This window comes from Populus nigra, chromosome 10 (genome assembly GCF_951802175.1).
Source record: "Populus nigra chromosome 10, ddPopNigr1.1, whole genome shotgun sequence".
NCBI classification, from domain to species: Eukaryota; Viridiplantae; Streptophyta; class Magnoliopsida; order Malpighiales; family Salicaceae; genus Populus; species Populus nigra.
In genome coordinates, this window is record NC_084861.1 from 7,040,088 (window position 1) to 7,112,176 (window position 72,089).

The 72,089-nt window shown below is 33.3% G+C and overlaps 5 protein-coding genes and 1 pseudogene across 7 annotated transcripts in view; 4 read left to right on the forward strand and 2 right to left on the reverse strand.

Moving 5' to 3' along the window:
* The window catches only part of LOC133704950 (protein XRI1-like), a 2,116-nt gene extending 1,905 nt beyond the window's left edge, over positions 1–211 (forward strand). Inside the window, exon 5 of the mRNA XM_062130023.1 lies at positions 1–211. This exon is cut by the window's left edge and continues 278 nt beyond it. Coding sequence (XP_061986007.1) covers positions 1–6 — 6 coding nt within the window. The 3' untranslated portion in view covers positions 7–211.
* An 11,066-nt stretch (positions 212–11,277) lies between these two features.
* LOC133705966 (probable potassium transporter 17) lies at positions 11,278–16,915 on the forward strand. 2 transcript variants are annotated; one of them, XM_062131432.1, is made up of 8 exons: positions 11,278–11,674; positions 12,065–12,287; positions 13,148–13,390; positions 13,489–13,539; positions 14,191–14,451; positions 14,811–14,863; positions 15,011–15,308; positions 15,846–16,915. In XM_062131432.1, the coding sequence occupies exons 1-8, from the start codon at positions 11,462–11,464 to the stop codon at positions 16,697–16,699; spliced, it is 2,196 nt and encodes a 731-aa protein (XP_061987416.1). In that variant the 5' UTR covers positions 11,278–11,461; the 3' UTR covers positions 16,700–16,915. The 2 variants fall into 2 exon arrangements, with proteins under 2 accessions (XP_061987416.1, XP_061987415.1); XM_062131431.1 differs by having other exon boundaries at positions 11,283–11,674; positions 14,939–15,308.
* Positions 16,916–20,649: 3,734 nt separating this feature from the next.
* Positions 20,650–41,009, reverse strand: LOC133704962 (sodium/hydrogen exchanger 8-like). 2 transcript variants are annotated; one of them, XM_062130035.1, is made up of 23 exons: positions 40,625–41,009; positions 40,473–40,523; positions 40,295–40,386; positions 39,653–39,730; positions 39,385–39,542; positions 39,113–39,214; positions 38,920–39,037; positions 37,923–37,975; positions 37,785–37,850; positions 36,816–36,860; positions 35,920–35,975; positions 34,091–34,275; positions 33,690–33,737; positions 33,420–33,527; positions 28,673–28,904; positions 27,291–27,593; positions 24,846–24,943; positions 24,540–24,671; positions 24,223–24,441; positions 23,900–24,106; positions 23,394–23,658; positions 21,575–21,873; positions 20,650–21,261 (listed from the first exon to the last, which is right to left on the reverse strand). In XM_062130035.1, exons 1-23 carry the CDS (start codon positions 40,842–40,844, stop codon positions 20,959–20,961), a joined length of 3,438 nt encoding a protein of 1,145 aa, XP_061986019.1. In that variant the 5' UTR covers positions 40,845–41,009; the 3' UTR covers positions 20,650–20,958. The 2 variants fall into 2 exon arrangements, with proteins under 2 accessions (XP_061986019.1, XP_061986020.1); XM_062130036.1 differs by lacking the exons at positions 39,653–39,730; positions 40,295–40,386; positions 40,473–40,523; positions 40,625–41,009 and having other exon boundaries at positions 39,113–39,209; positions 39,385–39,526.
* Positions 41,010–46,549: 5,540 nt separating this feature from the next.
* LOC133705923 (transmembrane 9 superfamily member 2-like) lies at positions 46,550–50,835 on the forward strand (annotated as a pseudogene).
* Positions 50,836–55,557: 4,722 nt separating this feature from the next.
* On the forward strand, positions 55,558–59,237 carry LOC133705754 (serine/threonine-protein kinase BRI1-like 2). Its single transcript, XM_062131140.1, is given in 1 exon segment — positions 55,558–59,237. A coding segment is annotated over 1 exon segment (3,405 nt). The 5' UTR covers positions 55,558–55,712; the 3' UTR covers positions 59,118–59,237.
* A 7,408-nt stretch (positions 59,238–66,645) lies between these two features.
* On the reverse strand, positions 66,646–69,383 carry LOC133704275 (zinc finger protein SHOOT GRAVITROPISM 5). The gene is made up of 3 exons (XM_062129059.1): positions 68,846–69,383; positions 68,287–68,686; positions 66,646–67,657 (listed from the first exon to the last, which is right to left on the reverse strand). The coding sequence occupies exons 1-3, from the start codon at positions 68,958–68,960 to the stop codon at positions 66,898–66,900; spliced, it is 1,275 nt and encodes a 424-aa protein (XP_061985043.1). The 5' UTR covers positions 68,961–69,383; the 3' UTR covers positions 66,646–66,897.
* Positions 69,384–72,089: the final 2,706 nt, after the last annotated feature.

Consider the following 72,089-nt stretch of genomic DNA (forward strand, 5'->3'; position numbering starts at 1 on the left):
GGTTAAAGAGGAGAAGTACTAGTCCTGCTGCTTATTTCCTGTGCTTAGGTCATGCGTTGTCTGTTTGAATTGTATAGAAAATGATATGCTTGTAAAATGGTTTTTCTTTTACAGAGTTATAGTCAGTATTTTCAATGTATTGGCAGGATGGCTATGCTAGTGCTTAAAGGTTGCTGAACGCAACAACGATACAACATTTTTATTGTCTGAACTCTGAACTCAAATGGAAGAGTGTAAGGGAAAAAAGGAAAAAAGTGAAAGGAAGAATGGAAAAGAAATAAGAGAGAGAAAAAGTAAAAGCCATGTCCATTATCCAAAACCAAGAGTGGCAATCTTAATCTGACAAAGACACTCGAGCAATGCGTTCTGCTATTCTATTTGGCATGGTCTGCTACTACTGCACTGGTCCTAGCCACGAAACAAGGCAGCTCGGTGCTATCATGCATCACCTCTAATATTACTTAAATCTACGATTCTTAACAAATATCTTCGGGTTAATTAGCTTTCTTAACCAATCCACATTTCCTTGCAAATCATCAGTACAATCTCTAAACTTATGATGTAGCTTTTATTTTGGCTTCTGTTAGGTTCTGAATTCTACACAACCTACCTTCTATAACGCGCACACACACACACACACACACACACATATATATATATATATATATATATATATATATATATATATATATGCGCATGCATGCTTTGAAGTGCATAATACAAACGATCAATATATAGGACCATTAGATTCAAATAATAAAAAAATAATTAAATTTAGAGGCTGATTGGCAGATTATTATACTGATACTCAAAACATCAACATTGGAGAAATCACGATGGGTGGAAAAGGGGGCCGGTTTGATTGAGAATTAAGTAACGGTTCCTTACCTAATGTGTATATTACATTTTCTTCAGCAATCGGAATAACATCTGATCTTTTGACTTTATGATAGGAAAGAAATAATTGGACTGGTTAAATATAATTCCCAAATCTGAGTGCCTCTTATATATATATATATATATATATTAGTCTATTATTCAAGTTTAATATCAACTCTTTCTTTATAAAACATGGTCAAAGACATATCAGATCATCGATAGCCTCTCTTCTGTAAACATATATTAAAGAACAATGTAATCAATATCTCATGTTGTCAAGTTATCCACACCCATATTCTTTATATTTTAGCTAGATTTTAGCTAAAAATCTTTTTGTAGTGGATACAGATTTCTAAGCCAGACTTGGGAAGATAGGTCAGTAGCTTATAAAATTCATAGAGGGCTTCAATCATTCGTCAAGTATGATTGTGGTCGTTAGCTAAATTCTTCATGTGCTATTATATCTTATTTCTACCTAGGTCAACACCTACCACATTAAAAAAAGTAACGAATGCCAATACAACAGGCAACATCTGGAACCCCTTCCAATGACCTAACTGTCCCAATTATCTCTCGTCACAATTTGTAACCTAGATCACCACCCTTAAATCCCTTTGACCTCCGAATATCAGAATTTGTAGCAGCATTAGAGCGGTGATGACTTGAGGCAGACGAACACAACTAGCTGGGGACACTTCACAGCTAGCTGGAAAGCAAAATTCCCACCTCAGTGGTTGGAATTTAGTGGGGTGTGACAAAGAGTGATGTCGATTAATAGGGTTTTGTCTCTTTATCGCAACAATGATCTCTATTGGTTGGGTGAAGAAGCTTGACTTTTATAGGCATGTTTGTTTTCATTGCAAAAAGACCTGATTAAGGTAGACCCCTGTTAGATTTATGCCCATCATGCTTGCTAATTAACTGTCTGCTTAGTTTAAATTTCAAACTTTTCTTTGTTCTGTCTGAATGTTATGCCTGTCCAATGAAATTACAATCTTTCTAGTAATCTAAAGGTGTCAAATATTCAAGTAAGAAGAGATATTTTGGCTTTTGAATTGTAGATATCTTGCGTGACACATGGAAAGGGAGCAAGTACCATATTTTCTTGTGACTTGTGATAAAGTAAAATGTGAATTTCATCAGGAAAAATGGTTTATAGTGTCAATAAATCTGTTATAATTAAATTGAAATTTTATTCGTTTTTAATCCACTACTGCAGTCATGAGAGGAAATCTTCTTGTAATCTTCTTAATCTTTAAGATCAAGCTATTTTGGATCATACTAAAATTGTATCCTTAATTTTCCAACATGTCTTCCAGACAATTAGTTCATAATTGAATCTATATATACATTAATTTATGAGTTTTACTTAAGATCGATTTTGTATTAAGTTCAAATCATGGATGATAATTTAAAAAGTATACTCGTTCACCACTCCGAACTAGGCATTTGAGAATAATTTTCTTCTAGACTGATTAAAAAAAAGTTGTTCAAAGCATGTAGCATTGTTCTTCTTCTTTTTTCTCTCTTTATAATTTAACTTGTCAAAAGGAGAGGTGGAAAAAAAAGAAGAAGAAAAACCTAGGTATACGTGAGAATATTTTCCGCTTTCTCCTTTTCCAAATCCCAAACGAAGAGGATTTGATTCTTTTATGATTTTGTTATTGCAATTGGGATTCACCCATGAAAAATCTCTCAGGAAACAATAATAATATATGTTAATCAATCACCTCATTTTACTTTGTCGATCGATGATGTCAAAAAGGCCTGCCATGATGACAGATCAGTCTTGGATTAAATGTAAGAAGGCCGATACGTGCTAACTTGGGTCCTAAGTATATAACAGCTTCTCCCGAGCACAGGGGGCCACTCGATGGTTTTCTACTTAAGCCCAAACACTTAAGGGTAAGAAGCCCAATACTAGGGATATGTTTCGAGACCATAGAACCTCGTTCCATCGTTTGTCCAAGGCTGAAAGAAATAGAAGGTTTTCCGGTCTCTGCATTACAACAGTCCCCGAAACTCTTCTCTGCGTCTCACGTTGTTATCCTTAACCCGAGGACGGGTATCTCTCGAAAGCTCTTGCTGCTTCTTATTATGTTTTCTATCTTGTTTTTTTTTTTTTTAATTAGCTGAACTGGATTATGTTTGCCCGCTGAGAAAATTGGATTTGAGAGTTAATTTAGAAGCCCAAAGCTTGAAAAAGTTGTTTCGCTACAGTAGCTCAGGTTTCTCACCATTACAATCTTGGGTGACATCGTAGAGATGTCTCCTTTATATATTTATCTGCGGGTGTTTGGCAGTGGTAATAGTGCTCCGAGCTTGGTAACAATGGCAAATTATTGGTCAAGTCGGAAAGAGATTGAATCTATGTCAAACAAGATACTGAACTTAAATTAGTCATTACTCATTCATGTAATATGATTCGAGCGGAATTAAATGTTACGCGTAATTGATCCAGATTCAACCCGTCATCCCTAAACTTCGAATTTCCAATTCAGCGCGCGTGCACACACACTCGTGATTTGGGACTTGATTTCTTCTCTTTATTTCACCCCTGAGAGTCAAGTTGGGGCATGTGATGGATAAAGGTGAATCTGATTAATTACCTCCCATTTGGATTCCACCAGAATCAAAGATGACGTCAAATAACTTTCTAGATAATTTTCACTTTTCCGCTTTAGTTTTTTCCCCCAATCGTTGCTTCCCACGTGGCAATAAAATGTCTGCATGGGTTTTCAATGCTCCCGCCGGAAACAGGGTCTGCTTCTAAGCTGTAATCAATGCAACAAGTCGGGAAAGAGAAATTCAAATTGCAAATTATTCAGAGAAAAATAATTAACGTTACAGGGGATAAAATATTTGAACAGGGTTCACTGTCCAGAGCATTCCTCGTTGAAAAACAGGACACCAAGTTCATAAGAACCTCGCTGGTCCTCGAGCAAACAAGTTCAGCAAAAACTTATCTAACATCTATCTGTGACCCCCAAAACCTCCCCAATTGTTCTTCATTTCCAAGCACTTTCATTCCCGGGATCGGAGAAACGAGTGATATTGCTTTCCTTCTATAACTCCCACGATAGACCCATTATTAACTAATCAATTCACTTTGAAGACTCATTGATCACTATACCTAGCTAGCTAGAAATCGAAAAACAAAATGCAAAAAAGGCCTCAGCAACCAAGTTAAAGAAACGGCTCTCGCAAAAATCGAAGAAGTAACGAGAGCAAGATGACATCAAGAAGAAACAGCCCTTGTTGCTGATGAATGGAAGAGGCTCTACTTTCCAAAACAGAGTCCCAAGAAAGAGGACATTTTCTTTAATGAATCCTTCAGAACTTGGCCTCGTTTAGGGATCCAACGAGGCTCCAGAGGCAACGGTGGAGTTGGAGCAGGCATGTCGAGTGGCATTGTCAAATGGCGACCTCGTTTTTGTTTTTTTTTTTGTTTTTTGTTTTTTGTTTTTTGTTTTTTTTTTTTGTGTTGGCTGCTGCTGCTGCTGATGGCAATGGATGGTTCGGCGCAGCAGATGGAGAATTGCTGGGGAGCTAAGAGAGGGCCGACATAAGCTATATATATAAATTAAACCGCGTGCTTAACGAGTAAGAAGCCGTGTGCAGCATTCGAGATTAATATAAGAGACTCGTTCTAAAATAGTAAGAAGGAGAAGCCCACCCACTTTTAAAACTCTCTCTCTCTCTCTCTCTCTCTCTCTCTTAGCATGGATGTCGCTCAAGGGCAGACTCCCCCCCGGTCTCCTGTTACTCTTTTCTTCCAAGTGGTTTTGAACGCGTCCCTGTTTCTGCACACGCTTTGGCATAGAAGGTGAGTCCGCCAGGCGCCTTTAATTTTAATACAAGTCTCCACTCCTTGACCTGTGACTTTTCTGCATCCTTTTAGCCGGGGTATACCCCTTCTTATGACAAATTATTAACAGTTTGTTGAAGCCTTCTGCGTCAGCAATTTGCTTTGCATCAACAACGTGCTTTGTGTGCCTAATATCATTATCAGTTATTGGTTGGTGTAACATGGTTAGTGTTTTTTTAAAAAATATTTTTAATATTAAAATAATAATTTTTTTATATTTTAAAAATTATCTTTTGGTATTAGTGAATCAAAATGACTTGAGAAAAATAAAAAAATATTAATTTAAAATAAAAAATAAAAATATTTAATATTTAATATTTTTTTAAAAAAATCTTTTCAAATACAAGAATAAACAGCTCGTTAACTTTGATTGGACTAATTACGTGACTTGTGTTTTTTGATTTTGTTGACCTGCGTTTTTTTCTTTCGTTCCTTTTCCTTTTGTTTTTTAAATGCTTAAACGTCGTTTTCCTAATTAAAAACAAGGCACTGGGAGTAAGAAATAATTACGACTGGATCCTTGAAACGTTCTCCAAAATTAGTATAATCCTTCGAACCTCGGAGGCGTCGTACAGAATAAAAAACCATTTTTAAACTCGAATTAAATGCAAGAAAATTGGGTTTCAATTTTTATATCTGTAGTCGCAGGTTTTAAAATATATAAATATAGTGATTGATGGTCTTGAAATGTATACGAGTAAACTTGCAAAGTGGTTGAAATTAATGCTGTCAATTCCATTATGGTTGAAGTTTTATTTTTATTTTTATTTTTAATTAGAGCAATACATTTTGGCATGTTGTTTTTGGGTTTAGAAAAAACAGAAGGGACACAAAATAAAACTAGTGGAGGATTGGATCCAATTAAATATGGACAGATCATGTATAAAAAAGGTGTTGTGGGGTCAACCAAACTAGTCATTAGTCTACATCGTAGCCAGTAAACTCTTTTGTCGTCTCACGAGGCCACTTGAGTTGGAAATGCGAGCCCAGTAATGGCCTGTCCTAGAAACTAGGCCATGCGCCTATCTAACTTCGTACGAAATGAGGACCGAGGAGCTCCGGCACTGCGGGCATGGAAAAGCGTGATAACGGGCCATGTTATCACCCATTAAATTTTATTTTTTAATGGACACAAATGCGTGTGAAAATTGAAACCACTCATTTAAATCCATCCCCCCCTTTCCTTGGTGAGTATTGACCGCCTTGTCAGTTTCTGGCGGCGCCACATGTTCATTGCAAAATTTAGCGGAACAACAAGGTAGTTTGATTATTTTAACGTTGTTTTTAAAATGTTTTTTATTTAAAAATATATTAAAATTATTTTTGATATAATATATTAAAATAATTTAAAAATATTAATTTAAAGTAAATAAAAAAATATTTTTTTTCCAAAGTACTTATTGAAACACAAAAACAAACAGGCTCTTAAGGGTTGTTTGTAATGTGTTGTCTAAATTTTTATTTTTATTTTTATTTTTTAAATTATTTTAATGTGTTGATATAAGTTATAATCAAGTACTATCATGTCTAATAGATGGTGCCAACCTAGTGCGTGGGCCTGGCAATACACGAGGCTCGATCACCATCTAAGTTCGGCAAGGGTTGTCACGCCTAGTGGCTTGTGCACTGCCAGGCCAACAGGATAGGCCTAATACGTGTTTCTTGAAAGTGTTGAACCCAAAGTTTTTTATTATTATTGCCCGGACATGATCGGATTCGCTACACCCATGGATTAAAATATAATACATAAATCTAACACCGTCAATTTTATAGATTCTTACATAAAATCTTGAAAAAAATATTTCTTAATAAATAGACTTAATTAAACAAGTTTACACTTCACCATCAACATTATGTGTGTTAAAGTCTTCCATGACCTGACATGTCTCCATCTTTTAGCTGGATTAAATGAGTGGAATACAACTCAAAATATTTCAGAGATAAAATTGCAGTCTTTCATCCTCACAAAAGAACAAAACTTATGAGTTATAAATATACCATACGACCTTCATATAAAGATTCATAATTTTCATTATTTACTGTATATATATTTTAAAAGCATCTCTATTTAGAATATTATTATATATTTTTTAAAAATATATATTTTTTAGGCATCAAAGAGTCTTCATCTTTATAGAAAAAGATGTTTTACATATATTTACTACAAACTACATTAACCTATCAAGCATCAAGTATAAACTATCAATAAAAAAAATAGATAACTAATTATTCAATACAAGAATCGGGTTTTTAGACTACTTGAATTTTTGAAACTCTATCTATAGAAAAACTGATTTTCTATCAATAAAATTATGGTGGCAACTTTTGTTGAAGATGAATTTGCAGACGGGAAGTTGTTAATCTTAGATAATGCCGTAAAATTCATTGTTTATTTACCTTTCTTGTGAAGTTAGGTGTGCCCTTTCTTCTTGTTTCGGCTGGCACCAATAGCCTCGTCTGTGATTCCAAACACATGCCCATGGCTATTGAGCATAATTTCGTGTGGAACTTGAGCAGCATACAGGCCGGGTTTGATTGAAAGATGGTAACATTTCCAAACACCATCTATATTTACTTTGGATTCCCAAGTTAAATGACCCGCCTATAGATGTATCAAATTCTCCTCGTTAATTTATGCCGAGCTGCCAGCCACTCGGTTTTTCCACAGACGACCAAGCAAGTCTTAATTGGGATTGGGGGTGTGAGCTGTCAAACCGAGTAGTGAATTGATTGGGAAAATATATAGATATAGATCGTGGGCTGGGTTGGGTTTATAATAAGTCATCAATGCAGTTAAATATAAACCCAACTGGTTCAAAATTAAATAATTGATTTTCTTAGTTTTTTATTATAAGAAATTCTAAAATGCGCGGGGAACTGTAGCTTTCCCAATTTTTTATTTTTTTATTTTTTACATGTTTTTTCTCTCCAAAATTAACTTTTTTTTAGTTTTTTTTTTCAATTATCTTTGCCAATTTGTTTTTTCAGAATTCAGCTATGTAGTTTTTTTCTTTAAAACATTGTGGATTGTTACAATATTTTCCTACATGATTTTTTTCTTCTTTTTTTTTTCTTCCATAATAGTCTTTGTCAATTTTTTTTCTTATTAAACTAGTTGAAACTTTAGTTTCATAGTTTTTCTAAAAAAAAATATTGTTGATTGCTATAGTATTTTCCCCTCATAGTTTTTGTTTTGCTGCAGTGTTTCCCCACATGTTTTTTTTCAAAAATATCTTTATTAGATTTATCTTTTAAATATTGAGCTGGTTGAAAATATAGCTTTAGTTTTCCCCATGTGTTTTTTTTTCTTTTTTCTTTTTTGTTCAAAATTGTCTTTTTGTTCAGAATTGTTTCTTTTTGTTGATTTTTTAAATATTGAACTGGTTAAAAATTTAGTTTTATAGTTTTTTTTAAAAAACATTGTGGATTGTTACAGTGTTCCCTACATGATTTTTTTTGTTATGATTTTTTTCAAAATTATTTTTATTGATTTTATTATTTTTAATACTGAGCTAACTAAAAATTACAACTGTATATTTCCTCATGAAACACTCTGGATTATTACAGTGTTTCCCTGCATGATTTTTTTTCCTTTTATTTTTTTTGTTTTGATTTTTTCTAAAATTATCTTTGTCATTTTTTTTTAATATTAAACTGGTTGAAAATTTAGCTTTATATTTTTTTCCTTAAAAATATAGTAGATTGCAACAATTTTTCTTCATTTAATTTCTTTTAATTTTTTCTATAAACCTACAATCATGCACAAGTATGCCACAAACCCGCGACATCGCACGAGCATGACATCTAGTATGACATCTTAGCTCAGTGACGTGATGCGACTACTAATCCGAGTGCTTGGAAACAAATATCATGTCTTGTATAAAGGGTGTGATGGCTTCGACCTTTAAATTCAAATTTTAAAGATGTTCATAAAGAGGAGGTGATGTAGCCACATGGTTTTGAAACTTGTTTTGGGATCTGGTTGACCCGAGACTATACCTAGCTGACTCGGGGTTATAATCGGATTGAGTTTAAAAAAATAAAAAAAGTCAATAACCTGACCAACTCAACAAGTTGACTCAATGACCTAATTGATCTGGTAATATCGGTTATAACCTGTTGATTATTTATTTATTTAACCAAAACGATATTATTGTGATTTATAAACAAAATTGGGGTTTACCCGAGTGGCTTGATGACCCAGGCAAAATTCATGACTCAAGTCAATTATCATGTCGAATTTAAAAACTATTTGTAAAAATTAAAGATCTTGAGTAGTTATAGAAGAATTTGTTCTAAATTAATTATGTAGATTACATGATATATAAAAATATATATCATTAAGACATTTTTAGTTCCAAGAGAATTTCTAATAATTCTATACCAAGATAACGGCTTAAAATAATAATAACAATAATAGAAAATGTAATAATGAGGTAAGACTCAATTTTTTACAAGATAGTCTACAAGCTATTTTCCAATAGGTAACAACTTTATTATTCATTGGACTGTGATTTTGTATTGAATTTTTTTTTTTATGTATTTGGATTTGTTTTGCAGTAAAGGTTGATTTTTCTAGCCTATAAAACACATTGTAAATATTTTAAGAGTACAAAGTTGATTATTTTAATATTAAAAAAATAAAATAAGGTTTTAAAAAATTTCAATTAATCTTCTATCTTTCTAGGGTCACTGCTGCCTTGATGTACTTCCACTTGCATTAAGTACATAAAAATATAGCAATCTAAAGTGCATATACTAGCTAGATCCAGGCATTATCGAAGAAAAAGACCTAAAGAAAAGAGAAAATACAAGTGAAATATGTATAGAAAGAATAGTTCTAGGTATAATTTCATTTCATTTTGTTTTTTTTTTTGTTTTGTAAAATCTCTTTTCTGTTTTTATTTATAGTGGTTCATATAATGACAATATCTGACTTATTTTTTTCTTTTAAAAAATAGATGGAATTTGAGATCTAGAAGGCTTTCTCCCACTTTTTTTTTTTAATGTATGAAAATATCTATCTTTTTATATATGATATATAAATGCATGAACGCTGGCATGTCTACACATATTTTTTTTTTGGATTTAAGAAAACCTCACACTATAAAAAATATATTTTGTAAGTCCAGATGAGTAAATAAAACCCCGACTATCCCAAACTTTTACAAGATATATATATCCTAACTCGAACTCGAGATCTACACAGTAGATCTCAAGTTCTTTATCATCATGCCATGTCTCTTGAGGACGTCTACACATACATAAATATATATTATTGAGAAAAACCTTTGTGGAAGAAACACACCTTATGCCAATAAAAAATATGAAATTATTGAGAGAATATTATTTTGACCGTGTGTCTCCTTAACATGAAGATGCATTGTTTTTAAATTTTAAAGTGTTATCTGCTCTGCTACAAATAGTTGCTATTGGATTTAAAAGTAAATACGCTTTCAAGGCTAATATAAAGATATTACGAGTCCTGCATAACAAAACAAAAATCTCTTTTAAATACACTCAAAGAACTTGTTTAAATTTATGTGTAAAGAAAAAGAAATATATTTAAACAAGGTTCTACAGACCTATTTAAAAGTGTAGTTACAATTTTTTTAAAAAATATTTTTTGTGTTGAAACATATTAAAATAATTTTTTTTATTTTTTAAAATTATTTTTGAAATTAGCACATTTAACGATCCAAAACATATAATATTTTTTTAATTTTTTACAAAAAAAAACATAATTTTTTATGGAATATAGTTTATACCATGTTCTCATATGGTATCTATAATGTCAAATGATTGATAATTAACATTTTTATTGTATCTACTAAAAAAAATACAATATACTCTTAAAAGATCACAACTTTTCGATGAAAAAACATGAAAGGAAATCAACTTCGGGATTATATGTTCTGAATGTTCGTTCAAAAGTTTTTTCTTGAAACATCATGAATGTTCTGAAACAGATTATTTACACTTCAATCCTCGAATGTTTTTTTTTTTCATTTTGATTCTTAACTCTCTTTTAATATTACAATCTAATCCTTTTACTCAACAGCCCTACCTCTTAAATTAACATGGCGCGGAAATCTAATAATTTGCCTTTGTTTCACGTGTGATATTTTATAATACAGGGGAAATAATCTCTGAGTATAGAGGACAATTATTTTATTTATTGATGAAATCCCTTTCGTGTTCTTATACCATGAAAGAAAAAGAAAAATACAAATGCAAGTTTAAAAACACACTGTTCGACATTGTGGTTTCTGTTCTTTTTAAATACTAAATTGATATTTTTTTAAAATGTTTTTCTTAATAAATTTATTTTTAAAATGACAAAATCATTAAAAATTATCTAAAAAATCATGAATTTAATTTTTTTAAAATAAAAAAATACTTTTAACCGCGCATTACACTCAATAATTAATTACAACAGTTTTAATCATAATTTGATATGAATGTCATTATTGTCCTGTTCTCTATATAACTGGCAGGCTATGATATTAACACTTAAGACACTAGTAGAATAGGATTTGTTTTTGCAGTGTTTTTTTTTCTTGAAAAAAAATTGAATATTAATGTAAAAAATAAAATTTTAAAAATAAAACAATATTCTTTTAATATATTTTTAAAATTTGAAAAGCAAACGTGCTCGTAGTAGGTTACGTGCGTAGAAGAAAAGAAAAGAAAATTAAATTCCTGGAAATTAAGATGGTTGGAGGAGGAGGAGGAGGAGGAGAGCAGGCGGGGATTGGGCAGGAGTTGAGAGCAGCAGACCCAGCGGCGAATAAGAGGGAGTTTGTAGTGAATGTCGAGTCATCTTGCTCTTTTTCTCTTAATTCCGATAGCCACTTACTTACTCCTCGCAACAGCGCCTTCTTCGTTCCACCACCACCACCTACTACTACCACTACTCAGCCCAAGGTATTATATTTTGAACTACTCCATTCTCTCTGTTTTGTCTCTGTTTCTACACATCACAGTTGGCCCAAAAGAATTCACGGACTTGGTGAGTATATTTTATGCTAATAATGAAACCATTCTCATGTTTCTGCAACTTTCCCTTTTCTTTTCAAATTCTAAACGTGGCCGTATTAATTTGACTTGATGGAATATTTTTGTTTTTGATTGTTGAACTTCCTGTTTTTCTTTTTACCTTTTCTCTTTGATTGATTTTGCTTGATGGGCTATTCCCATTTATCTTGAGTTTAATAATATGTACACTAATGGGCTTATGGACACGTTGGCACTCTTGCAAAGTAAGAGGAATCCTGGATTTTTTGTTTGTAATGAATTTGTATGTGTGTTAACCAGGAGAGAGGAAGATGGGAGACCGTGGTGCTAGCATACAAGACACTTGGAGTTGTCTTTGGAGGGCTTGTGACATCACCATTATATGTATACCCATCAATGCCATTGAAGTCTCCTAGTGAACAGGACTACTTGGGAATCTATAGCATCATGTTTTGGACTCTCACACTCATTGGGGTTGTTAAATATACCAGTATAGCTCTCAAGGCCGATGATCAGGGCGAAGGTTTGCGCTAATCCATCTTATTGATTTACATTCTATTCTTTGTGTTTTGATTAAGTTCTGGGCCAGCTGTCTTCTTGTCATTTTAATTTAGTTTTTTTTTTTTGGGATGTGTATAACTTCCACGAGTATTAAAGATGAATGCTTTGATTGTTGATGTTTTTTATTCCATTTGGTTTAAGTTTTATGGTTTAGTCCCTATCTAGAATTTAGCTGGCAGTTGGATGGATACTCTCTCTCTCTCTTCTTTTCATGCAGGGTTCTTTTTTAGTTCTAAAATCCAGCTTTTCTATATGTTTACTTGTATTGAATCTACTTTTATAATGTATATTGTTTTTATTGATGTAGGCTAAACGGGTGAGTTTTCGTTCATCCTAGCATGTGTTGTTTGCTATTTGCAATTTTTTTAAAAAAGCTCATTCCGCCAATTATAATTCTTAAATTTTCAAGATGTTTTCTGCACATTGGATCCCGCTGAGATCTGAACTGTATGAATAATTGGAAGTAAGGATTGAGCAGAAATTCAGTTTATAGGAAAGTAATTCTACTTTCTTTTGTGGTAAATTTGTCAGAGGTTTGTAGAATCATTTGAATCTGCACATATGTAGTTCAAAAATGTATGTTGGGTTGTATAACTGGTTATGATTGTTTGTCTGTATAAGTTTGATCAAATTGATTTCTCTCTTTAGAGGTGCATATACAAGAGTTATGATTTTTTCTTTCGCAGTTACCAAAACTTTTGATTGCTCTATTACTTCAAGACCGTGGTCTTCAAGAATGACCTTAAATAGTGCTAGAAGCAAAGCATACACTCATAATAGCGCACAGGTTCTTGACTGGTGCAAACCACTGATTATATGCAGGTGGAACATTTGCTTTGTACTCATTGCTCTGCAGGAATATGAATATTGGTGTCCTTTCCTCCAAACAAGTACAGACAAACTCAAGTTTCTCGCACCCTGTCTTGCATGAAGGCACTGAGAATAAAAGTAGGCTTGAAATTTTTTTTGAAAGAAGCATAGTTGCCAGAAGGGCACTACTTTTCATTGCTATGTTAGGCACATGCATGCTGATTGGGGATGGTATGCTTACACCTGCAATCTCAGGTTTTTCATCTTTTTTTTTCCTTTTCTTTTCTCTTTACCTTCCTATGGAGTAGTATTTTTCATGGATTGCTTATTTAAACTCTTAAATCTCTTGACAGTGTTGTCGGCTATGGAGGGTATAAGAGCACCTTTTCCCTCTGTCAGCAAATGTAAGTACTAATGATGAATGTTATAACTTGCAAGTTGCAGTTACCTTGAGAATCTTATTCAGATACTCCTAAGCATGAAGATGCCACTGCACAGTTCTTGTCAAGACGTTCCTATGTCCATAGAACATTTTAGTTCTCACCTTCAATGCTCTTGAGATTGCATTTTTTGGCAATTTATAGATATTGATTATATAGAACTGTTTTCTACTATCTCATTTCAGGTTAAGGGTGTGTATAGATTCTTAGTGCGTTGCATAATATTTGTGAGCAATAAAGTGGATTGGGACAAGTTCAATCATGGAATTGAGCTCAACCCTGTTTATGGACTGTGAGATTAGTCCATACACAACTTGCATATAGATTGAATGATGTCACAATCTTCTTGTAAATTTAAGAAAACTAAATGCTTTAAGGTAGATTGAACAGGTAAATAAAGATAAAAACAATCACTCAAAAATACAAGGTCAAAGGAAACTTGAAGAAGTCATTTTAGATGGAAATATATTTTCAAATATTCTTGTTGCTTTGCCAAATTATGCTTGAATGCAGGATAATGAAAGTCACAATTTGAGTTATCTAGTGTTATATCTGTCTCCCCATCTCAAATGAAATTCGCTCTTTTTACAATTTAATTTTTTTATCATGTTGCAGCTTCAGTGGAAGCACTTTCTGCAGTAGTTCTAGTTGTTCTTTTTCTGCTACAAAAGTTTGGCACTTCTAGAGTGAGTTTTATGTTTTCCCCAATAATGGGTGCATGGACCTTGTGTACTCCGTTAGTAGGGATTTATAGCATCATTCAGCATTATCCTAGCATATTCAAGGCTTTGTCTCCTCACTACATATTCCATTTCTTTTGGAGAAATGGAAAGGAAGGATGGCTGTTGCTTGGTGGAACTGTTCTCTGTATCACAGGTGGAGCTTTTTTCTGCTCTTAAATTAAAAGATTGAATATTTCTTTCTGCTCTATTGATTGAACTTTGTGCTGTTCAGAACTCGAATGTTTTCAAATAATCCTAATTATCTGAGTTTAGATATGACAGCCAGGTTTCTTTCAAGAAACTCGTTGCTTAAAATATTAGAAAAAATTCACTTGATTTTTGGTGAAGAAATTACTAGTAGCTTGTTTGTTGTTTCATTGGGTGTCTAGGCCTGCTCACATCCTGTAACAGTTTGAAAATGCTGATAAGAGTTTCAGAGTGAGTTTCCTACTTCCTTTCCATATATCAAAACTGAAACGTGCATATTTTTTTTTTGGGTTTTCCACCATAAAGGTTCTGAAGCACTTTTTGCTGATCTTGGTCATTTTAACAGAAGCTCAATTCAGGTAAACATCCATATCGCTTTTTCAGCCCTTTTCTATTTTTTATCAATAGCTTATTCCACATTGTTGTCCAACCAGATTGCCTTTTTGCTTACAATATATCCATCTCTTGTTCTGACGTATGCGGGGCAAACTGCGTACCTTATCAAGAACCCAAATGATCATGATGATGGATTTTACAAGTTTATACCTACAACGATTTACTGGCCAATCTTTATCATAGCCACGCTAGCTGCTGTTGTTGCAAGCCAGTCTCTGATATCAGCCACCTTCTCGGTCATCAAGCAATCAGTTATACTGGATTATTTTCCTCGTGTTAAGGTGGTGCATACATCTTCTAACAAAGAGGGTGAAGTCTATTCCCCAGAAGTCAATTACATCCTCATGATTCTTTGTGTTGCAGTGATACTTATTTTTGGAGATGGAAAAGATATCGGGAATGCTTTTGGTATGTTAAACCAGTACACTCAGCTTTCTTTTGATCACATTTTCAACAACCACCAATTGTTGTCATTTTGTAGATCTGGTTTCTTTTCACATCACCTAAGCAGCTGTTGTTATAAGTTTTAATACAGTATATCTTAACCCCAATAAATTGTAGTCGAGTGTGCAATGGCTGAGTAGAGGCAATTACAGTTCTCACATGTTTGTTTATTATTAGGTTTAGTGATGATATCATCTATCATAGTGTTATAATACTGTTAATTTTTCTTTCAGATCAAAATTTAATATTTAAATTTCATGTAATAAAATGTTGCCTTTTTTTTAAAAAAAAAATGCTAAAAGGTACGTGTATATTTCCAAATTCTTCAATCTAATTCAACACAATTGGATAACGCCTTTCTCTAAGTTGGCGCTTACTGGCTTAAAGCTGTCCGTTGTGTGAGGTTGCTGGGGTCACTATGTGGTTCTTCATTTTGGCTTAGACGCCCTCATACTTTCAATTTTGGGAAACAACCTATTAATTTATTATGCATTCTTGCAGGTGTTGTTGTTAGTCTAGTAATGCTCATCACCACGATATTACTGACGTTAGTTATGATCATGATATGGAGAACTCCACCATGGCTAGTTGCAATTTACTTGTTCACATTTTTTACAATGGAAGGGGTTTATTCCAGTGCGGTTTTGAGTAAAATACCTGAGGGTGGATGGATTCCTTTTGCCATATCTTTTATCCTTGCTTTCATTATGTTTGGCTGGTTTTATGGAAGGCAGAAGAAGATAGAGTATGAGCTGACTCACAAGATAGACTTGGGAAGACTTGGATTGCTATTATCCGAGCCAGGTATCCAGAGGGTTCCAGGATTGTGCTTCTTTTACAGCAATATTCAAGATGGCCTGACGCCTATCCTTGGACATTATATTAAAAACATGAAATCACTACACAAAGTCACTATTTTCACAACACTTCGATATTTGTTGGTGCCCAAGGTTGCTGCACATGAGAGGATCGTTGTCAACAAACTTGGCCTCGAAGGAATTTATGGATGCGTGATTCAATATGGCTATGCAGATTCCCTAAATCTCGGAGGAGATGACATTGTAAGTCAAGTTACTGATAGCTTGCAGGGGTATCTACAGAACTGCTCTAGATGTTTAACATCTGAACATCACGAGGTTCAGGAAGAGATTTCTGCTTTTGAAGAAGCAAAGCTGGCCGGAGTGGTTCACATTCGAGGGAAGACGAGGTTTTATATAGGCAAGAACTGTAGTTGGTTTGAAAGAAGCATGCTTGCATTTTATGAATTCATGCACAGTAACTGCAGGTCTGCACTGCCAGCCCTTGGGGTGCCGCCACCACACCGTATCGAGGTTGGAATGCTTTATGAAGCCTGAACAGATAATTAATTATTACTTTCAGCTTTATTTTTTTTTATTAGTGCAATATATATATAGACACACACACACAGCAATATATGAGGAAAATCATTGGAAGTGCATCATGGTATTTTTAGCCAAGAAAAGCCCAGTATAGCTCATGTTAATGCTCTATTTTGTAAGCTGTCTGAAAATCAATTGAATAAATAGATATCGAGAGATTTTCGGATAAAATTCTCAGTTTCATTTGTCGACAAAACGTGTCGGACTTTGAATGATCAACGAGGTTGCTTACAATGTCAGCAATGCTACGTCTATGCCACTTCATCCTTAACTAATGATCTAACACACATCGGCGTTGTGCCATGCCGGTATTCTTAGACTTTTACTTTTACTAATGATATGATCATCTATCTCTAGAACCACACGGTTGAATTTTGCTTGAAATTGAGTGCTGGAATAAAAGCTCTCAAGTGGCTTCTCGGCGAATTCTAAAGCAGAGTTGGCTTTACAAGACTTTGGAAGCGATGAAACAATTCTTCACGAGGATTTGTCACCATAAGTTCTCATTTTTATTGTGCCAGTTTCCCTAGAAGTTTTCTCATTTTTATTTGGGGCTTGAAGAGGATCGAAGTCCAGTTTTACGTGGATTGTTTTTTAAAAAATGACTGTACTGTTGTTTTCTCATAAGCTTTACATTAGTCTTCTTTTTGCAAAGATTGGTTGACAGATTGTTGTATTTTGGCATCCACGATAACAAGGCATCTAGCAAAGGAACTAGTATATCTGCCGTGTTAAAAGAAATTTCAGCAGCTTTATTTATTAAACTTTTAGTATACTAATTCAAATTTGAAAAATCTTAAACTAACACTTTAGTTAATATGTCAAATTCATGATTTGAATTTTAGATTTTATTGGGTCAAATTATTATTTTTATTTTATTATACCATAAAAAAATATAAAAATTAATTTACTATCAACCTAATACCAATTAATAAAATTCAATAAAAACCACAAAATAAATACTGTAATTGAAAAAAATAATAAAAAAATAAAATTAGTATAATGGTTTGAACTTGAAAAATTCTAATTGGACTCTTTGATTAATATTTGTCAATCAGCCAAACCAGTAATCCAGGTTATGAACTCTATTACATCAAATTAAAATTTTATTTTATTATATAATAAAAAATAAAAATTGATTTATTATTCATCCAATACTTAAAAATAAAATTTCATAAAAACCTAAATAATAGAATTGAAAAAAAATATCAACCCATGCACTCCCTAATGTTTTTTCTTTCAGCCCCTTCCTTTTTTTTTTTGAAAAAAAGCAAACACATGGATAAAATTTCATAAAAACCTCTTAGTAAATAATAAAATTAAAAAAAATCTACCCCTCACACCACAATGGGCCAATGTATTTTTTGTCCCTTTGTGCAAGATCATCTTATTGGTTAGCTTATTTGGCAATATGGTTATAATTGCTATTCAAATAACTTTTCATGTTGAAATGTATGCCAATGATATTTTTTATTTTTTTAAAATTATTTTTGATATCAGCACATCAAAATGATCCAAAACACACAAAACATATTAAATTTTAGCAAAAAAAAAATTTTAATTTTTTGAGTGTCTTAAGCTATAACATGAGGATGATAGAAAATGATTAAAAAATATATATTTATCTTGTTCACTATATGAGTAGTTAAACAAAATCCAAGCCTTTTAGTTGTTTACTATAATTTTTACCCGTGCTTCAATGTGGATAGAGCAAAATCTTTATTCAAAATAAAGAAAAATTACCCTAAAAAATTCAAATCTCAAGTCATTGGTTCAAATAATAATCTAAACAATATGAAAAAAATAAAGCAACAACAATAAATAAAATAATAAAGAAAAAAAGGTGAAAAGAACAAACCTAAATCTATTTGGATTATTAAATAACCTAATACTAATTTAATAGAAGGTAAATCATAAAAATTAACATTGCAAAACTAAAAGAAAGAAAAAAAAAACATAAGCTTTTGAAAAAGAAAAAAACAACCAAGTAAACTCAAGTAAACTTTTTACACCTGGTGCAATCTTAAAAACTTACAACTTATTAAATTCTAAACCCGACTTTAATCAAGAAACTTAAAAATATTAAAAAAATAACTTGCAAAAGAAAAAAAAACAACAACAAAATAAAACGAGGATAAAATTTGAGAGAAAAAAAGCCCGAGGATGAAATTTGAGAATTTTTTTTTAAAAATGATTCCAAACAAAATAAATAGCAATTAAAAGAATTAAGACAAAATTTGAAACATGAAAAAAATCATAAATGGTGAAATTAAAAAACATTTGAAATTGATAAATTATTTATAAATTATACAAAAAAAATATAGAGGACTAATAATAAAAAAAGAAATAAGAAAGCATCAGCTTAAAAAAAAGAAAAAAAACTAAGTAAACCCAAGTGAACCTCCCAAAACCAGGTATAATATCTAAAACTTCCAAGATGTGAAATCTCATACCTAGACTCAATTAAAAAGTTTAACTTTAAAAAAATTTAATTTTGAAGGATGAAATTGTAAAAAAATATTAATACAAAAAAATTACAAAAAAAAACAACAAGGAGATAAAATTTGATAGAAAAAAACCCAAGGATGATGAAATTTGTTAAAAAAATAATTAAAAAAATGATCCAAAACAGAATAAATAACAACTAAAAGATTGAAGATCAAATTTAAATGATAAAAAAATTACAGGGGGGAAATTAAAAAAAACATGGAATTTGGTAGATTATTTATAGATTTATATATTTAAAAATAATATGGGATGAAATTGAAAAAAAATAAATTTGATAAATTATTTATAGATTAAAAAATGGCAGGAGGGTGACATTGAAAAGCACCTGTAATTTCATAGGTTATTCCAAAATTAAAATAAAAATAAAAATAATAGGGAACAAATGTGAAGGAAAAAATATAGTAGGGATTGCTATGAAATTTTGCACGAGTGACACAAATTTCATGTAGAGAGAAGAAAAAAAAAGAAATGATCTTCAACGCCAAATTAGCAGCACTTTGTCTATATGCGCCTTATCACTATATAGAGAGTGTTGAGATCATCCCGACACGACTCTTGAAGGCTTTTTTTAGTGGCCGGATAGCCCCTCACTCACCGCTTAAATGGTGTGGGGGTCGTCTACACGTGGCGTATACTTTGCACACACCAATTTTTTTTTAAAAAATAATATTAAATATATAATAATTACAATAACACCACCAAAAAAAACTTAAGTCTACAACAAAACCAATAGAAAATCGTCCAAACATGCTTATAAAAGAATTTTTTTGTCTAGCGTCAAAATAATTATATTATACTCAATAAAAGAAAAGAACCGAAACACCCTTGAGCCTAAAGCATAAGAATTTTTTAATCCAAGGCTATAGCAATGATTTTACTGTGCATAAAAAATGACAAATTTAACCCCATATTGATAAAAACAATTATGTAACGGTAAAAATACATTCTTGGCCCAATGCCCAAGCCATTTTCTTGCACGGCCGATTTCACACCTTTACTATTACAATGCATTGTCAGTTGTCTTAGAGCACAAGAACCTCTAAGAGAGTTAGCGTTTGGATAATAAAGTAATACCTTTGAACTTAAGGCTGTGATCAATCAGATGCCAGTTCCAGAGAAAAAGGAGGAAATATGCTTAAGATGGGTCCTACTGAATTAAATCATCACGACATATGGCACCAGCTAGTATTACTAGCCTAAAGTGCAAATAATTTTTGGTAGCTTAGCACTAAAAGCAATCCATGGCTTTGACACTGAGCTGCATTGTTTCCATAATCAGCTTCGTTTATTCACCAGAATAATGGCTTCCTTTTATTGAGCAGAAAGATTGGGCTTAAATGTGATTAAAGGTGAGAAGCATGACACAGAAACTCTCATCACAAGTGACAAAAGCAAAGTTCAGGAATCAACTCATGCTCCTTGAGCTATTTTATTATTTATATATAATGTCGACAGAATTTTTGTCAATTGTTCAACAAGTGAACAAATTGCCTCTTCAATTCTCATTCTCATCTTTCAGTGTTGAGTCACTCCCAGGATTTCAAGGTCACTATTTATAGGGGAAAGGATTACTCATCCATGTGAACTAAAGACATTTCACATCTTGTTTACTACGGTTCCTTGTATGCAAAAACAACTTAAAATAAAAAAAAAACCAAAAGTCACATAATTTAAACAATTACAACAGAAATCGCTGACAACGCAAACTAAGAAGCATGATGGAACGACAGCCTACTAGGCGAATCAATTCTTACCACCAATTCATCTTCAGCATCAGATTCATCACTGTAATTATCAACGATACAAGTCTCATTTGTACCTGTACTCTGCAGTGGGGGAGCATGAGTTTTTCCAATCAACTTTCTCACTTCAAGACTCTTCCTAGCATAAGTAGCTTCTTCTGATGGCACACGAACTTGCTGGTAAGATGCGGTTCTTAAAACAGACAAGCTGTGTGATCGCTTGACTTGGCTACCGGAAAAGCTGTGGGCATGCCTCCGCATGTCAACCTTATGAAATGAAACAAGAAGCCAGAAATTCAAAATAATCAGGACCTAGAATAGTAAAGTTCCATTATCAAGAAATATGATGAATTCTAATGGCCACAAGCCATGATTTGGAGCTCCCTCTTTATATATTTTGATAGCATGGAGGCACAATGAACTATATCAAATGGTTACATGAAAGATTAAATTGTTAAACAATAAAGTCTCTGAGCCTGAGTTATTCAATAGAAAAATTCCAGAGTTATGCATTTTTTGCAATGATCCCAAGAAGGAGCTTTGCAACATATCTTTGCAAATAGATGTATATTGAACATACCATGCTGCCAAATATGCTTAGCTGCATTGCTCTCACAGACAAGCTATTTTCTGAGCGACAAGTCCCTACACAGTTCTGTTCACGTTCCCTTTGTTTGTACAAATTTTCAGGCCAGCTCATAAGACCACCATACTCTCTAGTGAAAGATCTGTGGGGGTGATCAACCAATACCAATGACGATGATCCTCTCCTCAAAGCACCATCCGCTTCAAATGCTGCAATATCAAAAATGATTACCCTCGCTCTTGCCTCAACTTGATACCGGGATCCTTGATGAGAGAAACTGGCTGCTTGGGCACCTGTAAACCAACAATGCCAGTGACCTGGTTTAAATGCCTTCTAATTGCCACAACCAACAACCAAAAGGACATCGTTGAATAAGACTAGTTTAACACACCAACAATCTGCGTCTACATAATGGTCAAATAATATATGATTAACAGTGGACGATTTATGTATTCAAATGCAAATTCATCAAATACTCCCATTAATCATTTCACTCAGGATCAATCAAAACTCATCGTGTTTAATAAATATAAAAGAAGCTCTCTTGGGCTTTGTCATGCATTTGTTTGAGTGCCCAAAAAAATTCAATTTTTTGGTTGAGGGGAAAAGGTTCAGGTTTTCTCAAACATGTATTAACTTATACAGTCTTGGGGTGCTCGTGTTGATGTAGGAAATTGATAAGTTCTGTTTTTTAAAACACATCCAATTAAAATTGATGACTTGATTACTAAAGTAAAATAATAACAAAGAATAAGGGTAATGTTGATCAAATCAAATGTTTTCACAAACTTCGTATATCTATATAGATTATAGGTGTGGATAATTCCTAGGGAGATGACAAATTGAATTCACAACTTCAAAGGAACTAGTTCGCTTTCTAGTTTCAATTGATAGCCACATTAATTAACTTGTCTCTGAAATTAAGGTGTCAACAAAAACTAAATCAAGTATGGTCAAAACTATACCAAAGTTGTAAAAGAGTGTTATATATATAATCATGAAAAGAACTTAAGTGTGGAGGTCATTGAAAAGAATAGAAAGAGTGATAATATAACCATTTTGTTTTTGGGTGGCATAGTGCTATAACGTTTTCTTCTCTCTTTTTTTTTTCCCGTATATCCTATATATAGATCATTAAGAATAGTTTGATAGTACTCTACCTAAGTATTTGTCTTTTAAATTTTATATTTTAAATATATTTTGTTTATATATTTAAGCATTTTTTGGTTGGAATCAAATTTCAGTAAAAGTTTGTGCATTTATTTATATATTTATGGATTTTCATGGATGCACAGATGACGTTGACATTAACATTAAAAAAAAGCATCTGCATTAATGTATTTAACATTCATTTTGGACCTATTTAAAAGAAATTTAGAACAGAAACTACATTTTTTGGAGAGGAAAAAAACTGACTCGAGTAAGAAATTCCAGACAAATTCAAAGACTAATTTTGACATTATCCTGAGTGAAATATATTCCTATTTGCAGCAGTGGCTTGATGATTGGTACCCAGAGGGCTCATTGAGAAAGTACCGTGTTTGATGAGAAAGTGTTTTGAGTTATGATAGGCTATTGGGTTTGGGTTGTGACTAGACCTCTAGTTCTCCTGTGTACCAAAAAAAGGAATTTGTTTGATGGTTCAGCAGAATGTATGCCTCTGTCTGTCAGTGTCATTGTGGTTGTCCTAGGGACCAAAGTAAAAGAGAGGTCCAAGTGGAACAGACGCACTTGAAGGTCAGCGGCTGTTTGGCAATTTTTCCAAAACTACAAACAAATCCGTTAACTTTGAAACAAACTGAGCATAAATTACCTGATATCCCTATCTTTTGAAAGCTTTGATTTCCTTGTGGAGGCAAAAGTACTGCAGGCGACGCAATCAATTCATCTTGGAAACCATGGGCTTTTATGAATCCTTCTAATAGAAAGCCAATAGAATGATGAGGTATTTCTATAGTTTCTCCCCTGATGTATGTGGTCATCACTGACCTTTCTGCTACAAGGGCTCTCAATTCTTGCATTGGCATTTTTTCAAATACTTGAGGAAGCAAGAGTTTGGCAATAACGATTGCACTTTCCTGGAACACCACACAAGAAAAGGAAAGAGGAATAAAGCTTCAAGTAAAGATCAATAATCATACTCAGCATACCTCAAGTCACTTTACCCTCTTCCAAAGTAGGCGGACATTATAAGGCAACTAGACACTGTGGATTGGGGAAACATCCAATTCTTGACTCATTCAAAATCTTAACCAGAGTGAGTAATTTCATTAATGGAGGAGAAATGTGCTGAATCTAAACCAAAATGTATAATTATACCTGCCACAGGAAATCTTCAACTGCAGGGTCTGCCCCTAGCAGAGAAAGTATTTTCTCGCTTTCAATAAAAAAGCAGTGTACCACAGAATCTGTCATTATGTCACATATGCAACGTTTCCCAACTAGCAGTTCGTACAGGCCTAGTGTGCTCCCATGTGTAAAAGTTGGATGCAATGAGTGTTTGCTCCTAACGCTCTTGCTTGTCCACTGCCAAACAATGATTTTCTCACTGGTAAATTGTGATGTGTTTGTTCCCAAGGAAAATAATAGTACTTCTGACTTATTTCTCAAATCCCAAACTTCCCATATAAATTTTTATTTACCTTGACAACACCACTGGAAATAAGCCAGACACCATTTGGTTTGGAGCCTTCTTTGTAAAGGGGCACACCACGTGGTTTCATTATTTCTTTGGAAGAACGTTCAAGGGGTTCACGCACCATAGAAGGAAGGGCCCCCAACAGAGGATGGACACTAATCAAGTCAGTTATTTTGGGAAGCATTACTAAAGGAGGATTCCTTAGAAATCTTTTCAAGTCAGTCTGCATTAGAAGATTAAAACATTTTAACTTGAATTTACAAAAACTGAAGTGCATTGACCAGAGATCATAGAATTGGTAAAGGATGAAACCAAAATCACCTGGACAGCATCATGAAGATGAAGCATTTCCTTTTCTTCCAATAACCCAACCTTCTCAAGATTTTGGACATAATCAATTAAATGGTTCAGCACTGAATATGTTGCTTGTCTTGTTTTCACAACACGCAAAACCTGAAAAAGTATTTAATAATTAATTGTGTTCTAACATCCCCTGATTTAGACGCTATATCAACAATAAACTATACGAATGAAACAAGCCTGATGACCCACGGACCTAGGTTAATCAATTCCTACCAGAATTCATTATACCTGAACAAATATACGGGGACAGTTAAACTTACAAACCTGAGGAAATGTAACACGGACATCTTCCAAGAACTTTCTTGCTTCTTCTCCTTCTGCATCACTTTCATTAATGACTATAGAAGCAATACCACTGTCACCTAGAAGTATCAATAAATGGAAGAAGTCAAACTTCTCACAAACTTCTACACTATATACATGGAAAACAGTTATGCTCTTTCAAAAGGAAATAAATGCCACTTCACTGGAAGCCACCGAGAGTACATTTAACTCAGGTTATTATCAGAAACATTTTTAAAGTGGTACGAAGATGTTTGACCCAAGGGAAAATATCTTCCCATATACATTATGACACAATAGAAAAAAAACTAATATTGTAGGAATCATGTCTGAGTCTAACTACCTATTACTTGTCATACCTAAATCAAGATCATCATTTACTATTATCCAGGTATTGCAGGGCATCTCAGAGCCCATACAAATTGGACTTTCCAATTCATTCAAGAAACAGCAGAGAAAAAAATTAAGGGAGAGGGAGAGGGATAACATGAGAAGAGAGGAGAGTGGACAAACAGAGATTTTGGAAGCAATTACAAGACTCAATGTTCAAAAGTCAATCAACCATCAATAGCAAACTTGACTGCTATGGCTAATAGGGTGTTCTTCCGTACTCCAAATGCATTCAGAAGGAACAAGAATTCTTTGCCCAACTAAGAATAGAACGACAAAATAGATCAAGTCAAGGAACTGAAATTGAACTTCTAATTCTAGATTCTATTTTTATTATTCTTCCTAGAATAAATATACTAAAATTCCTTTGATGGTTCTTAATTATTTACTTTATCCCTGTCAAAGAACCATTTCAACCCAATAACTTAAGTTGTTAGGTGAGGTCCAAGAATATTTTTACATTAATCTCTAACACATCCCCTCAAGTGAAAACCTTTTAGGCTTGAAACTTGTACAGGCCCAGACTACCTTGTTATTAATTTTTATTAATTAGAATGAGAGTAGTGAGATTTAAACTCGTTACCACTTGGTCAACAAGGCTTTGATGTCATGTCAAAGAACCATCTCAATCTAATAATTTAAATTGTTAAGTGAGGTCTAAGAATAGTTTTATATTACTCTCTAACAATCCCAAAGGAATTTCATCAAAGCTAGATTCAAGATAAACCAAAAGGAATAGAACGGTATAATAAACCTATGTCAAGGAGTTGAAATGAAATTTCTAATTCTAGTTTCTATTATTCCTCCTACAAAAAATATCCTCAAATTCATTTGGCTGCTCCTAATTATTTCCTTTTTCCCAATGCAAGTTGATTTGAAAGAGTTATACTGCAGACAAACCAATAGCTCATAATCCACAAAAGAAGTCCTCTCCAGTGCAGGTTGCATTAGAATAGAGACAACCTCATGACATGAGTCGAAAACTCAAAAATCTACCCATTAGAATAAGCAGCAATCTCAACATGAACTATCACTTCAATTTTATCTTTGTGCCATGGAAGAATATAGATGTTGGACATGTGATTGCCTACCGGAAACTAAAGTAGGATTAAGAGATTGAAATGCTCTACATCTTGCCTAAGAAAGAGCTACAAGACTAACTTACATGTATTCTAAGTTCTTCTCCAAAGCACACATTTACCAATAAAATCCCAGTTTCTTGGCTTTTCTTTTTTCAAGAAAAACCGAGACATGCTTTTAATGTCAGTAAACGTAATTATAAAACAATCAGAAAAGGATCCAGGAAGAATTCAGTTTTGACTAAAACAGAATCTGTCAATAAATAAAGCCATAAGACTAGCTTCAACACCGTGAAAATGCACCTAATACATTTTCAGAAATGTAAACTCTAAAGCAAATATTTAAGAAGCAAGTTCAACGTAGACCACAAATCAACAGTGTGGCACTTTCAATGATCTTGTGACAGCATGTGAAAACCTTCATAACTTCACAAGTCTTACTTCCACCTGGTGTTCAGATTGTCTTAGTATGACATGTTTGGGAGATGACTGTACAGGGATTAGAAAGAATTTACCATTAACATGGAAAATAGACTTTTGCCACCACAACATACCTTCACAACTAATATAACACGGATACAAGATTCCTTGAAATTGATATAAGCATCTCTTTAAAGAAAATTACTAGAGCATTATATGGAATAGCCATTATAAATTTATGTAAAGTTTGAAGCATAATAAATCACAAGAAGCACATGGATTAAAATGATAATGACCATGTAGGTGCAATTTTCCTCTGTTAAGATTGGTGTAAAAGAAGTTGATAGTTTCTGATCTTACAGCCAAAAAGGATTTAGAACTATATGAACAGAAAATATAACACAATCCATGTACTGCATTAAAGTAAAACTGTAAATAGAAAACCAAAGAAAAAATATTTTAAAGAAAAGGTATTAAATCATGTAAAATTTTGTCCATGAGAAATTTACCAAATAGCCTAACAAATTGAATAAATTACCAATAAAGTCATGTAATTGTCTCCGTGCAATTCTATGGGCACGTAGAAATGCAGCACAAATGTAGCATGCAGATTCAAGCCTCTCTACAGTGAAATAAGTAACCATTTTTTGAGGGAAAATGCTTGCTTGAAGGAACTTGTAATAATTTGGAAAATGAACAATGGATTGCAAGCCCTTCCAATCACATAGAGGTTCATGGGAAGCCAAGTCGATTGCTTCATCTACTGATTGCATCAAAATGTTTGCAGTTGTTTGTGTTATCCTTCCCTCATCAAGCATCCCCCAATAAGCAGCCTGAACTCCTGGTAAGGAAAAATATTTAAAAAAGGGCATTCACTTGCATATTTCAGCTAGAGTTGGTTTAAGAAAAAATTAGTCATGATAATCAGCTCAACAAAAAAAAAGTTTCTACAACAGAACTTTGATGCATTGATGACAATAACATCTTCTTTGTACATCCGCTAGATAACATAACAAGCTTTCATGTGGATTGCTTATTGGAGTTGATGATCCTTTCAATTATCGATGGATTTATTGATTGATGCAATGTATGTTTTTCTTTTCTTCCTTCTGATTTTAGGTCATGTATGAACTTTTATTACAATATTACAGTGAAAAAGTTATTGTTGTCCTCCAAGGGAAATTTATATTTTCAAACTTTTTTCCTAAAAGCACACAGGAGAGAGAAAAGAATTACAACTGAGTTTCTTCGTATAATCTAAAATGAAATCCTTAGGCAAACTACATGGGCTACAGTTCAAATTCAAAGACACTAATTGGGCATCATTCTTGTGAAACTAATTCTTTCCCGAAAGCTGAATGTTCTTTCTCCTCTCTCTTGTCTTGTTTAATACTTTTCTTTAATGGTGTACAAGTTTCAACATGAGTCTAGAGGTGATCATGATAGATTGGCCCAGAGAAGAGCCTGTCTCCATCTAGATGGTAAATTAAAAAAAAAAGGATGCTTAATACCTTCTCCTCATTTATAACTAGTCCCTGATTATCCTTATCTTTTTGTTTTTATTTTAAATCAAAAATGAAGTAACAGCTCTCACTATCTAAAATAAAATACAAAGTAATTTCTATGACTCAAAACTAACTACATTGCAAGCTGATAGTTCTCAAATTTGCACAAATTAAATCCTACACAAACTTATAGGCACCCCTTTTTCTACAAACAAGACAGCTTTACTCCAATTCCCTATGCCATGAATAAAATAACATACATCCCAGCAGACAAAATTCCTTTTCCTTTTGGAGATAGAGAAAAGAGGAAGGCTGACTTAAGGTTATTTCACTTGTCAAAGGGCCCAACAAATCCCAGAAAAAAAAATCAGCAAGTAAATTAATATACCGAGTAGCAATAAAACAGCACATTTACCATTTAGAAGGCGTATGCGAATATCTTTCAGATTAGTTGGGTCTAAATTATTATCAGCTTCAGATGCACTATGAGGGTGTTCGCATGACCCTTCCAAATTATTTAAGCTTGTAATGTATCTTTTAACTGTAGGCCAGTCAACAGGTCCAAGTTCCTCGTCCTCTCCAAGATCACCAAAAGCCTCTAGTGCTTTGTTCAACATTTCATACTTTGTGAAGTTCAATAAACGCTTCTGCAGAAGATAGATACATCACAAATGACAAGAAAAAGTAAACATGTACAAAAACAAGATAGATTGAGTAGTATTTTCACTAATTTACAGATCAAGTTATTTTTTCATCAAAACATAAGAGTGTCTCCTTGGTTTTTTTCAGCAATACTGGATACATCCATGACTTGCATAATTCTCAACACAAATGCTGTAAAAGAAAAATATAAATAGTGATTCAGGAAGGGAATAGAAATGGAGGGAAGTGAAGAGAAAAGAGGGGAAAATAAGAAAAAAAAATAATGCAGCCAGAAGAAGAATTATAAACTCTGTTCATCAACCATCAAGTCAAGTTGTCCCAAACATAATAATAGGTACTCATTTACATACAGAAATGCCTTGGTAAAATACTAAAAAAATAAGAAGCTAAACTCCCAATCAAGACTGCCTTAAAAGGAAATACACGGACCACCAGAAAATTATGAAATTATGAAATCCATAATAACTAAAACTCTGAATAATATATAAAATTAAACAATCTAATAACAATCCTAGAAGGCTTGCTTCTTTATCTTATCCCCTGATCAGGAAAAGGGAAAAATTCATCCTCAAGTTTAAAAATCTCAAAGTAATAAAACCACTTGTGATGGCTTATGGTGTTATACTCAAAGCATGGACTTGATATACTTCTTTATTGAAGAGGTTAATCATCCTTGCATTTCAAAACTCAGATTGATTATGAATCATAAAATTAGAGATTCGGAAAAATCCAGCCTCAATTTTAGTCTTAATTTGACTTCTATGCTGTGCTGGCCTTGATCTGTTCTTCATTTTAGTCATAAAATTAGGTTAATCATCTCCAGACTTTCTGCAGCCTTTCCAAGAGAGCATTTCTCAACAGTCTGTTCTTCATTTTCTAGAGAGTTAGCTGTTTCTGCAATTGTGGTGTTGTTACTGGCTGCTTTTCTTCACAATCATCGTGATAAATTTATGAGACTTCTATTTGCCCGACAGCTTTCTGAACTTTATTGAAGCATTTCTTCAACCTTATTTTATTGTCTCCACAGTATCTAACATAGATCTTATCTGCTTTTCGCTAAGGCCCATAAGAAGACTCAACCCAGCCATTAAGCTGGTTCATTCAAGTAGAGTGGTAACATAGGCCAGAAAGGTTGAATTCCTTGCTGACCTTCAAGGGCAACAAGGTATTGGCAGAGCAATAAAAGTAAAAAGTGCAGGAAAGTGGTCAGGGAACTGGTGTTAACAAAATTTATGATGGCAATTGAACAGTTTAGATCTGGTCTAGGGGCAACAAAGTTGGACACGAGGAAATCAGTTCCAATCTAGTGACCTTAAACCAGGTTAAATCCCAGGAATAACAAGCATATCAGTAGAATTTAACAAGGTATTTGTCTAGTACTAAAGGACAAGTTTTGACTTGTGTCCCGCCAAAAACTTGTGGCAGCTAGGATTTTTTGGGGTGCTGTTAGCAGCGCTTAGAAAAACAAGAAGAAGAATAAGAGGAGGAAACCTCTAGGCACCAGGGATTCAAAATAACTCTAAAACTTTTATTCCATAGCTCAACTACAGCAAAAATAAGAGAACACATCTCCATTTATAGAGATGATACAACCAAAATACAAAAAAATTGATAAAATATTTTAATTTTATTTTATTTTATTTTGGTATTTCTTGAAAGCCTATTTCATTAAGGAATTCATCTTACTTAGAGATATTATCATCTAGGAATCTTAGTATATTCATTCAAATGTTAATTAGGAGGTTTCAAATACTTACAATTTTTCTTTTCTTATTTGGTGTTCTATTTCCTACTTAGGTTAGAACTACAAGGATCTTTTGGTGCCTACATCACCTATACTATGTAAAAAATTGACAATGGAACGGTGAGTATTGAGCTTATACATGGCATTCTTGGCTTTTGTGGATAGCTTGCCAGATTTATTTGATCTTATCAGGATACGGGAAAAATTTCTACTCTTTTCATCTATATCACGCAAGCTATATGTGTTTGTTTTTCTATGGTTGGAATTTATTCAAAGCTGGAGATTTCTCTTGAATAATTACAAGCACTAGCTGTTCTAGAAAATCTTTACTCCATGTTTGGAAAGATTATCTCAAGCAGAAGATTCATGGAAACCAGAAGTCAGACTTGAGGGGGGGGGGGCACTTTTTTGTTGGAACCATATTAAATGCTAAACAAAATCATCAAGATTTATATCATTCAAAGAACATCAATGATCATATTTTTGGAAGCCTATATCTTCTACAAAATTCAAATAAAAAATGGCTATACATAAACAAAGAAATTCGAAGCAAATAGAGCAGATTCTTTAGAAAGATCAACTTAAAACCTTGTGCTATCAATTGAGCAAACATCAATTTTACTGTCCCTTTCTAGTAGTGAGAAAGAAAGGTGTAGATATCTTACATGATTGCGATTATCTGCAAGATTAAGTTGTGACTGAGGAATTTCTGACTTCAATCCAGCAATTCTCAAGGAGGACCCTTGGGAAGTGAATGTACTTGAAAGTTTTAGCAGAACCACTATAAATTCTCATGTTTCATCTTCTCTACCCTTGACTCTATTTATTTTTGTGCGGCTTTGTTTGTTTATTCATGTAATCTTCTAATTGTCTTTCGAGCAAGTTTGACATATTGTTGAGCCTAATTTTTATTAAGTTACCACTCATGCTATCTACTGGTATACCAGTTAACCTCTCTCTGTCTGTCTGTTTGAACTGTTTATGTGACTACGGGTATCCCATCTATATCTTTACACTTATATTTTGTTCAAAAGTTTTTTGTTTTACAGGTTTGAAATTTTAATTTCAGTCCAATTCACCTCTTCTCCCACTGAGACAACATTCACACCTAAAATAAAAATCCCAAATACTCATAAAACAAATCCTTAATCAATTGCAATTCCACACACATCAAACACTAACCCTAATTCCAGACTCAAATCCTAATTATTTAAACCTAAATCCTTTGTGGGACACAAAACCATAGCTATATCCTATATCGAAAGATAAAACTCCTAATTGGACTAGGACTAAATAAGAATAACAAACTAGACTTATCATAACTAATCCTAATTTGATTAGGATAGCAACTTAATAAATAGAAATAATAAATTTAAGAATAAGACTCCAATTCTCAAACTAAAGCCTCATCTTTGGAGCTCTTTACAACCTTATTTCAAACCTATATACTCTAAACACTCGTTTACCACAAATCTTTAATGGGGCAAATCCAAAGTTTCCTAAATTAAATTGTCATCAGAACTAAGTGATTCCTTCCCTCCCCTCTTGAACTTTGTTTCTAGCATATACCATATTCCTAGTCATCATCTTGAACTTTGCTCAGTTTGAAATGGTTCCAGAAGAATTTCAATTCTTCACAGTCCAGGTTACATCAATAGAATCAACTATGGATGAGATAAAAACAAAATTGGCAAATAATGGATGAAATAAAAAAAACAAGAATGGACAAGCTATTGGTTGCAACATTTTAGAAGACACTTCTTGTTGTGGAGTTTCACCACCTCCAATGTTGCTAATATCTCTCCATATCATGAGGAGCGCGAAGATTTGGACTTGAGGGCAAGTCCTCGTCAATCAAGGAAGATTGATGCACGAGCTCAAAACAAGTCGTCTGGGGCATCTAAATCTGAAGACCATGTCTTTTTTGCCCAAATCCAAGACTTGGTAGATGAAGTAGCTTTTTTTATGCGTATTTCCAAAGGTAGAATCGTTGATAAGGACAATCAACAAGTTGTAAAAACACATGATTTGCAGCATTTTCCTCTCAAATGCAAGCTTTTGATTTGACAGCAGCCATTTCGTTTCCTTTCCAAAAAAAGGGTATAAAAAGCTGCTTGAGTATTTTTGTGTTATTGGTCTGTAATTAGGTATAGGAAGCAAATCAACACAATTTTGCTACTTTTTACATGTTCGCAGAATTTTGAAACCAATCAGATTGTAGTTCCTATTTCTGCCATCGCACTTTACCTAAACTTTATATATTGGCATTTATTTATTTATTTATTCAATGTGGTCCTTATATAGAAGCAAAGAGAATTGGAGAAGGAAGAAAATAAAGGAAATCGAAAGCTAGAAGAACAATTGGGATGACTTCAGTCTCCATTCTCTCTAATCAACTATCAATAATCAAAATAAATTTTCCTCAAGCATAACAATAGGTGCTCTTACATAGAAACCAAATACCCAAACAAAAAAGGAATAGAAATTTTTAAATTGAAAAAATGAATTTTGCTCCAACTAATAGGAAATAATTTGAATTGCCGTATGATGACTTTAATATGACATTCACAAAGATTCCTAATAATTGATAAAAAAAATACTTAATAATTGAGGCAATAATCCTAGAATTATTGCTCTGTCCTCCATGAGATAGGTATATCAATGTTGTATATAGAACAAAATCACAAACATCACTGATTTCAGAATATCGGATTCAAATTAAAGTTTCTTTTATAGACATTAATGTAAACCTCACCTTGGTAGCTGATAGCTTATCCATATCTAGAAGATGTAAAATAAACTGCGTAGTTGACCCATTCACAATAAGCGTCAGAAATACGATTCCGCCAGTGAAGAAAACAAACTGTAACGGTGGAGAATAAAGCATCAATCAAATTGCAAAAAATCAGTTACTCTATTAAATTTCTATATTCTTGAAATGGTCTGATGCATATATTTGACAGACGACTCGATATAAATTCAAGGAACAAATAAATAAAATAGTTTGTATGTTCAACGAACTCACCAAGGTTCCTGTATCAGAACTGAGATAAATTGAGCTGTCACTAGTGCGCTGATACATACAAGTAAAAATCATTAGAAGTAAATTACAGCACGAAAGAAGCTTAGATATGATAGAGAGCTTTATGGACACAATTTTCTTCAAAAAGCTTTGGATGGACATCAACCATCTACATGCTTGGAATAAATGTGCCATGTAAGTCATCTTTGGTCATGGGAGCTATGAAGAACCTTTTGGTTCAAAAACACACTCTGTGCTCGCACATTTACAATCTCATGGTCAGTAAGGAATTTCAGACATAAACAAGGATCCAAAAGAATTAAATCAAAGAATGCGTGGAGATATTATGTTACAACAGCATGGGATAGAAAATTAAATTGCTAGGTGAATTAATGAAAACTTGCCTTAACAGATAATGAAAGTGATAATGCAACAGCCCCTCGAAGACCTGACCATATGACAATGGTAGCTTCCTTCCAATCCAAACCATAACCAAAATATCGTAAAAATGGATACAATGCTCCAATAACTATGAACCGGGATAGTTGCACAAAAATGTATAGAAGAAATAGGTAGCCCCATGTATGCCCTGAAAAAAGACCAAGACACGTGTATATTCACCTTTAAAAAAATATGAATAGTGCTGGACATAATAAAAAAAAAATTGAAAGTTTTTACTAAGTAATGTGGCACCTCGTGGTGAGTGTTATATCACTTTTTTTAAACTATCACATTAAATGCCAAAAACTGCATCGCTCTTCATATCCTTAGCTTTACTCTTAAAAAAATCTAGTAATAATGCATCACTAACAAGAATCCATGATTATCAGACTTGTTACCACTGTAATAACAGAGAATTAATAAAATTCAGATATGCATCAGAGTATCAGACATAACAGACTCGTATATTCTTAAGTCTAGTCCTACCACATTGCTTGGAACAGAAACTCGGGCAACTAACCATTGAGCCAGGTCAGTTATAAAAATTTGAACTGGTAAAGTAATTGACCAAGTGAGACCAGTTAGGAAATTGACCTGATGAACCCCATACATGTTGAAACAGGTCAGTCCAAGCCATTTCACTCATTGATGTCATGGAAGGTAGCATTTGAACCCAAGACCAAATGGTATGACTATCACACTCATGAGCAGGCAAAGATAATCTTGTTTATTCAATTATAGCAACATATGCATATCACATGTTGCTAAATTCATATAATCAAAAATTTCCTAATTATGACCAAAATATATAGTAAGGAATTTTATTTCAAAAAAATTAATAGAGTAATGATTGATAATAAAATATCCCACACATTTGACATTCAAAAATTCCAAAAAATAAAATAAGTAAAAATAAAACTATATATTTTTTGTCCCCTACCATTTGCTATTTTTTTATTTGAATGCTTCACCTTTAATTTTATCTATTTGAGTTACCAACATTTTATTTTATTTTATTTTTATTTGGCACTCTAAATTCCATCCTTTAAATCCAGTCTTCCAAAGCCACAAGGTATACCAGGCTGATTTTGGCTGACTTCTAAGGCTTTGAGCCTTGATCAATCAACCCTAAAGGTCCTGTATTGCTTGGTGGACTTTAAGTGAACTTCAAACCATGTTAGCTTATCAAAAAGGGTCTTCAAGAACCTTGTGATCTTTTGGGTGGGTTTTCACATGTTCACAATGGCCTTCCACCATCAGCTCAAGTGCATGGGACCTGAGACCCGTAATATATTCCATTAACATTTATAAATGTTAATGAACTTCGAATCAATCTGTAATATCAGAATTTAAAGAAGTAGAATATCAAAGAAAACAAAAAAGGGATGAGGAACCATAGGAGATTAAATCTTGGTTAACTTATGTACATGTAACTCAAGGGTGTACAAGGCTATGAGAAATTTTATGTTACTTCAAGGCTATTTATACACAAAATATGCACTAAATAGGAATATAATTACAATCTCATGGGTTGAACCTCAAGTCAATCTCATAATTATTAGATAGTTTTCTAACGTAAATTAGTAATATTTCAACAACTAATAAACATATAACCAATTCATAAAATGCAAAACCTTCTCTTCTACATTACCGACCCTTTTGACCTAGCTCGAGCCTAGCTACCAGTAAATCACCATAAGCAAGTTGTATATCAGTCGTGCATGAGTTTTGTTGTAAAAGGAAACAGTGTATTGTATACATGTAGGGATGTGTAGTTTAAAAGTGAAAATACCTTGGTTATGAAAAGCATTGCCACTGCTCAGAACACCTTCTGCTATAACAACACCACTGCAAAGGAAAAGAGCATCAAACTTTAATGAATCTCACAATTAATTATGAATATTATACTCTAAAACAGCAATAAGATAGAAGCCAAAAAAAATACAACAACAACAATCATAAGCAGAATAGCTCAAGTCAAAGTAATTGAATGGTATGATGCCTCATCAGTTAGTGTGATACCCAATGACAACGGTTTAGTATTGAACTGAAAAGATATATGATGACTCTGACAATCTCATGGCTCAGTTAAATGGATAGTTTCCAGTGGATGTTAAAGTTTCCTTTATCTCCCTCAGCCAAAAAGACAAGTATTCTTTAGCAAATAAACATTTTCGGTAATTAACAATCAACAATGATAACTTTTTGTAAAGGCTAAAGTCTCATTCTACGTGGAATAAGCATTAGGCAGAAAAGATGCAGTGTACTTAAAGATTTTTCTTGTTCTGATAATTGAACACCAAAGACAAAATTCCAATTTAATTCAATAATTCAATCATCAAAAGCATAGAGCATACTACTCCCCTTCATTGAGCTGATTGACAGTCCTTTGTGTTCTTTCTTACCTAATGTAGTTATTAAATATCGCAAACACAACAAACATTCTCCGCTAATCTCATTCCCAGACTGGAAAGAAAGTGTGGATTTAAGGGCTTGTGCATCACGAGTTTCATATCGGTTTTATGATGTCAACTAGTTTCATCAACACCTTGTGGTTTTATTTATGCTTTTCCTGTCTCAATAACATAATCATTGACATCTAACCAAAAATAAATTTAGACTTTAAATCCATCCAAGCATATATGAAGTATAGCTACAGCTTAAGGATATGGTAAATTGATTTCTTACCTTAAGATGAAAATCAGTGTATTTGCAATATAAGCAACCATTTCCCTGGAAAAAAAATTATGTGAAATGGATTAAACATGCAATCTTGCTGGAAAGTTCCATTCACATGATAACAAGAAATTTATTCATTGGGATTATCAATCCCACTCATGTTCTGGCATCAGCAGATGGCTATATTATTTTCAGGTTTCCTTTCAGAATGTATCTGTTATCTTCAGTTTCTGCAGTGACTGTCAGAAATTTAAAACTGTCTTGGCTCTAATTAGGAAAAAGGTTATATTAGTAGCAGCAAGTAATAAATAAACCATCTGTTGATTTTAAAAGTGTAGCATCTCAGGTCTTTTGCAGCCTGCCTCAAACACCCAACATTCTCAAACAAACTTATTTGAAAATATTAAGAGGCCATGTAAATACATCCATTATCCTCTATTGCGATATACTAATGCACCATTTCTCCTATGAATATATAATATCTCAAAATATACTCATAGAAGTTAAGAGAGATAATTCTTGTCACTCTATTTATCCTTTCTTAAGATTGAAAGTGTTCTGTCAGATTTTCGCTACCCAGATTCTTTAATCTTCTGGAAGATTCAATTTCCACTTTTGTCTTTCTCATCTCCTACCTCACCTTTTCATTGGTGTTAAAATAATTTAATCTATTAGAGAGTGGTGAATCAATGTTTAAAAGCAAACACATGCAGACCAAGTACATGATATAGTTTTCTACAAAATAATCTCCCCAAAAAATATTTAACTTGCATTAATAATCCAAACTTTTACTATATGCTAAAACCAAACTCATCATGCGAGGTAAATGGTTTCTAATGGATTAACACAACAGTTTCTCATCATTTGTTCTTTCTTAAGGAACATAATCATCAAAAAAGACATGCATTACTTTGACCCTTGTAGTCTTTAAATAGAGAGAGAGGCTACTTAGATGAAACAAGTGAGCATTAAGCATACCAAAAATGATGCAAGCTCTGTTGGCCATCACCCTTGAAAGCAGTCCTGGCTACCGCAGCATAAAACCTGTCCAGTGATATATCAAGAGATACCATTTCTCCAAGTTGCTAAGAAACTATTCATAATTTATCAACTTACATTCCTAAAGTCATCACTGCCAAAACGCCAGAAACAGCAGCACCCTCTTGAGCCTACCAAATAAAAATGCAAGTTCAGTTTCTTATGCACAAAAGACGGGAAATAATTTTGATAACTGGTCATAAGTTTGTAAAGCCACTTTCTTCAATTACAGTTTCAACTGTATTTTGATAACGGTTGAGCAGGATAAACATGCTGAATAACACCAATGAATAAGATGGCCATGAGAATTATAAACATTGATTCCTATAAATTTATCAAGATTACACAACAACAATCACACCCCAATCCCAAACTTGTTGGGGTTGGCTATATGGATCCTTTTGCAACATTCCATGTGATCATACACCAAATCCACCTCAAGATTGAAAGATCTTAAATCCTTTGACACGATCCACGAAGCACCAGCCTGAAATTAAATTTCTCATTGAAAGCATTTCTTACTTCAGATAGAAAATCAAGCGCCGATATAATTTGTTTCATGGAGAAACTTCGCAACAAAATAAAACAAGCACCATTGAAATGGCTCCATCGTTATGAAACTTCCTGAACATTGAATCTTGAAATGGAAAGCTAGTTAAAATCAAGCTAATCAATGAACAAGGAGATCAATTTTGAAGCATCATAAGGATTAACGGATGCTGGAACCTATCCTTAGGCAAAAGATAAAAGAGATAAGAAACAATAAAACCAGCCAAAAATCTGAACAGGGATTGAAGACCAACCATAGTCACATACAGAGAAACAGAGGAGGAGAAAAGGTAATGACCAAGTAGACATCAAATCCATCACTGGATGCAAAACTCAAGCTTTCCGATAGACATTATTCTGTCATTTGCAATTTGAAATAAAAGACCTTGTGATGCACTCATTAGAATGGCAGACTTCAAAAATGTTTCCTAATATATTTTGCAAATATGGTGACTAACACTTAACTAGCCATTCAGACAAAGAATAAATAAATTTAAAAGGAGTGCTGAGTTGGAAAGAAACATACAGTGAAGTAAGTAACGTAGCTCACAGCTAGTGTCAGCGCAATCTCTATCACTGTGTCATTGAAGATGAACCCGAGCCACAAAACAGATGCAATTCCAAAAGCAATACCAATGCCTACACTGGATCAAGAAAAGGTTTTCATTTCAAGAGTGAAATTCTTCATTCAGTGCATATTAAAAGTAATTGATGCTTACGCTCCAAGCGAAACTTGAGTTAGAAATTTGATTATGGCACCCGAGTTAAAGTTCTCCCCAAGGACCATCCGATAGAATAGCTGATAGACCACAATTGCTGTCCTGGACATAGAAATTAAAGGCAATCGAAGATGACTTAAGATAAGAATAACAATAAGACTTTTCACAGATGCATTTATTCTTAGTTTGCTGGTTTCAACTGCTCAGATTTGTCAAATTATCTATACAGACTGTCAGGCACACAAAAAAAAGACAAGAAAAAAATTAAATACCCATCATTCATCAGGGATTCTCCTTCGATTATTGTACTCAATTTTTTGCTTGCACCAAGCTCTTTCAACAGAGCAACAACAGCCACAGGATCAGTAGCACTCAGAAGTCCCCCGAGCAACAAAGAGGTTGTCCAACTCCAGTTATATGGGAAAATGAGCTGCAGCATTAAATGGCACAGTAATTTTACAACAAGCGGGCTAAATTGCACAGTAATTTTATAACAAGCAGAGTATAGCATATTAAGAAAACTGTAGTCTTGTAGGGTACCTTCAAAGCACATCCCAGACAACATGTCGAAATTAGAACTCCAGGAACAGCAAGTATAAGCATTTGCACCATGCACCTCTATAGAAAAATTGCCAAAAATCAGCTGGTTCATTCAAACAAAAAAAAAAAAACTAAATTGACAGACACGTAGCTACACTTCGCTGGCAAAATAATCAATAAAATCAACAGAATTTTTATTAGGAAATTAAAACTACAATGAGGTGTCGAAGGAACCAAACCAATTAATAAGGAGATAAAACAAAGAGCCAAAAGAAACTACATGCATGCATGTAAAAGTAGTATAATACTGCCAAATAATGTTTGATTTCAAGTCTAGCCATTAATAGTATTTATCAAACCGTAATTTTAGTTGGAAATTTTTCCTCAGGGTACAAAACATTAGAAACCAAAATAAACTTATCTAACATAGGAGATTTCATTAATTCAGCGAAGTTATACTTCTTTTACTTATGTTGTATGATCAAATATGAAGTACAACGCATCGAACCCTAAACGAAAGCAACCAACTTTCCGTTTTCTGCAACTTCAAAACCATTAGACTCGTACTTAACCTCTTAATCACTCACGAAAAAGTGTCTGCTGAAGTTGTAGAAGTAATACTTTAAAGAGAGTGAATGAAACCTTAATTTGGTGGACTTCCATTGAAAAGGAACTCTCGAAAAGAAGGGCAGGAAGGAAAACAGCCAGTAAAAGGTCAGGATCAATATGTGCCCCTGCATCATTCAATTACAATTAGGGAACATCAACTAAACTATTGTCATAAATAATAGGCTGTCAAGGCTTAATAAAATGAACTTACAGAGCCGAATTCCATCCCCAATCCTTCCCAGTTGATGACTGGTACCATATTCTGCACAGCCAAGTAATTAAAATTATAACAATAATAAATCGAGAACGAGGAAAGACAAGGCTATGATTGGTACTACCGTACTAACAACAGCATTTAATTACCTAAGGATCCAAGACCAATGCCGACGACGAGAAGAGCAACAGTGTAAGGGACTCGGGTGCCTCTCAACACATGCCTGCACGCAATCCCAAGCAGCAGACTTAACCCAAAGAAAAGCACAGTGTCGGTTGGATTCCATTCATCTGAAGCAACAGATGAAGAAGAAGAGGACTCCCATATTCTGTACGGTAAACCTACTTCTTTTTCTATCGCACTCCCCATTCAATTACTTGCTCCTCCACTGAAACTGGTTTTGGTAGAGGAAGAGAATCTTGACTCTTTTCTTTTCTCTCTTTGAAGGAGGTTGGATATGCTCGGGTGCAGCCCAAACGTTCTATGCGAAGAGGGAGGATACGGTCAACCGTGCGCTGATGATCTGATGAGGCCGTGACTCGTTTTTTTTTATTTCTAGTTGCATGCATCACTTTGATTTGATGGGTCACCAGCTTTTCCAATTTATTTTTGTTTATTTTTTTAATCATCATTAATATTTTAACCATTTAAAAAAAAAACAATTTACCCTTGAACAATTAACACCCCGAATATCCTTAGGTTATGTTTAGTGAAGGGTGCTGAGGATTAAAATTCCTTCTTGTACAATTTAGGCATGATTAGTTGAATTTTTTTATGAAAGATTAATTAGCATGAGGATATTAAGCACTCCCAAATTAGTCTTCGGAGGTTTAAATTTTACCCTTTATCCAAGAAGTAGTGTTTGTTTTTGTTCTCTCCTACTCCTTTTTTCCCCTCAAAATACACACTAAATACAGACATGTTAATCCAGTCATTTGACGACATTTGTCAGTTAGTATAATATTGTATTTGTTGTTATCTATAACTCGAAAGCAAACTTTGTCTTCTGATGGGAATATATACATGACAGATAAATGCAAACGCAACCGGTTCAGATTATTATTAAATTAATGGTTATTTTATATTTTACAATAATTTTAATATATTGATATAAAAAATTAAAAATTTATATTATTTTAATATATTTTTAATTAAAAAATATCTATTACAGTACCAAATACACATTTAATATATTTACTCTATTTATTTTATGTTTTAAAAGTATTTTTAAAAAAGTTAAATTTTGTTTACTTCAAATTAATATTTTTTTGTATTTTTATATTATTTTAATACAGTAATACCAAAAAAAAAAATTTAATATAAAAATAATATTATTTTAATATATCTTTAAATAAAAAATATTTTAAAATATAATCACTGCAACGTTTCTTCCTGACAGATTAAAAGTGTATCAATGGTTGTGATGGATAGGTCATGCATATTTTATGTATTTTTAATATTTTAAAATTTAGATGAAGTGCAGCTGTATTGGTATCTGCGCATAGCTCACGTGCATCTAAAAAATCTAAAATGTACTTTTGCTGCACCGCCCGACTGAGTCGAAACGTGTTGGCTCAATATCAAATAAATACGGAGCGCGGTGTATATTTAAAACTAGCATATCATGTCTTAAATCAAGCTGGTGTCGAAAGGCAACACATTAATTATTTGTGTTGGAACGGTAAAGAAACAAAAAGTTTAGTAATGTTTATTTATATAACGAGATTGAGATTGTTTTTAAAAATATTTTTTAAATTAATTTATATTTTAAAAATATTAAATTATTAATTTTAAAATGTTTTTTTTATAATTTTAATATGCTGATGTTGAAAAGAAATCAAATAAAAAATATATTATTTTAAATATATTTTTAATTAAAAATTATTTTAAAAAATACCATACATCATGTTACTAAACAAACACACGTCACATTACTAAACAAACACTTAATATGATGGCCCTGGTTTAATCCATGCGAGGTATTGTATATTTTAATCATGTCATTTTGTCCTTTTATTTTGTAAAGGGATCTAGTTTTATTTTATTGGTTACAATAGAATTCTAAATTAATGTAATGCAATAAGAGAATGTGTTAGTGTCGTGTTATGATTTTTTTTCTTAATCAAGACATGCAAACATATTGTTTACCTCTTAATAAAACAAATTAAAAACTATATGAATTTAATAAAATAAAAAAAGTTGTTGGTGTTAGTTAAATGTTTAAATAAACAATTGATTTTTCTTTTAAAAGTGAAAGGCAAATCATATATAAAAACCTAGCATTGACTTTTCTTTTTAGTTTTGATGTTTTCGTTTTATATTTTCTTTTAGTGTTGATGAACTAATTTATCAACCCAAACACACCCTTGTATCATTAAAAAGAAACACGAAATTTAAACTGGAAAAAAATCTCTTAACTTCGATATATTTTCTCCAAGAAAATAAATTTTTGAAAATTTTTTTATAGAACTCTCCTGTTGAATTATGCTTGCTGACATCAAAATTGATTTGTTTGTGGATAAAATGTGGCTAATTGATAATCTTTCCTCTCATGCACCGTTTCCCAAAGAGTTTTTATTTGGTTTTTTAAACTTGAAGACTAAAAAATAAACAAAACTGACTCCTAGATCAAAATTAAATTTTTAAAAACTTTGAAATCATCATTTTTTTTATGTTGTGATTCTTTCCCTTTTAATCCTATTTTTATACTATAATTGAAATTTTTATCTAATGAAATAGGTTATAAAAGGATAAGATGAAAAAAAAAACATAAACAGATTCAATCAGACAAAAAGTATAAGAGTGAAGTTAAAACTAATAAAAATAAAAAAAACAATTCAAGAGGTATATTGAAATTGTTTTTATTCTAACTGCTATATTATTTTAATAAGTATTTTTTTAATTTATATCTCAATTAATATCCCTCTTCCATGATTTTTTTTATTTTGTTTATTTAACATTTTTTGAGTAGTTTTTTTTAAATTATTCTGTATATATTTAATTTTTAAAGATATTATTTTAATTAATCTGTATTTTTTTTAATGTTTCATATAGATTAAATTTATTTTTTTAAAATAATAGATAATATTTATAATATGGGTAATCTATATATTATTTTATTCAGTTAACTTCACATGTATGTCTATTTTTATTATTGTCTAATTGAATAAAAAATTATTTCAATAAATAAATTCAATAAACACAAGGAGGTAAATATTCCATGTTGCAATATCAAATATTTTAATTTATATTTATCATTTAATTTTTTTAGTTTTATCTATAATTATCGTTAATGATTTTATATAAATTTTTTGATTTATATTTAATTTTTTTATATAAAAAAACATGCCAATAAAACTGGCATGTCTTATTTTTTTTTATTGAAAAAAATTTAACAACCACAGTATAGCGCAAGTAAAGTAGATAGGATAAACCGCCAGTGGCGAAAAACCATTTTCCACCGGGGATCTAAATTACGAATCTTGAAATGTTGAATAATGCCACCGCACAATGAAATATTTTTAATTTGGGATTACGGTAAATAAAATACAATAAAAAATATCATAATATTTTATAAACCATAAGAATAACTTAAAAATATAAATATTTATTTTCAAGATGCCAGGACAATTAATTAGTTTGGAGATGTGATGATTTTTTTTTAAGAGTATAATTTTTTTAAAGCATAAATCACAATTTTAAAATAAAAAAATACATGCATTTTATATAGATTCCATGTAAAAAATCAAAACCAAAACCACCTTCAAACTAACATTCGTGATTGCGATTGCTTTTTAAATAATTTTTTATGTTAAAATACATGTCAATGATATTTTTTTATTTTTTAAAAATTATTTTTGATATCAACACATTAAAATAATTTGAAAATACTAAAAACATATTAATTTAAAGTTAATAAAAAATATCAAAATACATGTCAATGATATTTTTTTTATTTTTTTAAAATTATTTTTGATATCAGCACATTAAAATAATTTAAAAATACTAAAAACATATTAATTTAAATTAATAAAAAAATTTAATTTTTTTTAAATATTTTTAAAACAAGAAACAAACATGATATATATATTTTAAAACAACCCACCGCACAATGTACTGTTATCACCAATCAACCAACGAAAACAGTTCAATTTTTCTCTCCTAATTATCGATTTAAACCACTACGGTAACTATGCATCCATAATAAGAAATATGAACTTGAACATATACAGTATACCTGCCCTGAAAAAAATATACCGTATACATTGAAAATTAGAGTTAAAACTAAAATAAAATGAAAACTAAAATTAATTGGAACGTAGAGCAGCGCAAGCCATACAGAAAAGGAAAGTTACCTTGCAGAACTTGAGCTGTCATCAAGGGTAGAAAGGAAACATGATAAAAAAAAGAAGGCAGAATTAAAACGTTAAAATCTCTCATGAGACACGACCTCAAACTTGCTGCGATTCCAGTTGCCTGTGATTTTTTTTTTTTTTTTTTTAGGATTTTAACTCTTAAGGTGTCCCCCAATTTTGAAATGTAATTAAGCATGAAGTTGGGCCAATAAATCCAAGCTTTCTTTTGAAGTGGGCACAGGTACTCACAAATTATATATAAATTTTTTAAATGTATTTTTTTAATTTAAAAAATCTAAATTCAAATAAAAAAATCTATACACATATATAATTAAATAAATCAAGACACATACATGTTTAAATAAATTAAAAAATTCATTAATGATACTTAAAAATAAAACTTAATAAATCAAGAGACAAATATAAATCAAGATATTTAATATTGAAATACATGATATTTACTAGGTTGTATTTATTACATTTATTTTTTATTTAAGTAAATGATAATATAAATATAGATATAAATTAAATTGATCGAATAAAATAAAAAAAACATCATGCAAGGTTGCACATATTAAAAATATTATATAAAAATATTTTTTATTTTTAAAAATAAAATTCATCTAAACAAAGGATAAAAATATATAGATGAATTAAAAAAATAAATTTAAATGTACAACTAAAAAAATAAACTTAATTTAAGGGTGTATTTGTTTTTCAAAAAATGGTTTTCGAGAAATCACTTTTCCAAACTTTCTTGTGTTTGTTTGATATTATAAAAGTTAGTTAACGGAAAATACTTTTCAGTTAAGAGAAAAATTTAAAGATTTTCAGGAAAGTATTTTTTTTTATTTTGGACGAAAAACACTTTTCGGAAGTTATAAAAAATTTAGAAATGTTATATTATTTGCTAATTATATCAAATTTGATCCTCAAATTTTTTATTGCTATATATATTTTGTTTTGAATATTATTTTTTTCATTTTCATTCCTTGAAAATTTTATATTAACTTTGGTTCTTATTTTTATAATTATTATTTGCTTTTCTATTATTATTTTTTAATTAAAATTTTTTATCTATCAAATTTGATCCTCATTCTTTTGATTATTACTTATTTTATTTGAAATAATTTATGAAATAGTAATTATTATTATTTTAATTTCTTTATCTTTTAATTTCTTTATCTTTTATATTTGATCTCTATTATTTTAATTATTATTTATTTTATTTGAGATAATTTATGAAATTATATTTTTTTTCAATTTCATTCTTATTCAACTTTTTAATTTGTAAGATTTGTTCCTCATTATTTTAATAAACTTAAAAAAAATAAAACATTAATAAGTTATTTCCCAACTCATTTTCAATAACATAACTAAATATTGAAAAAAAATTTCCAGCTTATTTTCTATTACACTATTAAACATCAGAAAATAATTCACTTTTCTGGAATTTATTTTATAAAAAACTATTTTTCAGTAAATAAACGAGACTAAAAGAAGTTCTCCAAACAAAATTAAAGAGAGATGAATTATCAATTCAAATATAATTTAAAAAATTTAAAGGAAACATCATACAAAAAATCGTTAATTATTTTTTTAAAAATTAAAAAAAACCTGAAAAACCAGTAGATAAAATAAATAAATAAATAAAATTTTACACGGCACCAATAATACGCGAGAGAATGCTCACAGCGTAAAAACCCACGAATTTTAGATAAATACTTAATTTGTTAATGTTAAAGTCAACAAAGTAATGGCCTTCCATTTCCATATCCGCTTCCACTGCTCTTCCCTTCCTTCATCTGCCATGCATGCTCTTTCTGATCACACATACAAGCAGGGCATCACACTTTCTGAAGGTCTGTTTCCTCTCTTTATACATCGTTTGAAACAATGTTTGGTTTCAGACTTACTTACTCGATGGGTTTTTTCTTTTTATGTATTTCATTTCACTTCTCTGTTGTTGGATTCATATTTAGTCATGTTTTCCTGCCGTGTACAGTGACATCCTCTCTGGGGTTGGATAGATAATTTCTAGTTTTTACAAGACACGAGTATGAATAACGATAAAGATGACAATGTTTTTAGGTTGAATTAGGTTCATATGCGGTATTTTCTTTTTCAATGGTGGAAAAATGGGAGAATTCTTGGTGATTCTTGTTGCTGCTGCTTTCATAATAAGTTGCGGGGGTCAAGTCTAGTCAGACGTATCTCATCATCGCTATAAAGCTGGAGATCTGATCCCTTGCTATGCGAGGGGAACTGGTCCATTTCACAATCCCAGGTACATGTCTCAATCTCTACATCAAGGAATCTTAATTGCCTTATTTTACTTAATATGCATGCACTACATATTTGTTCTCCGTGTATGTAGATCTTTTGTTTTGTATGTTCTTAATTTGGATCCCTAATGTTTTAGAACTTAACCGTTTAATTTACTTTGAGCTTGTCTTAATTTGGATCCCTAATGTTTTAGAACTCAACCGTTTAGTTTACTTTGAGCTTGCATTCATGCATTTCGTTTGTGAGTATTGGTTTGAGTTGATTGCTTGTAAATCTGGAGGTTTCATCTTCCTTTTCAGTTGACTATCAAATACATATTTAATACCACAATTTTTTTCTGGAAAAAGAATGTGTTTTCATGCATATCATGCCATTCAATTATGTAGAATTCATTTTTTTTTTTTAAAAAAACTAGTGATTAACCATCCCTATTTTATTTGGCCACGTATTTTTTTGATCTCATGCTGGAAGATAAACAACGAGGTAGTATTCTCTATACAAAAATTTGTGGATGTTTGCTTGTCTTTCTGATGAACGTATTGGATTGAGTTTTCCTTGCAGCTCTTTGCTTGTTTCATATTTAATAAGGTCTTATTAATTTATATTTGCTAATAGTACACTGCATTTCTTACTTTTATGATGCAGTGACATATATGGCTACTATGATCTTCCATTCTGTCACCCACATTTCATCTTCATCTGCACTAATGTTCTTTAGTTTTGACCTTATCTTCTATCAATCTTGTCATGTATTGGTGCCTAGTCTATAATGGTTGGTCAATCCTAATGACGCAGGTTTTGTCAATGAGAAGAAGCAAACTCTACGTGACATATTGACTGGGGATCAATATTTAACTTCTCCATACAAACTTGAATTCCTAGTAAATGAAGATTCTGAAGTTGTGTGCGAAAAGAACTTGACAAAGGAAGAAGTTTTGAAGTTCCAAGATGCAGTTGCGAAGGACTATTACATTCAAATGTACTGTGATGACATGCCAATTTGGACATTTATAGGAAGAATGGACATCAAAAAGAAAAGATATTTTCTCTACATGGATTTACATGGATTTTGATTTCAGCATATATTACAATAAGGAACATCTGATCGAGATCTGCTTGAACTGACCTTTCTGATTGTGTGGAACTGATTGAGGAAAGGGAAGTTCAAATGAAAATGAAATATACTCTGACATGGAAGGAAACTAGCAGCCCCTTTGAGAAAAGGATGGAAAAGTACTTTGGTGATTCCTCACTGCCGTATATCTGGGAGATCCATTGGTTTTCAATCTTAAATTCATGTGTTACTATTCTCTTCCTAACTGGTCAGATTTCGATGTATTACCTGTGAATCCTTAAGAAAGATCTTGAGTAAGAATATCATGAATCTGTGATGTCTACCCAAAGTTCAAACTATTTTTTTTTAAATTCTTTTTTTCCTTTGGATTATTGAACTCTCTTACATGCGTTTCCATGATGAGGAGTTATTTGACAACCAAGACAAGACGGGATGGAAGTTTATCCATGGTGATGTGTTCCGATACCCATACTACAAGTCATTGTTTGCTGCTGCTGCTGGTTCTGGAACTCAGTTGTTTACCCTGTATGTCCATGCTTTGAAATTATTCACCCTGTATTCTCTAATTTGATTAAATTATCTTAAAATTATTGATTATTTTATGCTACATCATCAATCTTAAATAATTTACCTTGATATTACTTCATTCCTAGTGCTCTAACTTTTGTCTCACATAAATTTTCAGTACAATACTGGTATTGATACTAGGAATGACTGGTGCATTTCATCCATACAAGCAAGGATATCTGTTTATTGCACTAGTGGTCATCCGTGCTCTCACATCAGCAGTTGCAGGTTATACATCAGCCTATTTTTATGTTCAGCTTGAAGGGACAGAATGGGTATGCTCTGATGTAAAATCTCTATTACAGTATTTGAATTTGATGCATGTCATAGCATGAACTGGTGAACTGATTAGGTTTTTCGAATATCTGAACAGGTGAGCAATCTGTTGCTTACAGGACTTCTTTTCTGTGGGCCTTTGTTTGCGACATTCTGCATCCTTAATACCACCGCAATTGTTTACAAAGCAACTACAGCATTTCCCTCTGGCACTATTGTATTCATCTTTCTTATATGGATTCTAGTTGCATTACCATTGTTTGTATTGGGTGGGATTGCTGGGGAAAATTGCAAAGACAAGTTCCAGGCTCTGTGCCGCACCACAAAGTGCCCAAAAACTATTCCGCTATTGTGTTGGCATCTGCTGGGTTTCTTCGTTTCAATGTGATTCTCAATGAGCTTGATGACATATTTGCTAGTGCTTGGGGCCACAATATCTATTCCATATATGGCTTCCTGTTTCTTCTCTGCACACTTCTGCTGATTACCACTGCTTTGGTTACAGTGGCTTTGACCTACTTTCAGCTTGCTGCTGAAGACAATCGATGGTGGTGAAGGTACACAAATTCCTTTTGCTTTACCATTTTAAATTGCATTGCGTAAAAGAGGTCTCTATGTTCTAGTTTGCTGGGAATTGTATTGCATAAAAGAGGTCCCAAGGTTCTAGTTTGCTGTCATACAAATTTGTTTTTTCTCCTGCTGCCTTTATTCCATTCTCTGACAATGTGTTTCTTAATTTCACAATGAATGCTTCTGATGGTTAAGACAGACTGCATCTTCAACTTTTCAGTCCATGAATCTACTAACATTAAGAATTGTAAAGCAAGTTTCTTGGTGCTAAGTTGTATACAGTGCAGAATGACTGAGCTAGCATAACAGCATTACAACTTGTTTAAAGAATACATATTTCAAGTTATCATTCAAGGTTGTTAGCTAATTTAAACCTGTTGTTTCTGCAGTTACTGACCCCTTTTCGATATATTGATACATTTGGTTTATTGATTGGCCCTTATCTTTGCCATATACTAATTTTCCATCCTGAATTCCTATAAAACACCCTTACACACAAGGTTAAGCAATCAATTCCTTGCACTATTAAATTTTTAATTAGAAACCTCCCTTATGCACAATGTCAAAGAACCACTACCTTGTGCTATTAAATTTTTAATTGGAAGAGAGAATGGGGGTAATAGGGTGTGAACTCGTGACCAATCATTTTTGTCTGGTTTCTTGCAATTATCTTTCTACTTTGGGTACATGGTTTGCATTTGCTACACTATCTTTCTAATGCTGGGGACGATTGGTTTCTTTACCTCCTTGCGTGTATAGTCCGTTACATATATGGGTCTAGCATATGTGACTAGCTTACTGATTCGGTAGGTTATTCATTCACCTTTTCATCAACAGATTTTGTGATCGAGAAAGGTGTGTGATTTTTTTGTGAATTCTTATTAGTGGAAGCTCAATTATGATTCTGTTGAAAGGTGGCTATGAGAGGGCCGCAAGTTTTAATGGAATAGGAGACAAAGCTTCTCAGGCTCTGGAAACAGTTTGCATGTGATGGCATTATGAATTTTTGGCATGTCTGTAAAATGGAAGAACATTAATCTAGGGCCATCCTTGTCTTCCTTGCACAGTGTTCTCTGTTAAAAAGATGTCTTGTAAATTAGCTTCAATCTAGCCTTGTTAAGCAGTGATCATTTAGAACTTTCTTTGGATGGCAAGCAAGAATTTTTTGGCAATGAGCAAGCTCTTCGAGAAAGCAATGGAGGGAATGGTTTATTTCCATTTCCCAACAACAGCTCACCGTTCGATGATTCTCATGGCAGGTCTTTCTCTTCTTTCTTTCAGTATATCATTAGAAAAACTTAATGGACTTATATGCTTTACATAACTGGGAATGCAGGATGTTTTTTATCCTCAACGCACAAGTATCCAAGGGAGGATCGGTTTAAAATGGATCTGGCTTCACTTACATCCCACACGCCCACACCTATCCAGGAATTTTTTGTCCAACAAAATGCATTTCCTAACACCAACGCCACTTTTTTTTTTTGGAGAATAATAATAATAATAATAAAATAAATAAATAATAATTATTACTATTATTATTGCTATTAACTATTAATTAACAGTAACTAAAAGAGGTTTGATGGATAGTGTTTTAATTGTTATTTTCAATTTTAATTTTTAATATCATCTTACAACATTAAATTGATTAAAATTTGGACTTTACAACTTGTTTTTATTTGAAATTTATGGGGTCATTTTAGTTTCGTGACCCGAGTCTCAGGTTTGATGGACTAATATGGATTAACTCGAGTTTTTTTATTATGAATTTTTTAATTGAATTTTACTTTTAATTTTATCTTTCAATATTTAATTAATTAAAATATTTAGTTGATTAGAAAATAAGTTTAATAATTTGTTTTGATTTGATTTTTTAGAAGTTATTTTAGTTATGACTTGAGTCGCGTGTTTGAAGGGCTAATTGAGTGTGTTTTTTTTGTTTTTATAATTTTTTTTAATTTCATCATTCAATAATTAAAAATTTATTTTTATAATTTATTTTAATTTTTTTTATAAGCTATCTTAGTTTTATAGTCGGATTTTTTTATGAGCCATCTCAGTCTTATATGCGATTTAATCTAATATGTTCTCATTGTTTTTTTTTAATATTTTGAATTATTTTTAATTAAATCATGTTTTTATTGGTGGTTGTATTGTATTAATCCAGTTTATTTTTTTTAAAAAAACCGTTCGGAAAAACATGAGTAGTGTTTATTTTTATTTTTGAAGTTGATACAAAATCTGATCCGATTAGCGAGGCAGTGAACTAATAATATCCTGAATACCGTTTGGATTGTGTGCATGCATCCTTCGCTGCTGGGTTTTTTCGGGAATCAAATCTTGTTTATAGAAACTGAAATCGGATATTTAAGTATACCGTCAGCATTCGAATCTGTGCTTTAATAATAAATTTGAGTCAATTACGAATTTGACCTAGTCTCCAGATATAAGGAGTGGAAAGATAACGGCAGCAAGCAGTGTATTGTCGGAGGGATCTTGTAATTTACATTTTCAACCTCAATCCAGGTCGTCCATTTCAGTGAAACACGTATAACCAATTTCGATATAGGGTCCGTCAATATCATTTTCTCAATATTTTCAAAATTACTTTGTTGGGATAACCCGTGACCGAACCTCGAGAAAAGTCAACAAGAACCGAGTCCAACAAATGATTGCACGCCGAGGGACTAATCCTTCACTATTCGAAGCGAGAGAGAGAGAGAGGAAGCTAAGGAAATGAGGCTTTCGTGGTCATCACCAATCATTTGGATTCTGTAAAAATCTGCTTAGTGGGAAGTGTCTATTCCATGGCGTGCCATGGACGACATTTTAGTCAATAAGTCCCTTTTATCCACTCTTGACAGGTCGTGTCGAGGACTGTGATTCACAAAGTTTTGAAGGATCTTTTGATTAAAAATAAATTGAAGTAATATGTTTTTATGTTTATAGTACCGGTGCATTAAAAAAAATAAAAAGTATCAAATTAAAATTTTTTATTTTTTTCTAATACCCCCTTTTCTAATGCTATTTATTTATCCTGGATGTTTTTGCATCAAAAGTCACACCCTGTTATTACGTGATTGTATGTTTGTGTATCCCCCAATCCAGGGAAACAAGATCTGTAAAGCAAGTCTTCGAATCATTATAAAAGCATACCGTCTGGTCAAGTTACTATTAGGAGTTACAGATTCGATTTTCTTTCTTCTTCTTTTTTTTTTTAAAAAAAGAAGAAGATATTAGTATTAATTGAACTAAATTTTTTCCGACCATCACAAAGCTACAAGATCACACCAGGTAATATAAAGCTAATCGATAAAAAAAATACTAGCCATTGGATCAGGTTAGTCGGTCCATGTACATAAAATCTTGCTACTTTTTTTTTATCTGAAAATAAGAGATGTCCCTGAGCTATAATATTTATCATACAAATATATTGCATCAGGCGAGCCCCGGGATCCATGTGGAAACTAATTTTGACAATTATCTTTATATTCTTCTTTTTTATATATATAAAAAAACCTCCAAACTCACCGTTTATCTCGTCACGAACATGATTGATCTCTAAATAACTACCCCGCGCGTGTGCGCTTGGCAAAAAGGAATGGCCTTTTTCTTTCATGATTTGGAAATAGCAAGCAAGGTAGCTCATACGATGATGGATCTGTGTACAGTGTCTTTCACACACGATGATAATTGCGCCCCTAAATGTTGATTAGATTTGAATTGACAAAAATCTTCCATGAAAGCTGTGAGAAACAGAGGAGGCCTCCAGCAGAGTAAGAAGATCGAGGCTAATCATATATTTAGACGAAGAAATTTAGCTGGATGGTTAATTAGTCGGTATAGATGTTCTCACTCCATCATTTTCCTGAGCAAGGCAGGTGTGTTCGATTCTGAAGAGGAGGACAAAAGGGTTTGTTAGGGTCGTATAAAATCGGTCAAACATCCTTGTTTGATGGTACTCTTGAAGCCTTGAGCCGAGAGCAATGTTTTTCTTACCCCATCATCATGCTAATTATTAAAACGATCGGCACTACGTCGAGCATTAATCATGACAATTTCCCTAAAACATCAAACTGCAATCCACCATTGTCATGATAAGATCTCTCTCTCTAACATATTCTTGTGCATTTGATAATCTTCTTCTTCTTCTTTTTTTTTTAAAAAAGAACAGAGAGAGAGAATACTCTATGATTCGCAAACAATTGAACCATCTTTTACAGGTAGAGAGAAGAGAAGATGATCCGATGGGAATACATATATTCAAATGAAACAAAGTAAAAGTAGGACCAAAGGTCCAAAACAGCCATAAAGCTGAAGTTTTTAACGTTGAGATAAGAGAATTTGAGCCGAGCAAAGGGGTGTGAGGGGATGAACAGTGAGGCAGAAAGAGGGTCAGCCCAGCTCGCACGTCAAAAGGATAGGCAAAAGGAAGGACCAAAATGGAGGCATCATCACCTCCCATGGCAATATGCCATTAACCCACCAGGCCTCATTGAGTTGTTCCTTTTGTGGGCCTATCTATCTCCCTTTAATCTCCTTTTTTTTTATTGTCTCCCACCTTCGTATTTTAATTTCCAGCGGGTAACATCACCTTCACGAACAGGTGCATCGAAAAACTGTATCATTGATTCCATCCCCGTAATTCAGCATCTGGGACCCACACGACAACCATAATCTCTTTTAAATTCTGCCATTAACTTTAACCAATCAGTGTAATTATCTTTATTCATCTCGCGTCAAAATAAAAAAGATTCTCAAGGAAAAAAAAGTTGTCGAGCCACGCAAATTAAGTTCTACTTGCTGCAGAGTGTATTCGTTTCTGTTTCTAGGTTATTTTAAAAATATAATTGATTTTTTTAGTATTTTACTATCATTTTAAATTATTAATATTAAACATTAAAACAAATTATTTTAACATATTTTTAAATAAAAAATATTTTTAAAAAATATGCCACACACACACACACACACACATATATATATATATATATATATATATATATATATATATATATATATTCGCGTCTCGAAGTCAAGATTCTTGGTTGAGTTTAGCTGTGCAATTGTTCAATACCAGATATTTATAAAACAATACACATGCATGGTTCAATAACAAGGTTTTTCGTTTTTGTATTTCAAAATTATTTTTAAAAAGTTTTAATTTTTATGTAAAAAATTTATTTTTTATATTTTTAAATTGTTTTGATATGTTAATGTTAAAAATAAAAAATAAATATTATTTTAATATATTTTTAAATAAAAAATATTTTAAAAAATTATCAAAAAGAAATAAATTAAAATGCAAGAAAGAAAAAAAAATCATTTTATACTCGAGAAACGATCGTAGGGGTTGTTCATATGGGGACCTGAAAGGGAAATCTCTGCAATTTTTATAAAGGCATCTTACATTCTGAATGTATCCGCCAAGCTCATATCGATGTCATCACATTTCTAGGGAGGAGACATTCTCCCACGCCTCACTGACAGACAGTGATCTTGGATCGAGCAAAATCCCCCCCCTTTTTTTTTTTTTTCCTTTCTTCCCCATCTCTCTCAACAAAAAGCAGCCGATCCTAGATGGACCTTGTCTGCGAGTCCCCACTAGTTTTGACCGGAAGTCAAATCAGCCCTCCCACCATATCCTCTCGATGTCTGTCTACGAGTTTCTACTACTGTAGAAAAGTAGAGCCTTGTGATACTTGCAGAAACTTATCTCCCAATTCCATTTTCTCTCTCGATTCTTCAAGCATTTTGGGTATCTTGTGACCGATTTTATACGAGATTAAATCTATACCTTCAATCCAACTAAAAATAAAATACAATAAGGAGGCAATCAAATCAACCCAGGGAGGTTCTTTTCTTCTTTATTCCCTCTCCACGTTCCCTCCTTTTCCATTTTGTTAAAAGAAAAGAAAAAAAACCATAATAAAAAGCAATCCCTTTTCCTAAAGCTTTCCCTCTCTTTGCGACATCAACGACAATTTCTCATCATATTCACCACTTTCTTTCCCATCTCTCTCTTTTCTATACACTACACTACTCAACACTACTACTCTCTCTCTCTCTCTCAACTGTTTTTTTTCCTGCAAATCTCTTGTTTCTCCAATGGAGAGTAACCCGGTTCAGCTTTTCCATCATCTTGCACTTGCACTCCTTCTCTTCGTGTTTTCTGTTTCGGTTTCCGTGACCGAGCAGGGTCCCGTTCCATCGATAAGGACCGATGCTGCAGCCCTTCTTTCATTCAAGAAGATTATTCAAAATGACCCAAATAGAGTTTTATCAGGGTGGCAGATTAATCGAAGTCCATGCAACTGGTATGGTGTCTCTTGCACTCTTGGAAGAGTCACTCATCTTGATCTTAGTGGAAGTTCTCTTGCTGGGACCATCTCTTTCGATCCTTTATCTTCTCTTGACATGTTATCTGCTCTGAATTTATCTTCGAATCCGTTTACTGTAAATTCCACCTCTTTGCTTCACCTCCCATACGCACTGCAACAGCTTCAGTTATCTTCTACTGGACTTGAAGGTCCGGTTCCTGAGAAATTTTTCTCCAAGAACCCGAATCTTGTTTACGTAAACCTTTCTCATAATAATTTGTCGTCATTACCAGATGATCTCTTATTGAACTCTGATAAAGTTCAGGCACTTGACCTTTCTTATAACAATTTTACAGGGTCCATTTCAGGTTTGAGAGTTGAGAATTCCTGCAACTCCTTGTCGCAACTTGATCTATCGGGAAACTTTTTAATGGACTCCATTCCTCCTTCACTTTCAAATTGTACAAATCTCAAAACTTTGAATCTTTCGTTCAATATGATCACAGGAGAGATCCCCGGGTCTCTAGGTGAACTGGGCAGTTTACAGAGATTGGATCTCTCTCACAATCATATCTCTGGTTGGATTCCTTCTGAGCTGGGAAATGCATGTAATTCACTTCTAGAACTTAAGCTTTCATATAACAACATTTCAGGCCCGATTCCTGTCTCCTTTTCCCCTTGTTCTTGGCTGCAAACTCTTGATTTGTCTAACAACAACATATCAGGGCCTTTTCCAGATTCTATCCTTCAAAATCTTGGTTCATTGGAGAGATTGCTGATAAGTTACAACCTAATTTCTGGATTATTTCCAGCTTCAGTTTCTTACTGCAAAAGCTTAAAAGTTTTGGATCTTAGTTCCAATAAATTTTCTGGCACCATTCCACCAGATATATGCCCAGGTGCAGCCTCTCTTGAGGAGCTGAGATTGCCGGATAATCTCATTGAGGGAGAAATCCCAGCACAACTATCACAATGTTCCAAGCTGAAGACGCTTGATCTCAGCATAAACTTCCTTAATGGATCGATCCCGGCTGAGCTTGGAAACCTCGAGAATCTGGAGCAGCTAATAGCATGGTATAATGGTCTGGAAGGGAAAATTCCACCGGAATTGGGCAAATGCAAGAATCTGAAGGATCTAATTCTCAATAACAACAACCTAAGCGGCATAATTCCAGTTGAATTATTCAGTTGCAGTAATCTTGAATGGATATCTCTCACAAGCAATCAATTCACAGGTAAAATCCCAAGAGAATTCGGCCTTCTGTCAAGGTTAGCGGTCTTGCAACTAGCGAACAATAGTTTGAGTGGAGAGATACCGACAGAACTAGGAAATTGCAGCAGCTTGGTTTGGTTGGACTTAAACAGCAACAAGCTCACTGGTGAAATCCCACCTCGACTTGGTCGGCAGCTGGGGGCAAAAGCATTGAGTGGAATTCTGTCCGGAAACACTTTGGTGTTTGTTCGGAATGTGGGGAATTCATGCAAAGGAGTTGGAGGTTTGCTGGAATTTGCTGGAATCAAAGCCGAAAGACTTTTGCAGGTACCAACTTTGTAGACTTGTGATTTCACAAGATTGTATTCAGGAGCAGTCCTGAGCCTTTTCACACAATACCAAACACTGGAGTATTTGGATCTGTCTTACAATGAGCTCCGAGGGAAAATTCCGGACGAAGTAGGGGAAATGATGGCCCTCCAAGTTCTTGAATTAGCTCATAACCAGCTATCTGGAGAGATTCCTGCATCACTTGGCCAGCTCAAGAATTTGGGTGTGTTTGATGCATCGCATAACAGATTGCAGGGTCAAATCCCAGATTCATTCTCAAATCTATCTTTCTTGGTGCAAATTGATCTTTCAAATAATGAATTAACTGGGGAAATCCCACAGAGGGGGCAGCTCAGTACACTTCCAGCAACCCAGTACGCAAACAATCCAGGACTTTGCGGGGTTCCACTGAACCCGTGTGGGAGCGGAAACAGTCACGCGGCATCTAATCCAGCCCCAGATGGTGGCAGAGGAGGTAGAAAGAGTTCAGCTACATCGTGGGCTAATAGCATTGTCTTAGGGATCCTCATCTCCATTGCTTCCCTGTGCATTTTGGTCGTGTGGGCGATAGCGATGCGTGTGAGGCATAAGGAAGCAGAGGAGGTCAAGATGCTTAATAGTCTGCAAGCATCTCATGCTGCTACAACATGGAAGATTGACAAAGAGAAAGAACCATTAAGCATCAACGTTGCTACATTTCAGAGGCAGCTGAGGAAGCTCAAGTTTTCTCAGCTCATTGAGGCCACCAATGGCTTCTCTGCAGCCAGCCTTATTGGGTGTGGTGGGTTTGGAGAGGTGTTTAAGGCCACATTGAAGGATGGTTCTAGTGTTGCAATCAAGAAACTGATAAGATTAAGCTGCCAGGGTGATCGAGAGTTCATGGCCGAAATGGAAACTCTAGGGAAGATAAAGCATAGGAACCTTGTTCCTCTTCTTGGATATTGCAAAATTGGTGAAGAGAGACTGCTTGTGTATGAATTCATGGAGTTTGGAAGTCTCGAGGAAATGCTACATGGAAGAGGAAGAGCACGAGACAGACCGATTCTAACTTGGGATGAAAGGAAAAAGATTGCCAGAGGTGCAGCCAAGGGACTTTGTTTTTTACACCACAATTGCATCCCGCACATTATTCACCGAGACATGAAGTCAAGCAATGTGCTGTTGGACCACGAAATGGAAGCAAGAGTTTCAGATTTTGGAATGGCAAGGCTCATAAGTGCACTTGACACACATCTTAGTGTAAGCACACTAGCAGGAACGCCGGGGTATGTGCCGCCTGAGTACTACCAAAGTTTTCGGTGCACTGCAAAAGGAGATGTCTATTCGTTTGGTGTTGTCCTACTGGAACTCCTGACAGGTAAACGCCCCACAGATAAAGAGGATTTTGGAGACACTAACTTGGTGGGTTGGGTGAAAATGAAGGTAAGAGAAGGGAAACAGATGGAAGTGATAGACCCAGAATTTCTCTCCGTGACTAAAGGAACTGATGAAGCAGAGGCAGAAGAAGTTAAAGAAATGGTTAGGTATTTGGAAATATCATTGCAGTGTGTTGATGATTTTCCTTCCAAGAGGCCTAGCATGTTGCAAGTGGTGGCCATGTTGAGAGAGCTGATGCCTGGATCAGCCAATGGAAGCAGCAACAGTGGTTGAAAACTTGAACATTGTGTATTGTTTGTGGATCATATAGTGTAAGAAGATAAGGTTTTCAATATCTTATGCTAAGTTTAAGAATTTTCTTGTATCTAATTTGAAAATGTTTTAATTTTGCTTTGTTGATTAGTGCCTAACAGAGATTATGATCATATCTTTGGTCTCTTCCTCATGAAATGCAAGACATTGTATAGAGCCAGATATCCTGACATCTGCCAACCAACCTTCATAATCCTTAAATTTCTGCATCCATCTGTTTACCTTCCCCGTTCCCAGTTCTCAAGATTAACATCCTAAAAAATGGGATCCCCACCCTGTACATGCAAACAACATCAAGAATTGCTCTCTTACCAGAACCTGTTGTTGACAATGATAGATCTTCTGAGATGGAAACTTTGTGCAAGGAAAAATCGGATCAGCCATCACCATCATCATCTAGTACCCTGCCACTGCCAATAATATTGTCAATTTCAAAAACAAGAAATGCCATAATTGGGTCAATTGTGCAATGTGGATATCTGTCAAACGAACAACTTGATGCCACTCGATCACAACGACTTGAACTCGAAGTTATCAACACCCTGTTCATGATTAGATTATGTAAGGAAATGCTTGCGAGAAACCCTGGTCACCTCTGTAATCCGGGGATTTAAGAAATGAGAGGGCAGAGGGTTTCCACTTTTGATTAGCTCATGGCCCAATGGGCCCATCAATGTTCTTGATATCTTGGCTCGCAATTATGCGGACTCGACTTGTTGGGTGTTGCTCGTAGGCAGCTTGGTTTCATCTTCTATCTATTAACATAATTTCTGATTGATTGCTTTCCTAATTAATGTCCACACTGACGAGAAAAGCGGCAAAAAAGAAAGAAGAAAAGGGAGCCATTTCCATGACAGATTTGCACTACCATCATAGCAGTCATTTGCTTTGTTTTCTACCTCGTCCTTTTAGCTCCTTACAACACTATGACGTTTTGAATTGGGATTCTCTCATCTTATTTTCCCTCAAATTTGATCACGTGGATAAATAAATTTTAAAACCTCTGATTGAAGGATAATATAAAATAAATATATTTCTGGTATCACATGGATAATTAGAATTACCTTTTATTTTATTTTATTGGTTTTGCTAGATTTAGTTGGAAATAAAAAATATGCATTTATATAAGAAATATAAAAAAAATATACTGGGTTAATTTGAATTATCATTAATTCAAAAATGGATGAAAATGATTATAGTGGGTGGTAATACAAGTAAAAACTACTATATATCTATTACTTCTTAATTTCCTCTTATTTTAAGGATATTATTGTATTCAAAATTAATGTGACATGAGAAAATAATTGTTTTTTTTTTATCACCTTTAGCTCTTGCATTAACTTTAAAATGATGCACTTTCTTTTTAGCTAACATCCCGAACCTCAAAATGATATTGGTAGCAGTGTGTATTTAGTATTATAGCTTAGGGTGTTTTTAAATTTTTTAGATTTTTTTTAATATTTTTTACAGTAACATATTAAAATTATTAAAAAATATTAAAAAAAACCATTAATTTAATATTTTTTAAAACTAAACACAAGATTAAAACGCCCCCATGTACAGCAGAGAAATGAGGGATAAATTAAGGAGTAATGCCGATTGCTTGTGAGCCACTGCAAACTCAATTTCAACGCAATTTCTCTGAAAACTACGTACTCTTAGATATATTTAACATGGTACATGTCTGATAAGGATGTATGGAAAAATTAATTAGGAGAAGCGAGGGCTACGTTTTTGAACTTGTCACTGAATACGTATAGATAAATCAAAGGTGGAGACTCAATGTAAATTAATTAAGGAAGCATCCATAACCTTTCTCCATCTAATATCTTGTAAGAAAACCAAGAATCCTCCGTTTCTAACGAAGCTACTAGCTATTTCTCTTGTTTTCGCGATAGGGACAAAAACAATATCTCCATTAAAACCAGGCAATATATAGCTAGCTAGCTAGCATTAGTTAATGCATGTGTTCATCATACTTGGTTTTTTCTTTTAACAATGTGTCAACCTGCAGCACGTACAGGCTTCCAGAGCCTTGCCAATAACAGCCCTTTTAGTGAGAGTCTTTACGTTGATTTTTCTCTTAGCGTCTCTCATTGTTCTTGCAACGGACACTGCAACATTTAGAAACCTTGCATCTCGGGAAGTCACTCTTCGCTTCAAGAACATATATGCCTATCGGTGAGGAAAAACTCTGCCCTCTGATACCTCTCTAATTGCTAGCTAGCTAGCTAGCTCGCTCTTGGCTTGGGTTTTAGATTCTCATATGGATATTTCATGCTTCGGCAGTTACATGCTTTCTGCAAATGTGATTGGATTCGCTTACACACTTTTGCAAATACCCTTTGCAATCCACCATGTAAGCTTGGGGAAACGCGTGATTAACCATGTCAGCCTGCTTTACTTCGACTTCTTTGGCGATAAGGTTTGTGCTTCTTTGTTCGTTCCAATTTATTAGTGCTGATATGTTAATTAGGTGTTGGTTGAGACTTGGCCAGAGACGCAAGAAAATATATTGATTCGATCCAGAAACCACTTTGGCGAACTGGTGGTACACTCTGTCTCATGGATTGCTTGATTTTTTATTTTTATACGTATCAAAGCTTTAAATCATATATTTTCTTACCTACAGTAATAAATAAATTTTCTTGCGTCTCACAAGGTTAATGAGTTTGATGAAAATATATTGATTCGATCCAGAAACCACTTTGGCGAAATGAGTTTTTTTTTACTATAACTTTTTTTAAAAAAATCACAAGGTTTTCACTTATCGGTAAAAAGTAGCAAAGGCTAGACACGGGAGAGGAAATCGGTCGGTGGATAAGAAGAAGAAAAAATAGTGAAAAGATGGTTCCAATACAGACTTGAAAATATGTTTTTTTCTTCTTCTTATTTTTTAATTTTTGGTTTAACGAGATTCAACGGTTAGTTTTCCTCTAAATTCCTATCTGATTTTTTTCATAATTAATTTAAACCCCAGATTTTAAAATGTAAATTTTAAGTCATTTCCACTGAAACATAGGCCTTGATATTTAGAGAGATTATTATATATACTTAGTCTAACATATCATTTATAAATTAAGTAAATAAACAAAAGACGTATCTCGGTTTCCACAACAATTCTCATACAGTTGACCGTTTCATTTGAAATATGACTTTCCACCGAGCATAAAACATTAAGTTCTAGCTAGCCACTATTTATTTAGTTATTTTCTTTCTTTCTTTTAATTATTAAGAGAAATCATGGCAAAAAAAGATTTGAGAAATGTTCTACACAACTTTTGGTGGTTTTTCTTGCATCCTAGAGGTACGTAAAATATATCCCATCAAAATGTAGCCACAACCCTTTCAAGAGCTGGGAGTACTCTAGATTTCAATTGCTTCTTCTTTTTACGATAATCGATAGTATTATTAATTAATATCATGTTAGCCATTTAGAAAATGGCCAACATCAATCCAGGTTTTAATTGCTCAAGTCGCAAGACGCAATGCCTTACCTTTTACCTTTTTTTTGCTGTACTGGGAATCTCGAACAGGTTATGATATCCTTATTGGCTACTGGGGTTGGGGCAGGATTTGGTGCAACTAGAGACCTGAAGGAAAACCTAGATCAACTGGACAGGTTCACTGCACGAATCGGCTACCCAGTTCTCTCTGAAATCCGACCAAAGGGAGACAGCTTCTTTAATACGGGGTTTGTCTCTGCAAGCCTACTTCTCATGGGTTTCCTGTCCTCTGCAGTATCATCAATCATATCATCCTTGGCCCTCTCCATTAAAGAGTAGACGAATATTAGAGGAGAGGAGGGTAAAGACGTTGTAAATTTGTTAAGCCTGGCTAATGGGATATGGCGCTCCAAGCTAGGTTAATGCTAAGCTCAGTTTTCATTTTACAAGAGCCATGCTGAGGTTGCCATTCCATTCTCATCGTTTCGTGTTTCCTTTCTTCTTTACTCGTTTCTTTGCTAGAGTAATCGGTGTAGCCCAAAACAATTATTAAGCCCAAACTCAGCTCCTTTTGTCTGATGTGCTTGTCTGTTAGCTCCAAGGAACAAACATGATGACCCACATTGCAATAAGACATCAGAGTAAATTGTAAAGTGGTCCTTATTGTTTTATGGAACAAATCACGTAATCATTATTTTTTAAAAAACAATCGATTAATCTCTTGACCACATTTCATTTCACCATCAAGTCAGGAACAAGCATGACTGGAAAATTGGTGTCAGCGTAGCATTTCAATGGTGGAAAGTAAACAGCAGGAAGTCATTGCAGATGTGAGAGATCAATTAATTTCTCTTGAACCTCAAGGGACTAAATTACTTCTTTGTAAGAAATATAGAGACTTAAGCTATGATTTACTTAAAACATAAAACTCACCAGCTCTTGGCTGTTACCAGTTTGTTTTTTTTCCCCGAAACGAAACGCAATACCTACCTGGCTAGAAATTATGGGGGTATTTACCTAGCTAGACAAACATTTTCATGTTCTATTTTTTACTTTACATTTACACTGGTTAGATCTTAAAACTTTTTTGCTAGAAAAAACCAGGGTCTCCATGATCCCATCATCGCATTGGAGACGGAAAGCAAGAGTGGATGAGGATATATTTGTCCACTTCTATGTGTCCATGGCTGTACCTTTCTCACGGTAGGGTAGTCCCTTTCCACCACTGCCTGCTGTTGCATTCCATGTGGGAGAGATTTTCCATGCTATCAATGAAGATGGGGAATTGCATAGAGACAAAGTTACTTTCTTTCCCCCCAACATTCATAGGGTATACGACTACTACTACAACCATTACCTAGCTACTTCTAGTGTTCTACCACCACCACTATTTCTACTGCTAATAAAGACATCGTTCGAGTTAGTGTTTGATCAACATGAGATCAACCTAGTTTGTCTATTTTTGGACACGATTTTACAAATTAACGACTCTTCAAAATTTATTCTTTTTGATGGATATGGATTTTTTTAACATTAATTATTCATGGTTGAACTTACTCTAAGAACCCAAAGGTGAAAAAAAGAAGAAGAAGAAAAAGCATAAGTGAAATAAAAAATAAAATCATAAATTAATTTGGAGTTATTAAAACTTTTTTGCACTTATCCTAGGTTATGTATATTTTTTTTATGATTAAGATTTCAACAATGGGGGGAGAGTTATCGCTTTTGAATGTTTTTTAAACTTGCTATTATTTTGAAAAAAATATCAAAATTAATTTTTTTTAATATCTTTTTGATTATTTTAATGTACTAACATAAAAAAAAATCATTTTAATATGTATTTTCCAACAAAAAATATTTTTCAAAAACACCCATGTTACAATTTTTTTTAAGATACTCTTTTTTTGTTTCGATATTAAAAATGCATTTTTAGGTCAACTTGCACATTAACTAGGATTATTTAAAAAAAAAAAAAAAAACTTAAGAACGCACGCACCCCTCACATGCTTCATCAAGAAAATATTAATAAATTTTTCTACATACTAATCTCAAAGTTAAGAGCAGTAGATAGTAATAACGTATATCCTAAAACATCAAATAAACTCTCTGAAATTGATACTTCTTTTTTTGAAACGTTGAATGATGCACAGTAGACTAAAAAAGCATTCATCATCAAAACTCTATTATTAAAAAGTAAGTTTCAACTTATCTTTTTTAAAGTAAGTGAAATTAACGTATTTTTGCATATGTTTTTAATTAATATTTTATCTTATAACATTCAAATATCCCAACCCAAAAGTAATCAGTCCAATTTAATTACATGCTAGATCCTAATCTTTCGATTGATGGCTTGTTAATTTGTGTGATGTCTAGTGGGGTCAAGAATTACAGGAATTGTTGACCGTAAAAGGATCTATAGGAGAGAAATCTGAAAGCACAGCACTCATTTTTCTATGGAAAAAGTGTTGCGGGTTACAGGTTTAATTATTTTAAGCATACATGTCTTTCTTCATACAAGATGAGTGTCTAAGACAGTTTAATTTCCTTTGCATTTAGGTTGGTATAAAAGTGGAAGGTCAACCTAAAACCAGCAGTGAAAAACCCAAGCCCTAAAACTGATTTAGAATAACGGAAGTTCCACTGATTGGCGACGGTTATCTTTCAAGTGGACAAAACAATGGAAGCTGCATTAAGAGGTAGGGAAAGAGGAGCACGTGGCCCCGGTAAAGAAAGAAAAAGGCAACGAAAACAATGGAAATTAATCCTTTTTAGCCTTTTGGCGCATCCTGCATTTCGCCTTTGTTTTGGTTTAAGCTATGAAACAAAGTCAGCTAACACACACGCATAATGCCATTAGTATATTTATTTCTTGTTGTTAGCCACTACACATCAGTTCTTAACTCTCAACTGGGAGTCAAGCATCGGTGGGTTGGCCTCTATATTAAATGCAAAAGAGACTGTGCCCTTCAGTGTTGAATAAATCTGCAACCTCTCCTGGTTCTGATAAAGTGAGAGTGTGTGTGTGTGAGTGTTAAGAGAGAGAGAGAGTGAGAGATAAATATTTCGAGTTTGTGTGTTGTTTATGTTGAGAGGGACGAGTGCCTGCGCACAACCATTTCAACTGTGGCACTGAAAAACATGGTGTTTTTCTGACCATTTAAAGGGGACACAAATGCAATGAAAATGACATTGCCTTTCCTTCTCGCTCTTTAAAGATCCTTTTTCTCTCTCATTCATTCTCTCCTACAAAATTGAATTTAGGTTGAAAAACGGGTCAATGGTGCCTCTGAACGGTTCTTCCAATTTTATACTAGCATAATGGTCCCAAGAAATCTAATCGCCCAAGCTTAATCAGAGGCACACTGCTAATAATCCATTTGTCATGCATATTTACAAACTAAGAAAGGGTCATGCAGACAGTTCAGCATGCAGCATGCTTTAGTTTTACCAACCTTGAAAGCTGTATATGAATTGTAGATCCATGTCTGCAATTTTTTTGTCGGCTCCCTCTCTACCTCACATGATTACACTTTTTGTCGACACAATTGATCTATTCTCTAAGTATTAATCCAAACCCAAATCCAAATTATATTCAAACCAACGGTCACATGACAAATGACAGAGTACTTAATTATGAGCCAGGAAGAAAAAAGGATAACTCAAGCTAGGTATGTGCTGCATAGAATAGAACCCGCCATGTTATTCATGATCATGTCTTTGGAGAGAGTTCTCCATCGTTATTAATTAGTAATAAATATAGAAGGAAAGGAGCATTATATGTACATGAATTTTTTTTGAAGCATTTCGATCTTATAATTAAGAAGCTGTATGCAGATTCATGTGAGTGGTATTTATGACGACACATCCTGTTGTAGTGCCATGTTATATATATGATTGAGTTTCTGTGGTCTATGATGAATCCTCTTCTGCCTTGAAACCTCCTTGTAAATAATGCACAGCGTATATATGGACTATAACACATGAAAACCCCATTAATCTTGCTCAAGAAAAACTGAAACCTCGTAATAAAGTCCGGCTAGCCATTTCTCTTTGAAACAAATGAAGATATTTATAAATATCAAATCAGTACAAATGAACTGTTACACCATCCAAATGTAGTTAACTAGCAATAATGGTTTAAAACACGAAGTTTGATTATACAGCCAGAGAACCTTCGTTTTTTTTTTTTGGGGTTAAAAGTTATAACAGAAAATTTAAATGAACAGATATATAAAAAACAAAAAACAAAACAAAGAGAGGTTTTCTTAATACAGTTGCATGATATTTTTGAGATATCATTCTCCATCCCCTTCAGTAGTTGCTGAGGACATGTAACTCATAGCAAGAGAAGTCTCGTCTGCCGGTGCAGCAGCAGTTGATGCGTGGAATTGTTGCTTGCAAACTTGGCAGGTGACTTGCATAATGGTAGAACTAAATTTCTTTGTAGCTTCCTCTTTCAAAAGTTGAGCCTTTTCAAGTTCAGATTGAGCTTGTTGCCTAATCCTCTTTGCATTTGCAAATTCCAGTTCAGCCATCTCAATTTGCCTCTTTGCTTGTTGTCTAGCCTCCTCGGCATAGGCCTTTTCAGTCATAGCCAACCTCAACTGTTCATTTGTAAACTCTTTTAGCTTTGCTGCTTCGAGTGCAGGCTCATTAGAAGTGCTTTTATGCCAACTCGGATCCCCAATGGCCTTGTTTGATCCATCCTTTTCACAACTATGATCACTTGACCCTATTGAAAGCTTCAAATTCGCAGCATGAGGCTCGTCAGGGTTTTGTGGTAAGTGATTGCTTGAAGATGGTAAGAGCTGAAGTTCAAGATTATGTTCTTGCTGACTAGAAGTAGACGCGTCATTTCTATCCGAGCACAAGTAAACTTGTTCGGTTGGCTTTGACATTGGTATCCCTGATAAGGGTGCTATGTTAAAATTGGCATCACTTGAAGGGCTGGTGCTTGAAGCAGTTCTAGAAGAGCAGGCCGGCTGCAATGCCTGTAGTTCAGGCTGGGCTCCCCTTACTGTGCAAGCATCTTGGTGCTCAATGAAACTCTCCACCCTGAAACGACAAGAAATTGGAATGATTCAAAGTGATAATTAAGTTTAATGGTGTAGGATTATTCTTGATGTCTTTTGATAAACAAAGTTGTCAATTACAGCTAGGCATAATTAAGGCTTCAACGTGTAGGGATGCTAAGAAACAAGCATTATAAAATTGATTTAGGATCTGTACGATTGACCATATGACTAACTAGGTTTGATATATTAAATACACATAGCCTTAAAAAAGGGGGGGATGTGGGCTCTGTGTGCAAATGAGTGCGCACAGTTTGTTTCTGTTTTATAAGTAATTGGGTTTTACTTATATTTAGCCAATGAAAACTGTTTTGGTGAGCAGTGATGCACTGCTCCTTCAACTTACATTGGTTGGCCTAGATCGCTTACATGGGCAAATATGAAGTCATGCAGTACTGGAATGGAAATCGTTCTTGGATTTAGTACATCCCACACATGTATTTATCTAGTAAAATAAAAACAGGCTTGAATTGCTCTTGTGGGATCATCATCATAAAACCAAAAATAACATGAAATTCCTTGGAAGGTAAGGCATGCCCTTTTATGCTTGGGAGAAGGAGGGGGGGGGGGGGGGGTACTGTTAGGGTTAATTATGAACAAATAGAAGAGAACCTGGAAAAGACACGGCCACAGTCACAAGAATGACCTCTTGTGCCACAAGTCTTGAGGTGAGCTTTGTAATCAGACTGAACCGCGTAACCCTTAGAGCACTTCTCACAAACCCACTGCTTGTGATTACTATGCTTCCTTCTAAAATGCTTCTTTATGCCAACAAGATCTCCTAAAGCATGGAAAGGGTCATGATGTAAGCAGCTTGGCTCTGGGCATACATAAACTCTCTTCTTCACTTCTTGTGTCTCCCTTTTCAGTAGCTTCCATGGCACCTTGTGCCTTCTCCTGTGCATTTGAAGGTTCTGGTCTCTTTGAAACCCTTGGTTGCAGATCTCACAAACATATCTGTCTGATTCTAGTAGGGTCCTGGGCGATAGAGATACAACCTCTGCATCTGGATCTATTTTTTAAAACAAACAAAAAGTAATTAAGAAAATACATGAATTGAACTGGTAAAAAAAAAGAAAAACAAAGAAGAAGAAGAAGTGATATGAATAAACGAAGGACAGAGAGTTTTGATATGCGGGTAGTTCTTGTTTTTATGTCACTCGAGCAATACCTGGTGTGCCTGCAGGTTTTCTTTTTCTTTTATTGGTGACCCCATTATCCAAGGAAATTGTGAAGGGATCAGAGGAAGGAGATGGAGCAGTTGAAGTGGTGGTGCTGTCGAGCATGGATGAGGATTTTGTTTGGGATTTGGTGGCTATATGGTGTTGTAGGTGAAGTGAAACAAATCAATCTTTAGCTGTACAGGCGTTGAAGTTTTTTTTTGGTGTAGTGGGGTTTTCAGCTTTACTGATGATAAAAGAAAGAAAATGGGTAGAGAGAGGGAAAGAGAAAGTTAAGAGGGCGAACATGGAGAAGGAAAGAAAAGCTCTTTGCTTTCTGAAATCTACTTTCTTTAAGCTTTTTCTTTTCTTCTTTTTAGCTTTTTTGTTTAGCCATGAGCTTTCTTGGTTTTGTTGTTGTTTGTTTCATTGACCCGCCATCCCCCACCTTGAGCAGGTAAAGGTTAGAGGCAAAGTCTTGTTTATAAAGCTCTCTCTACAGTTTACTACAGATAGCGAGAGAGAGAGAGAGAGAGAGGAAGAGGCTGACCCCAATCACCATTGCTTAAAACTTTGAGCCCACACACACAGGATTTAGACAGAAACAAAAGAACATCCCCCTCCGCAACAATACAACCCAGTCATTATTCATATCACACTGTAATTTGCATGCATAAACGCAGGCCAGGGCTCTGTTGCACGTGACCTCACAGCCTCCTCCTCACGTGGCCTTTTCCTAAAATCTACTTTTCCAAGATTAATTAATGCCTAAAACCCTCTCATTGGTCAGTCTCCCTCTTAATTAAAATCTTGATCAGTTTAGTTTTAGCTAATGGAATCGGCCCAGACGATGCCGTGGATCCACTTGTTAGACTCTCTTATTAAAAACCTGATGTTGACGAATAATAATTATGCGGCAAAGGCTGTATTATAAAATAACTTTGTAAAAAGTAAGAATTGTAAAATTATTTATTTAATCAACTGGGTATTTTCTGTGAAGATGGAAGTATTTTCATACCACTCCCTAAAATTAAAATATAAAATTACACTATATTATATTTTGTAAGCCAAATTATCGGATATATATATATGTTCCTAGCTCTGAATGATTTTTGAATTTCACGTCATAAATCTGTTTTTATGGTCTGTTTGAATACGCGGTGTGCAAATCATGTTTCTAAAATATTTAATTTTTTTTCAAAAACTTAAAATTTTTTTATATGTTTTGAATCATTTTGATATACTGATCTTAAAAATAATTTTTTAAAAATAAAAAAAATATTATTTTAATACATTTCAGCATGAAAAGTTATTTGAAAAGCAACAATAACCACACTCTCAAATACCCTGGTTTTTTTATGTTATTCCTTTGTTTCTTTTTTGTATTTTATGAAAAAATAATTTCCAACTACACTCGAGACCTTGTACTTTTAATTATCAATCACACGAGCCCTCCACCTGCTAATCAGTCTCTCAATCAGACAAACATGAACATGTATATATAGAGGCGCAAATATAAGAAATTCTTCTATTTTACTATTAATTTATATAAATTATCAATTACTGAGCCTTAACGAGCTCTAAAAATCTTATATTTATCTTTGATTATATATGATGTTTTTCATATGTGTAGTGGAATTATTTTGAAATAAAATAAAATAAAATAAAAATAATATTAATTAAAAAATCATTTATAAATTATACTTGTGTTAAAAATTAAATAACCAAATACAAAAACTAGTGTAAAAAAGACAAGCCCGTACAAGGCATTACGGTTACATTTTCTAAACAGAGAGAGACTTGAAAAAAAAAGAATTAAAAGTTATGTAAAGAAAAATGAGAAAAGAAAACCATGAGAGACAGAGAGATTTGAAGTGGACAAAGTTAACAGTAAGTAATGGGGCTTTTGTAACTGCGTTTTTAAATGGTGTTTTCTTAGATTTTATTTATTTATTTAAAATTATTTTTTTATCATTAATATCTTAATATAAAAAATAATTTTTAAGAAATAAAAAAATATTATTTTAATATATTTCTAAATAAAAAACACTTTTAAAAAATAATTATTACAACGTAATTTAGAATGATTTTTTATTTCAATTTTGAATCAAAAATTTAAAAAAAGAAATTTCAATTTTTTTGTTGATTAATTTTTCAAAAACTGGTTTTCAAGCTTGTGTTCTTGACGGTGTGAAAAATTGGGGAAGGGACACGTGCATGTATTTATCACCCAATTCTCATATGGGTCCCAAAAAACATATTTCTAATCAGACCCCTCATGTATTGGATATCACTCAATTAACTATCATCTTATAATTTTTGTCTTTACAGTCATAAAAAGAAGATCCATCTCGGCTAAAATTGTAGGATTGTGTTTTTTAAAGTATTTTTTATTTTAAAATATATTAAAAAAAATTAAATATTTTTTTTAATTTTTGATATCGATAATAAAAACCACTAAAAAATTAATTTAATATTATTTTAAAAAATTATCTAAAAATAAAAACTAACGCATTTCTAAACAGATTCTAAGGCACGCACGAGAAGTAGATCGAGTTACCAGCGTGAAGAATTAAAGTAGTCAGCTCCTAGACTCGGAGCGGTAAAAAGGACCATAGATTTTTCAACCCAAGTTTTGACCTGGTATTTGTCGACTAGACACTTTGTATTCTCTCGGTAAATTTGAAAAGTGAAAACGATTGCATCAAGTGTCGACAAAAGAGGTAAATAAATCAAAGAATAGTCAAAACCGACAACATCCATTTTCCTATGAAATTCGACTGCATTCTCTGCTGCCTCAACCAAGATTAATTTAATTATACCGAACGAAAGCTATTTTAACAGAAGCTAATCGAGCCTCTATATTATTAAACTATACAAAAGCTATATCTTTTCTTTCCTTTTAATTTCATTATTTAAATCTTGATCCAGTTTAGCTTTATAATTTGTTTATATTTTTTTTATAAAGTTATTCTAGTATAATTAGCTTAATTTTTGTAAATGAATCTGTTATATTTTATCTTTCAATATTTTATTAATTAAATATTATATTTTAAAATTTATTTTAGTTTATTTTTTATAGGTTGTATTGATTTTTTAACCCGGATTGTTGAATTGATGGATTAATCGGGTTGACTCTATTTTTTTAATTTTATTATTATTTAACATTATTTTGATTATAAATTAAATTTAATAATTTAATTTAATTTAATTTTTATAAGGTTATCCCAGTACTCTAATAAGTTAATTTATATG

What these genes read in the sequence shown, in the direction of transcription:
- LOC133704275 (XM_062129059.1), bottom strand. Translation starts at nt 68,960, where the DNA reads ATGCTCGACAGCACCACCACTTCAACTGCTCCATCTCCTTCCTCTGAT. An exon ending in AAAACCTGCAGGCACACCAG is followed by an intron (nt 68,687 to 68,845) that starts GTATTGCTCGAG and finishes TTTAAAAAATAG; the next exon opens with ATCCAGATGCAGAGGTTGTA. An exon ending in TGTGGCCGTGTCTTTTCCAG is followed by an intron (nt 67,658 to 68,286) that starts GTTCTCTTCTAT and finishes TTGTCGTTTCAG; the next exon opens with GGTGGAGAGTTTCATTGAGC.
- LOC133705966 (XM_062131431.1), top strand. Translation starts at nt 11,462, where the DNA reads ATGGTTGGAGGAGGAGGAGGAGGAGGAGAGCAGGCGGGGATTGGGCAG. An exon ending in CTACCACTACTCAGCCCAAG is followed by an intron (nt 11,675 to 12,064) that starts GTATTATATTTT and finishes TGTGTTAACCAG; the next exon opens with GAGAGAGGAAGATGGGAGAC. An exon ending in GGCCGATGATCAGGGCGAAG is followed by an intron (nt 12,288 to 13,147) that starts GTTTGCGCTAAT and finishes GATTATATGCAG; the next exon opens with GTGGAACATTTGCTTTGTAC.
- LOC133704962 (XM_062130035.1), bottom strand. Translation starts at nt 40,844, where the DNA reads ATGGGGAGTGCGATAGAAAAAGAAGTAGGTTTACCGTACAGAATATGG. An exon ending in ACTCAAGTTTCGCTTGGAGC is followed by an intron (nt 39,038 to 39,112) that starts GTAAGCATCAAT and finishes TTCTTGATCCAG; the next exon opens with TGTAGGCATTGGTATTGCTT. An exon ending in CACTTTCATTATCTGTTAAG is followed by an intron (nt 33,738 to 34,090) that starts GCAAGTTTTCAT and finishes TGTATGTATCAG; the next exon opens with CGCACTAGTGACAGCTCAAT.